The following is a 70,633-nucleotide window of genomic DNA, read 5'->3' on the forward strand; positions in this document are numbered from 1 at the left end:
CTGAAGGCTGTCATTGGCTGAGGGTCTGTCTGTGATGTGAGGTGGGAAGAAAGGCTGGCTGAGGGTGATCACACATATATTTGTGTGTGTGTGTGTGTGTGTGTGTCCTATGCCTGGGTGCAGGTCTATTGGCGAGATGTCTCCCTGCAGTCTATAGGAAAGTAACTTGACCAGAGATGGAGGCAATGTCCCCAGGTATGCTGGGCAAAGAGGGGGCACATGAATGGACTCTTCCAGGCTGACAGCCACCAATCAAAAGCTGGGTCGTCAGATGGGAAAGGGTATGTATGGTTAGATGGAAGGTTCTGTACCCAAGCAAGGTCAAGAGCTACCTGAGGCTGGGAATTGTGGTCACCTATAGGAGAACAGAGTAGCTGGGCATGTGCAGGTGAGACTGGGCACAGTGGAAAAAGGAGCAAACAAGATGGGAGCTTGGCCCGTCTCTCCTGAGCTCTGAGGAGACTCTGTGGAACTAGGAGTGACATGGCAGCTCTGCATGAGGAAGCTGGCCTGTCAGTAGCATGATGAGTGACAGGGGAGCAGGATTTGGGTAATAGCCCTGAGAGACAATAGAGGGAGGGGTAAAAGCCAGGCTAATGGGAGGGATGGGCTCTCATGGGGCAAGCCCAGGAAGGACAGGGTCCCTGTCACCCCAACAGGTGGAGTCCACTGGGTGTGCGCATGCAGCTGTACTACAACAGGGCAGGGGGAGGGCTTGGCAGGCCTAGGAGAGAGACACGGGTTGGGAATACACTGGGGATGCTGGAGCTCTCCTCTGGACAAGTGAGGAGGGAGTAGGATGGATTTGAAAGTTGGGAGAATGAGCCTTGGCAAGAGATGTTTTCAAAGACTATGATGCCCCGGGGTCTTGGGGAAACTCCAAACTTGATTTCCTTCCTCTGAGCTCCTACACCTACACCATGCAGCCCCTTGCTGGAGGGCAGGGGGGGCAGAGACAGCCTCTTCCCATTTATATAGCCTATACTCTCTTTCTGTAGCTCCACCCCCTCTCTAATGGTTGTCAATAGTGAGGGAGAGTCTGCACCTCTTTTGTTGCTCCCAAGTACAAAGCAGAAGAAGCTACTTCAAGTTCCTGGACCTTATCTAACATTGGGCGCTATGCAGACATCACGTCACTTTCCATTAAAGTCACCCTCTGTGTGAGATCTCTGTGTCAGATGGGTGATGGAGAGGTGAACTGGCACTGCTGGGCAAGGGAATGGCAAGGGGCTAGTGGGAGGTAACCACCAGTGGATAGCTGTCACTGCTAAGGATGGGCAAACAGAGGAACAGCACTGAGCATCGGGGTTGAAGATAGAGGGCAAGAGCAGCCATTGGAGGGTTTGCCCAGGAGCTGAAGGCAGAGATGGCTGAGATTCTAGGGAATGCTCTATTGAACAGCACACAGAAAGAGAGGGAGGGAGGGAAGGAGGAAGGGAAGGAGGGAAGGGGAGAGGGAACAGGGAGGGAGAGAGAGAAAAAGAAAGAGGGAGGGAGGGAAGAAAGGGGGAGGGAGGAGGGAAGGAAGGGGGAGGGAGGGAGAGAGGGAAAGAGATAAAGAGAGAGGAAGGGGAATAGGGAGGGAGGGAAGGACAGAAGGAGGAGGGAGGGAGGGAAAGAGAAGGGGAAGAGAGAGGGGGAGGGAAAGAGAGGGGGGAGGGAGGAGAGAAGGAGGGAAGGAGGGGAAGGGAAAGAGAGAAAGGGAGGGGGATAGAGAAAGAAAGAGGTAGGGAGGGGAAGAGGGAGGGAGGGAGGGAGAGAGAGAGAGAGAGAGAGAGAGAGAGAGAGAGAATGAGAAGAGCCAAGAGTGGGTACTGGTACCCAGTTTGCAGCTTGCCTGGCCCCCTGTAGCATGGTCTCTGGGATGGGAGGGACAAAGCTCTCGTGGTCATCTTAAGCTCAGCACAGAACAGACTAATAAGAATCCACAAAGCGAGGTCTGTGAGTATTGGCTTAGAGGCATCTCCCGTTCCAGCCAGGCCTGTGCAAGGCTACAAAGCCAAATCAGAAGTTTGTAAAAGGATTCCCTATGTAGAGTTTGTAAGTTTTATCACATCAGATGCTGCAGGAAGTGTCCAGCGGTCCCACGAGGTCAGGTGTGGCACGGACAAGGAACTATGTAGATATCTTTGTAACTCCGAGCACAGAGGCTCCTATCATTTCCCTTCTCCACATCTGGCAAAATAATTATTTCACTTGTTGGCTAAGTACTTAATCTTTCTTTCTCAATAAGAAGTGAAATATGACTTATGGGGAGGGGGGGACCAGGAAAGGGGAAATCATTTGGAATGTAAACAAAGAATGTACAAAAAATAATGGCATATACAATAAAAAAAGAAACAAGTGAAATGTAAAAGCTGTCCTCATGACAAGAATAAGTGGCAGTTGTTCACACCACAAGTGACCAGAGAGCCAAGCTTGACAGAGAGTAAGGGGCTTGGAGAGGGGTGGTGGAGGGGAGATTATCTAGAGCTCAGAGAAGAGGTTATGAAACGAGGAGAATGTTCTAGAAACGTTTTCAGAGCTCACAACCTGCTGGGACACATGCTGTTCCCTTTCCCCTTTGTCTTGGCCCAGATCCCACACTGCCTTTCAGCCCACTGTCTTCACCCTTCATAGAATCTCAGTCAAGACACAGGGCCAGATCACCTCCATATAAGTGTGCTAAGGCAGAAATCTTACAGTTGGTGCAGGGGCGATTTGGGAACTGGACAGGGTTGGGAGGCCTAGAACGATGGCTGCACAAAATCATCTAAATCAAATTGTCAACGTCACTTAAAGCAGTAGCAACAGTAGAAGCCATGCATTGAGCTCCTACTGAACCATTTTCTATTGGTCAACCGTATGAGGTGGACTCCTGTTTACAAAAACAAAACTGAGGACTGATTCCTTGAGGGACAGGTTCCTTGCTCACGATGTGTGTCAGAGCTGATGTAGAGCCAGCCCTGTTCTACTGGGGTTTCTTACTACCACTCAGTCATGCAGTCTTGTTGAAAAAGAAGATGGCAACAGAACAAGTTGTTTTTTCATATCTACTGTGTGTGTGTGTGTGTGTGTGTGTGTGTGTGTGTGTGTGTGTATGTTCCTGTGCATGGGAAGGTCAGAGGAAAATCTTGTGTGTCACCTCATGAATGCTACCATCGACCTTACTTTTGAAACAGCATCTCTTGCTGGTACTAAGTCCATCAAGAAGGGTAGACTGGCTGGCTAGCAAGTCCCAGGATAGCTCACATCAACATGCCAAGCTTTTAAAGCCTGGGTTCTGGGGATAGAACTCAGATCCTCCTGTTTACAAGACAAGCACTTCATCGACCAAGCCCTAGGTTTGTAGATCTTTATCTGCTTTATTTATAATAAGAGAATTAGGCAGCTATCTGGGATCAGAAGCCATTCAGAGTTCTACAGCTATGAGTCATGGTGGTACCTACCTGTAATCTCAGCACTGGGAAGGCAGAGGCAGGAGGATTGCTATGAACTCCAGGCCAGCCTGAGCTCCATAGCCAGATCTATCTCAAAGTAAGGGAGGGAGAGGAAGGGACTGAAGAGATGGGAAACACAGAACAAACAGCTTTTCTTGGAAGTGTGAACTTCCTGGTGTTTTGAGCAGCTGGCTCCAGCAGGGGCTGCCCACTCCCCGGACTCCAAGCCTCAACAAGGAAGACCTTGGAGCATAAGGAGTGGTGGGGGTAGGGGTTGGGTTCAAAGTATTAAGTAAATTAGATTTGGCCTATGTGTTTTTCCATACAGCAGAATGAACTGTAACCCAACTTCTTATGTAAGCGAACTCTAACCCATCAGTGTAACAATCAGGAGTGGCTGACCACAGATGGCCAACTGTTCAAAACACTGTCAGATAAGATGGAGACAGTTAGGCTGTCTCCAGCTCACTTGTATTTTCTATAGGTCACCTGTTGTCACCGTGAATTAAACCTGTCCGTACCCTTTATTTATTCTATTCTTTGCTTTCTGAGTCTCCCTATGTAGCCAGCCTGGCATGAACTTATGATCCTCAGCACCCCTAGCCCACCCCAGCTCTGTGGTGCAGGCCTACCCTATCTCATATGCCTGCTTGCTTTGGCTGGCCTGGAACTTGCTGTGTAGACCAGGTTGGCCTCAACTTCCCAGAGATCTACTCGCATCTGTTTCTAGCTCTTGGGTTGTGGAACCGGAAGCTGGCCTTCTGTCTTTTGGGGGAAATGGGGTCTCAGGGTTTCATGTAGGCTAGGCTGGATTTGAACCCCTATGCATTTCTTGTATGTAACTTTGAATTTCTGATCTTCCTATTTCTACCTGCCGGCAATGCTTGGATTGCATGTGTTTGCCACCATGCCCAGCTTAAGCGGTGCTGGGATGGAACCCCAAGGCTTAGTGCAGGCTAAGTAAACATCCTACCAACTGAACTGCAGCCCCAAGCCCTGATTTCCATGTTTTCGGAGGCATGAATACAATAGAAATGCACGTGGCTGGGCACAGATGGGTAGATCTGACCCATCCACACAGAAGGCGCAGGAATATTTAGAGGCACCTCTGAAGGGCTGGATGTGATGTCACTTCTGACTTTGAGGGTCAGGATTTTGGGCCTCATGATCTCAAGGCAGCATTCTTTCACTTTCTTCATAGTTTAAAACATAAAGGGAGGAACTGGAAATTGCAAAAAGCCTGGGGGTCAGGACAGAGACCTGACTGGTATTCCAGCTAGCATACAGCCTTACCTGTGACCCATGCCAAGTTACACAACCACACCCTCACGAGACCTTATTGCTCATTGTAGGATCAGAACATACACACTACTGACTTCACAGAGTTTCTGTGAGGCTCAGGGGAGACTCTAGAGAAGAATGGCAGGTCTCCACCTGAACCCTGAGCTTACCTCCCCACAATGGGTCCCTTCTGTATTACAGACTCCTGTCCTTCCAAATGGGCTCTTCCTTTTATCAAGTTCTCCTGTTGGTTGGCTTCTGTGCTCCAATGTTCTGCATGTTGTCATCCAATCCCTACAACCGAGAGTCCCCCCACCCTCTCTCTATGAAGAGCAACCCAGCCTCCCAGGTGGCTCCCAGCAACACCAAGTTTGCCTTCTTGCTGTACCAGAGGCTGGCTCAGGAAAGCCCCGGTCAGAATATCCTCTTTTCTCCTGTGAGTATCTCCACTTCCCTGGCCATGCTGTCCCTGGGGGCCCGCTCAGCCACCAAGACGCAGATTCTCCGGAGCCTTGGCTTTAACTTCACACACATGTTGGAGCCCACCATCCACATGGGCTTCGAGCACCTGGTCAGCTCGCTGAACGAGTGTCACAAAGGCCGGGACTTGCGGATGGGCAGTGTTCTCTTCATCAGGAAGGAGCTGCAGCTGCAGACCAGGTTTCTGGACAAGGTCAAGAAGCTTTATGGGACAAAAGTCTTTTCTGAAGACTTCTCAAATACTGTCACCGCCCAGGCCCAGATCAACAGTTATGTGGAGAAGGAGACCAGAGGGAAGGTGGTGGATGTAATCCAAGACCTTGACTCTCAGACAGCCATGGTCCTGGTGAACCACATCTTCTTTAAAGGTAAAGCTGATTTGTTCTTTTCTTTCTCTTTCCTTCATTTCTCTTTTCTTTTTTCCTTTCCTTCCCCTTTTATGTACTTGGATGTTTGTTTGTTTGTTTGTTTGTTTGTTGAGTCAGGGCTAATGCATTTCAAGATGGCCGCCATCAAGCCATGCAGCTGAGGATGACCTTGAGCTTCTGATTCTCCTACCTCCATCTCCTTAAAGCTGGGATTATAAGTGTGTCCACCACACCCCGTTGATGCAGTGGGAACTGGACCCCAGAGCTTTGTGCAAGTCACACACCTTAACCACCAACAGCGACACGACCCCAGCCCACCCCTGATTAACATTTCTTTTCCTTTCGGTGTTGTGTTGTCAAGGAAACAGGTGTGTACAGCAGGGTGTGCCTGAGTTCTCATCAGCTCTGCAATTAGCGACCTCTACATTCCTGGCTGTCTTCCGTTCCCTCTCTAGCTGCCATTCATTAATTAACTTGTGGCTCCATTTATCTCTGTGTTAGCATGAAGCAAGTATCTGTCCTAAAGAGCTCTGCTCAGCAAGGAGGACCCCAAAATATCCTCTAGAACTCTTGAGGAGAAAAGAGCTTGTATTTTGGCACCAACATACTAGTCCCTGGATACTTCACAGCAGTGACACACTGGGCCCTGTCTGGCCAGTTTAAAAACCCAGGAGTGAGAACCAGTTTCAAAGGTTTGGAAGTGTAGACAAGTCAATTGGTCACTCATATCTGTCCAGAGCTTTGCTGTTTGCAAAGCCACTGTCACAAAGGACACTGATCTGAAGCTGAATGAGCATCAGCTTTGAAGGCACACGACCCTGAGTCTGGCTTCTACCTCTGCCCCTTTCTTGTTCCACGGTCCTACGTGTGTTTCTGAGAAAGCTCTGCAAAGGGCTAGGTGACCACTCTGGACCGGTGTCTGCCTCTTGCCTGGGCAATCACTAAGCACACACAGCCTCACAGGACCACGCCTAAAGTCGAGTGCCTGGTCCTCAGAGCCACGTGTGCCACTCTGCAACGGTTCCTTCCTTCCCTCCATCCTCCCATGTACCCAACCTCCAGTCCATCCACCCAGCTCTTTACCCACACATCCATCTTCCTATTCACCAATGCAGTCCAACCATTTGCCTAGTCATCTACCTACACATCCTCCAAACACAAAAAAGAAGGCAAGAAACCTGGCCTGCTTTTCTTTGCTGGTGAGATACCTTCATTTGCTATATATTATCTTATTTGGTTTATTTCTAATGAAAGGTCATGTGGGCAGCATATAAAGTGCTCAGGTCAGGGTCTTCAGTTTCTGGCATCTTCACCGAGGCTGCAGTGCTTTGGAAGTAGAGACAAGCTGGTGACTATGACTCACACCTGCCTACAGCAGTGGTTCTCAACCCCTGGGTCACAACCTCTATGATGACCCCTCCAACAGGAGTTATATTAGATATCCTGCATATCAGATATATACATTCTAATTTGTAACAGTAGCAAAAATATAGTTATGAGGTAGCAGTGAGATAATTTTATGGTCAGGGATCACCACAGCATGAGGAATGGCATTACAGGGTAGTGGCATTACAGGGTAGTGGCATTAGGAAGGCTGAGAACCGCTGGGCTAATCCTTTGCTGTTTGCCAGGACAGTGTATTAGAGAACACTGTTCTGAAGCCGAATGAGCCTCAGCTGTGAAGACAGATTCCAGTTCCTTTCTGTAATTCCACAGTGTATTTTCCTCCTCAGAAGGAAGACCCCATCTCTCCTCAAGAAAATGAGCTGCCTCCCCCAATTCTTGCTCTTTCCCACTATAGACCAGTAATCTACTCTGTGTTTCTGCAACCTGCCTATTTCAAATCTAACATAGGATTTGAGATAGGATTATAAGCCATGTCTTCCCCGGTGTTTGTGTGCAGCTAAGGTTCATCCACACTGCCTAACATTTAACGGAAGTCACCCTTTCTCTAGCCAGTTTCTCTTTTCTGTACTTTCCCTTTCTTTCCTATTCTTTGTTCTTGTTGCTAATTTGACACTGTGAACAGAAGCCAGACATTGCTCCTGCAAGGCTTGGGTCCAAACACGTGAGCTAGCTCCCAGCTCTCCTTCATAAATGCTGAAAATACTGTTGTCTGGACAGGTAACATTCTGTGTGCGGATAGTGGGTATGCAGGCTGATCCTACTTCAGGCTACTGGGAACAGCTTACTGTGACATCAGTGAACACTCATTTTGTGTGGATGCTGTTTTGAGTCTTTCAAGTGTGCAGCCAGGAGAAAGCCCACTTGGTCATATGGTAATTTCATTCTCTACTTCAAGAAGCTGGGAACTGTGTCTGTAGAGCCGACACCATCAGTGGCTCAGGGATCCAGTCTTTTTCGTAGTCTCACTGCTACTTCCTTTCTTTTCTAAATTTTAGTTTATCTATGTGTGTGTATGCATGAGTACACATACATGCATTTGTGTGTATGTGTGTGTGTGTGTGTGTGTGTGTGTGTGTACTACATACAGGAGTAGTTCTCTTCTTCCATCACCAGGGAATGAACTTGAGTTGTTAGGCTTAGTCAGAGGCTCCTTGATCGACTAACCAGCCCTAGTTTTCTTGGCTGGAAGATCTCCCCACCTTTGTAGAGGATCACAGTGTGCATATTGTGACTTGCCACCCTCACTCGGTTCCGCAGTCTATAATTTTGACTCACCTTTATTTTCTGTCTGTGCACCCCCAGGCCAGCTGTCAGCGAGTGCTCTGATTCGCCCAGATGTTCCCAAGCTGCCTACAGCTTTATTGGCATCTGGGGCCTTTCATGTTTGAGATATGGGGGAGGATTCCAAATCTCCTGTAAACATTTGATCCTTTAGACATTTATTTGTTTATCTCTCTGTTGTCTTATCTCTTATCCATCCTCCAGACAGCCGGGAAGTGAGGACACTTGTCTATAATTGCATATGAAATACACTCCCACACCTCCAGGGAGAAGGCAGTAGGCACCAAGTTTGCCTCAGTCAGTTGTGTGAGTGGAGGCTCCCCGTTATGATTCAGCCATTTGCCTTGAATGACTTCTCCTTGGGTTGCCACGGCCGACTGGGACCATGTTTAGGGAGGGGTGGGCATGCAGAGGGACTTGCTTTGTGGTTCTTGCTGACAGGACCTTCCTTCTCTTTTCTGTTTGTCCTCCTAAGCTCTGCGGTTAGAGAACCATTTGTCTTGACTGTTAAGTACCACTGGAGGTGGTTCAGAGTTCCGCCTGCTTGTCTTGGCAAATGTCCTCGGGGAGATGATATTTGCCTTGGCTGAACTCCAAGTCAGATTAAATACTGACAGCTTTTATAAGTCATTCTTTTGGTATTGCAGGAGGCAGCTCAGATAAAGACAATTCTTTGAGAATGAGTCTAGGACTGTTTTTGTTTTGAGATATGTTTTCTCTGTGTAGCCTAAGCTAGCCTCAGACTCTCAATCTTCCAGCCTTGGCCTCCCATGTTTTAGGATTGCAAGTGTGAGCCACTGTGTAGGACCTGGGAATGAGTCTTTAAAGTATTCCAGCCCCATCTTGTTTTCACCATAAATGTGGGATGTTATTTTTCCAGACCATATAGAATGAAGAATGGGATACGGTACTAAAGCCTGTTAGAATGCCACGAATGTTGCCACTTCTATCAAGACACAGTTTATTTTCTTTAATATTTTGTTTCTCAGCTACAAGCATCTGAGGATTTTTCAGAGTTCTAAAAGAATTGATTTTGACCACTGTTGTCAGGTGTGTGTGTGTGTGTGTGTGTGTGTGTGTGTGTATGTGTATGTGGTATACTATTAAGTGGAGTGTATTTATATGCATGCAAGTGTGTCCATATGTGGTATAATATTTATTATATTTGTGCAAGTGTATATGGTCTGTGGGGTATTTATAGTATATAGTGTGTATGTGAAAGTCCATATAGGAGTGGGTATATGTGGTATGTGTGTAAATTTGGGTGAGTATGCAAGTACATATATGGTATGTGGGATGTATTTATGTGTTTGTGTGTGCAGGTAATTTATGTGTGTGTTGTGTATATGTATGTATGATATGTATGTTATGTATATGTGGGGTGTGAATGTGTGATATATGTGATATATGTGATGCATGTGTTTTTCTCTCTGTTTCTATATGTGTAGCATATTGTATGGTGTTGTGTGAACATATGTATATGTGTATATATATATATATATACATATATATGTACATATACACATATACATATATACATATGCTTGTATGTGTGATATGGGGTGTGTATGGTATGGTGTGTGTGTGTGAATGGTTTGTGTGTGGTGTATGTGTGTTATATGTATGTGTGTATGTGAGAAGTATATTATGTACATATGTGTGTTGTAGGGGTGTATGGTATAGAATGTGTGGTAAGTGTATATGTGTATATGTGTGTGTTTGGGATCAAAGTCTAGGCCTTGCAAAGCTAGTTATGATGGTTTTTATGGAAAACTGAGTTTTGAGAGGCCCTCATCTGCCTTTTTTTTTACCTGGCAAGTTTCAGGGATGTAAAGCCCCCTCTTCTTTTGCATTGACTTACGCGTTCCCTTCTTTTGCACTGATGGAAGCCCTGCCCTCTTTCTCCACACTAGCCAACTGGACCCAGCCCTTCAGTGCTGCAAACACGAACAAGAGCTTCCCGTTCCTTCTGAGCAAGGGCACCACTGTGCACGTTCCCATGATGCACCAGACAGAGTCGTTTGCCTTCGGAGTGGACAGAGAGCTGGGCTGCTCTGTTCTGCAGATGGACTACAGGGGAGACGCCGTGGCCTTCTTTGTCCTCCCTGGCAAGGGCAAGATGCGGCAGCTGGAGAGGAGTCTGTCTGCCAGGAGGCTGAGAAAGTGGAGCCGCTCGCTCCAGAAAAGGTGAGCATCAGTGCCAGCAGGCAGGGAGCCGTTCACCCGAGGGTGGGGACTGTGGTGGTGACTGTTCAGTGATAACTCCTGTGTACCGAGCCCCTCTGCCTGCCGGACAGTGATGTTGAACCTCACTGTCACCTGGTTTCCGCATCCTCTCCTGTCTTCCCAGATGGAAACAGGCTCCTTGAAGGTAAATGGATGTAGTGGTTACTTTTCTGTCACTGGGATAAAGCACCATGACCAAAGGCAAGTTAAGAAGGAAAGGGCTTACTTTTGACTTACACACCAGAAGATGAGAGTCCATCATGGTTTGGAGTGTAGGCTCAAAGTGGTAGCCATGGTGACAGGAGCAGGAAGCTGAGGGACAACACTTTTCACTGCAAGCACAAAGCAGAGTGAACATGTTGAGGGGCAAAGCCTCAAACTCTTGAAGTCCACTCCAGTGAAGTGCTTCCTCCAGCAAGGGCTGTACTTGTCATAACTTCTCCACATGGAGCCACCAACTGGGGACAGAGCATTCAGATGCCAGAGCCTATGGGTAACTTTTCTCATTCAAACCACCACAGTGAATCAATCATACAAGGCCACACACACAAAGCTTTTAAGTCCAAGCAGAGTTCATTCCAGAAACCAAGTCATACTGAATTCCGTGAAACTATTTTTATAAAAGCAAGCAAACGAGGATCAAGTGGCCATAGGTGTGTGGGTTCATTTCTGGATCTTCAATCCTGTTCCATTGATCTGCCTGCCTGTCACTGTACCAATACCATGCAGTTTTTAACACTATTGCTCTGTAGTATTGCTTGAGGTCAGGGATACTGATTCCCCCAGAATTTCTTTTGTTGCTGAGGATAGTTTTAGCTATCCTGGGTTTTTTGTTGTTCCAGATGAATTTGAGAATTGCTCTTTCTAACTCTGTGAAGAATTGAGTTGGGATTTTGATGGATATTGCATTGAATCTGTATATTGCTTTTGGCAAAATGGCCATTTTAACTATATTAGTCCTGCCGATCCATGAGCATGGTAGGTTTTCCCATTTTTTGAGGTCTTCTTCCATTTCCTTCTTCAGAGTCTTGAAGTTCTTATCATACAAATCTTTCACATGTTTGGTAAGAGTCACCCCAAGGTACTTTATACTGTTTGTGGCTATTGTGAAGGGGGTCATTTCTTTAATTTCTTTCTCAGCCTGCTTATCCTTTGAGTATAGGAAGGCCACTGATTTGCTTGAGTTGATTTTATAACCTGCTACTTTGCTGAAGTTGTTTATCAGCTGTAGGAGTTCTCTAGTAGAGGTTTTGGGGTCACTTAGGTAGACTATCATGTCATCTGCAAATAATGATAGTTTGACTTCTTCCTTTCCAATTTGTATCCCTTTGACCTCCTTATGTTGTCTAATTGCCCGAACTAGCACCTCAAGTACAATATTGAAAAGATAAGGAGAAAGGGGGCAGCCCTGTCTAGTCCCTGATTTTAGTGGGATTGCTTCAAGTTTGAAAACATCCAATGGAAAAAAAGATAGCCTTTTCAACAAATGGTGCTGGTTCAACTGGAGGTCAGCATGCAGAAGAATGCGAATTGATCCATCCTTGTCTCCTTGTACTAAGCTCAAATCCAAATGGATCAAGGACCTCCATATAAAGCCAGACACTCTGAAGCTAATAGAAAAGAAGCTGGGGAAGACCCTTGAGGACATCGGTACAGGGAGAAAGTTTCTGAACAGAACACCAATAGCATATGATCTAAGATCAAGAATTGACAAATGGGACCTTATAAAATTACAAAGTTTCTGTAAGGCAAAGGACACCATCAAAAGGACAAATCGGCAACCAACAAATTGGGAAAAGATCTTCACCAATCCTACATCAGATAGAGGGCTAATATCCAATATATATAAAGAACTCAAGAAGTTAGACTCCAGAAAACCAAACAACCCTATTAAAAATGGGGTACAGAGTTAGACAAAGAATTCTCACCTGAAGAACTTCGGATGGCACAGAAACACCTTAAAAAATGCTCAACTTCATTAGTCATTAGGGAAATGCAAATCAAAACAACCCTAAGATTTCACCTTACACCAGTCAGAATAGCTAAGATTAAAAATTCAAGAGACAGCAGGTGTTGGTGAGAATGTGGAGAAAGAGGAACACTCCTCCACTGCTGGTGGGGTTGCAAATTGGTACAACCACTCTGGAAATCAGTCTGGCGGTTCCTCCGAAAACTGGGCACCTCACTTCCAGAAGATCCTGCTATACCACTCCTGGGCATATACCCAGAGGATTCCCCACCATGTAATAAGGATACATGTTCCACTATGTTCATAGCAGCCCTATTTATAATTGCCAGAAGCTGGAAAGAACCCAGGTATCCCTCAACAGAAGAGTGGATGCAAGAAATGTGGTATATATACACAATAGAGTACTATTCAGCCATTAGAAACAATGAATTCATGAAATTCTTAGGCAAATGGATGGAGTTGGAGAACATCATACTAAGTGAGGTAACCCAGACTCAAAAGATCAATCATGGTATGCACTCACTGATAAGTAGATATTAACCTAGAAAACTGGAATACCCAAAACATAATCCACACATCAAATGAGGTACAAGAAGAACGGAGGAGTGGCCCCTTGTTCTGGAAAGACTCAGTGAAGCAGTATAGAGCAAAATCAGAACAGGGAAGTGGGAAGGGTTGGGTGGGAAAACAGGGGGAGGGAAGGGGACTGAAATGTAAATAAATATATCAATAAATTAAAAAAATAAAAAATAAAAAAATTCATCATCATAAAAAAAAAATAAAAATAAAAGCAAGCAAACAAACCAGCTGAAGTCTTGGTGCTCACTTGTAGACAGAGGGGCACGAGGCAGCTGAGTCTCTGAAAGTAGAGGCTGCTGAGTCACTGAAGGTAGAGGCTGCTGAGTCACTGAAGGTGGAGGTTGGTGAGTCACTGAAGGTGGAGGTTGCTGAGTCACTGAAGGTAGAGGCTGCTGAGTCACTGAAAGTAGAGGCTGCTGAGTCACTGAAGGTGGAGGTTGCTGAGTCACCAAAGGTAGAGGCTGCTGAGTCACTGAAGGTGGAGGTTGCTGAGTCACCAAAGGTAGAGGCTGCTGAGTCACTGAAGGTAGAGACTGCTGAGTCACCGAAGGTAGAGGCTGCTGAGTCACTGAAGGTGGAGGTTGCTGAGTCACTGAAGGTGGAGGTTGCTGAGTCACTGAAGGTAGAGGCTGCTAAGTCACTGAAAGTAGAGGCTGCTGAGTCACTGAAGGTGGAGGTTGCTGAGTCACTGAAGGCAGAGGCTGCTGAGTCACTGAAGGTGGAGGTTGCTGAGTCACCAAAGGTAGAGGCTGCTGAGTCGCCGAAAGTGGAAGCTGCTGAGTCACTGAAGGTGAAGGCTGCTGAGTCACTGAAGATGGAGGCTGCTGAGTCACTGAAGGTTGCTGAAGCTGCATTACTCCTTAGAAAATGGTAGAGAATGGGAGGTAGTAAGTACCTAATAATGGTGATGTTGTTAGCTCTGTACATATCATAGAGAGTATAAGGAAATTAAGCATATGATACAGATGATTATTGAATATTTATTTTTTAGTCCCTTCACATGATTCTTTCATGTCATGGGGTGACATTTTCATCATCCTCAGTATCTGTCATCTAAGAGGAAAGGAAAGATGAGGCTTAGAACAGTAGTTATTTAAGGACGATGAGGACCAATGTCCTGGGAGGGGAAGGCAGAGTACCCAGGAGCTTGTGAACAGAGGGAGCCTGCTTCGGTCAGGGGAATGCACCAAGGGTGCAGTCATGACACCAGCCACAAGCATGAACATGGGAGATGGATGGACTCTGGGATGAGTATTTCCAGGCTCCTGGCCTCTTACTCCAATGGGATACAAGATGACACAGATTTCAAAACAGCAAGGAAACTTCCTTCAAAGCAAAACAATAATGCAGATCAAAAAGAACTGGCAAGCTCACTAACGGATCACACAAGTGAGGCTTCTCAAAGGTTCCAATTATTGTTTGGGGTTCTTTATCATGAGGCTCAAGAGGAGGCGGCTGAGTACTAAGGACATAGCAAGGGTGGTTGTCTGTTTTGATTGATAGGTTAGGTCAGATAATCGATCATCTGTTTTCTATTCACATCCTTCTCATCATGCATCTCATTGTGACCGCATGCACACACAGTTATGCACAGAATAAGATGGTAAAGAGGGAGTTCTCCCCTAAAAGTTCACATGACTTGCCTTATTGCATGCACACCCAAAGCCAGCCTCGGCCAGATGGTCCATAGTCCACACACGATTCCTGATTGTGTTCTAGGACATGTTACCAAGGAGTTCTTAAAGGAAGTAATTTATTCCATTGATTAACGCAAGTGTATGTGCAACTTGGTGCAGGTTGGAGTTCCCGGGTAGCCAACAGGTCACTAGGTACATTGTCTGGAGAGGTATGTGTGCACAGTCCAAATCAAATGGATTCCAAGCTGCTCCCTACGCTTACCTGCCTCAAGGGGAACACGAAGAGATAGAGGCTGTGGTGGTGGCCCCAGGGCAATACTAGGACATACAGGCTGTGGTGGTGGGTGCTTCTGATAGAGGCACAGCACTGACAGAGGCGTGAGGTGGAGAGTCAAGAGGCACTGCAGGCTTGTCAAGGTTTCTTCTCTTCTCCCTCTGCACTGGTGCTGGGTGAAGGAAAAAGACAAGGCTTTAAGGAGGCCGCAGGAAGGCAGAACCCAGAGGGAGCCAGAAAACCCAGAGGTGCCCAGGCCATCAGAGGAAGGAGTTGTCTGTGGTACTAAATGCCAGGGAAGCTTGTCAGATGAGGACTGCGGTATCTCTCTATTCTTTCGGTGAGCAGCTAAGCACATACGCATAGGCAAGGCCTAACCATCTTTAAAAATAAGAGAACTGCTATTGAGTGTGCCCAGGAGAGCAGCCATGGGGAATGCTCAATAGATGAGTGGCGTTTGCTCTGGGATAGAGAAACCATTGCAGAAGGAAACGTGCCCAGCTGTAGGTTTGTGTTGTCCAATATGGTAGCTTCTGGCCACAAGTGGTCTTCCATATTTGAATTTAGGAAAAATGGAATAAAATTAAGGACAGTGAGATGGCTGGGTGGGTACAGGTTCTGGCTTTCAAGCCAGACAACCTGAGTTTGAATTTCAGAATTCACAAGTTAGAAGGAAAAGACTGACTCCCAAAGGTTGTCTACAACACACACACACACACAAACACACAAACACACACATTACATACATACAAATACACACAAACACACACATTACACACATAAACACACATACAAATACACACAAACACACACACAAACACACACAAATGCATACATTACACATACACAAATACACACACATTACACGCATACAAACACCCCACACACACACAAATGCTATACACACATTACACACACAAACACACACAAACACACACAAATACACACATTACACACACAAACACACACCATTGCACTCATGTGATGCTGAATACCATCAATCGATCAGTATAACAAGTGAACTAATTAAAAAACTTAGCTCATGGTTTGCTATAGGCATGTGTCAAATTGTTCAGTACCCATAGTGGCAAGCATATTGGAAGGGGCATATGCAGGTATATTCCCAGCATGGTACAATACTCTGTGCGGTTTTGTCACCCTGGGAGATTATCAGGAAGTCCTGCTGGGCAGGGCCAGGTGATGTGGCTGCTACCATTACTTCCTGATGTCGCCACTGGTGTCCGCTGTGGTACCCAGCTGACCCATCACCTCCGGTCCTTACTTGGTTATAGGATCCTTATGTTTTATTCTCGTCCCCAGAGATGAGCTTACTCATCCGGGAGACTCAGAGACAGACCATCCCTGGTGCTCTGGGACTGGAGTGAGTGGACTTCTCTGGCACTCAGTAATAGGGATGGAGAAAGCACTCTCCAGAAGTGTCACATGGAAGTAGAGATGGGGCTATCCTAACTTTGTCTCTTCCCTTTTCATTCTCCATAGATGGATCAAGGTGCTCATTCCGAAGTTTTCCATCTCTGCTTCCTACAACCTGGAAACCATCCTCCCCAAGATGGGAATCCGTGATGCCTTTAACTCAAACGCTGACTTCTCTGGAATTACAAAGACACACTTCCTACAGGTTTCTAAGGTAAGCTGATGGAGATGTGCGTGAGAAAGTCCACGCCAGAAGGCACAGCTAAGAAAGGACTCCCATCCTACTGCGAAGGTCACAGTCTGGAGAGGGTGAGGTGTTTAATGGCCAAAGGAAAGGCCATGTCTTGTGGCCGACAGGCCTGGGCCACCACTGCCACCACAACCTGACTCACAGATACACATAATCCCTCTTCAAGAAAATAATCTGTGCTTTTTTGAAAAACAGGTCTGTTCCTAGCAAGCAACACAGATGCCACATACCCACAGTGGAAGAACAGATAGGAGGCATCTAGCAGCTCTTCCTTCCCACCATCAGTGAATTCCCAAGCAGATGCTATAGCAGCCGCTGTCCAGGTGCCTTTTGTACCTGCGGATGTGGCATTTGTCCTAAAAGGGTAGAGATTGTTACAGACTCTGTGGGGGTCTGCCGCGGGGGAACGAGGGTTCCTTGGTTCAGGAAGACACAGGTCCGGCGGAAACATGACAAACTGACATGACCACAGAGGTGGTTTAAAATCTGAGTGTATTTCTCGGGTATCTCTCAAAGTCCAGTCAAGTTAACATCTTGAATTAAGCATCATATACATTTGTAAAAGGCTAGCTAGGCTTTCTCAGGCAATACAGGGTGTTTACCCAAAGTCCAGGGCCCATATGGCTAAACTGCTTCTTCATCTTGGTCTCGATGCCAGCCTGGAAGCTGAAGAAGGATGGTTCCCGTGCCTAGCCTCCTGGCAAAAATGGTGACATTGTAGAACTTGAGAAACTGTCTTGCTTGCGCTGTCTTTTAAGAGTCCTTTTGCCTAGTCTGCCGGTTGCATTCTTCTCTGTGCCATGTTTGGGGCCATCCTAGGCCCCAGCCCAGGGCAATCAGCTCTAATGATTAGCTCCGGTAGCAGTCTCTAGCCTCTAGCCTGGTAAAGCTAACTGGCTGCAGCTTGATGAATTAACTAACTCATTTCTCTTTCGAGTGTCTCTCTCTCAGACAGAGAGAATCTACTGTCTCTCTATAAATCAAAAGTATCTATTGTCTCCCTGTCTGTCTCTCTGTCTGCCTCTCTGACTCACTCTCTCTCTCTCTCTCTCTCTCTCTGACTCTAGTCTTTCTGAATTAAGTATAAACTGTATCTTGAATCACATATGGATAAGCCAAGAAAGGCTGCTTTCCTTAAGGGCTCCCTGCGTGAGGCCTTAACAACAAAAGGCCAATTCCTCATAAAGCTTCCCTTGCTATTCAGGTGGGCCTGAGATAGCCTGTCTGTAAGCAAAATCAACAGGCAGAACTAGATTAACTTGTGGGGGGAGGTAGCTAGGGACCAACTCAAATGTAAATTCTTTCTACCTTGACCAATACTCATCTATCTGGCAGGGGCCTCTTAAGATTTTTCAGATGTAAATATCCTTAGTCTGGGCTAATGCTTAGAAAGTCACCTGCCCTGAAAGGCAGTGATTTAGAAATAGTGACTGGAATTTTTGGAATGCCTTTTCTACCATAATAACATATATGGTTGAAGCAAAGCCGAATTTTTTGTTATAAGATGGATTCTTATATTTGCTTGGTTAGGCCATGTCTCAGCTATAAGGAAATAGGAGAGTTTAAGAAATTGCCAAGTGAGATTTATCTGCTTCTAAATATATGGGGAGGTCCATTATTCCCAGGAGACATTTTTTCTTTCACTTCTGTCTGTAAAATATCATGTTTACAGACTTTCACTGGGCCACCGTGGCAAGAGATGGCTCTAAAAGGCCAGATATTTTGGTCCTCTTGTGACAAATTATTGAATTCAGTTCCCACATGATATAGCAATTGTTGCATCTGAAATCGCTTAGCCTGGCAGTACAGAGGGGTGTCCCATGTCCTCATGTCCCACAGAAAGTCTCTTCATTTATTGAGTCATCCATTCACATCCAAGTCTGTGTTCATCAGGTTTTTTCATCTGGTTAATCTATGTTTATTTATATGTTAATTTGATAACGGATTATATGAAGGTCAGATATTGTTCCGAGGACATTTTGTCATTGGTCCCCAGGGAAAAACAGTCTGAGAGGTCCCCCATGGGATGTGATGAACCCAATAGAGCTTTACCCAAGGGGAATACTCCTATGCATCTGAAAAGCTGTCTTCACGGGTGGTCCCAGCCCATGATGTATCGTGGCCATTGGTCACAGGCTGAGAGCCTCATACTTAGAAGAGAAAGCAGCATCAGCCTTTGGTAGCGGGACTCTCAGGACACAGCTCCTGTGGGAGTCACTGATACCTGTTCCCCCAATTTACAGGCTGCTCACAAGGCTGTGCTGGATGTCAGCGAGGAAGGGACAGAAGCCGCGGCAGCCACCTCCACCAAACTTATAGTCCGCTCGAGGGACGACCCGTCTTCCATCATCGCCTTCAACGAGCCCTTCCTGATGCTACTTCTAGATAAAAATACAGAATCTATCCTCTTTCTAGGGAAAGTTGAGAATCCCAGGAAGATGTAGGTTGGAGATGAACTGTTAGCCGGTCTCACACTGATAATGCACAAGAAATGGGTGTGTGCTGAAAGACGCTTGCAGAGTGATAACAACGCTCGCTTCCTTGCTTGAGGCCCACTTGACTCCATCAAAAGCTTATTGGCCTCAGGGATAGCACACTGGGGCCCAATCACAGAAGAGACAGCAGGGCCTGGTCACCCTGCAGGTGGCCCCTCCCACCTGTTTCCCCACATAACTTTTTCCTGGAACGTGACAGGGCAGGCAGGGCTCCATTCCTCAGAGCTCTTGGAAATGATGAGGAAATGATGACATTCCTCAGTACCCTTGCTTTTATGGCTGGCTCCCAGCCTGCATTCAATAAACCTGAAATGTCAACTCAGTGGCTACAGAACCCCTCCCCCATCACCAGGGCCCTAATCAGAAGACGAGGCATTGCCCACTTCTGGGTGGCTGGGTGACACTCAGTGGTGACATTGTGGTAGCTACGTGGATCCATTCTCTCATTTGCTCAGGTGAGCTCCTCAATGGCTCCTGACATGCTGGGTCTAGATGGGAGAGGAGAGAGAAAGCATTCAATAGCGATGAAACGAATCGGTGGGCAAAGAAGTTGTGACAAATTAGGGTAAGTGTCCCAAAAGCCACGTGGGATGGTGGGGACCTTCACAGGAGAGTCATGAGTGGGGCGATGAGGAGGCCCTGTGGCTGGAGCATTGTGTATTATAGGTGTGCAGGTAAATGGAGAGAGTAGCACAGCAGCACACCTAGGCCAGGTGAGGGATGGGAAAGGGAAGGTCACTGGGTTTCTTAAACAGGAACATAACAAGTATCAGTGCAGTGTGGGTTGTAAAGACCTCTCCAACACGGCCACCTTTCTGGCCCCAAGACACCCTGACTGTGGCTGTTTATAGTGACAACAGCCTGGCATATCCTGAAAGCCACACTGAGGCAGAGGCAGCTCACTGCCTTCACCTCACTCCCCACTGTCCCTTCTGCCCCGCCCCCACTGCCAGGTGTCCTGTGTGGGCTCCTTGCCACTTCATTTCACAGCACTGGCACGTCCCCTGCAACCTTCAGCAAAGCTCGGCTTCCTTTTCTGAAGGCACTGGTGCCCCATCAGCCCAAATGCTGGATTTCCCAGGCTGTTGCATAGGAAAAAACAAACCAGAGAGACTTAGGCAGGCTCTCAGAAGAAAGTCAGGGAGGTGCCCTCTGCTGGTCAGCAAGCAAAGTGCAGGTCGGAAGGCTCGAACGTCGCATGCGAGGTATGGAATGGAAAATCTTACCCCCATGGGCTGGTCCATGACATCAAAATCGTCAGCAAGAGAACATCAAGAATGACTAAGTTGGGCATGACTGCCCTCCCCAAGATGGGTAACAGTATTCTAAAGGCAGATAGAGTGAATAGGAACCAGGATGACAACAACGTCATGTTTGTTAGATTCCCGGTACTGAACCCAGAGTACCAGGCTTGGGCTGCTCGTACAGTTCTAGAGGCACCTGTCCGATGTCCCTAGCTGTAATGCCCAGGACTGACTGCCAGCTCGACAGAGGAAGCTTCTGGGCCTGTCCGTGAGGGATCATGTAGGTGTGGTTCATTGAGGTAGGAAGGCTTGATTGTTGAGGGGTACCATTCCTGGGGCTGGATCTCAGACTAAAGCAGAAATCCAGATGCGAGCATTTGTTACGCTCATCTTTCTGTCTATGGATGCAGTGCGACCAGCTGCCTCAATCTCCTGCCACCGAGACTTCTCTGCACTGTGCCCTTGATTCACGAGGCGGAACAGACCTTTCCTTTCTTACGCTGATTTTCCCAGGTTGTTTACTGGTCACAACCACAAGACTTAGTAACTATTATTCCAGCCACGCTCTATGCCTTGCACATCAGGTGTCGCCTTGATGGGACGTCTTTCTTTGTTTAAACCATTTATTTGCTGTCCTCTCTCACTTGACCAGGGAGTGCAGAACATGGGCTCTCCTGTGCTAGCCTTCAGGATGCACAGCTGATCTGGATCCACAACAGCCACCAAAGCACCTTAGAATGTAAATAAAAACAGCGGCTGCCCATTCCTGTCTGGGCAGGAATATTTTAAATATTGTAGCCCACGCAGGCAGCCTGACTAGGGCACTGGGCATTTGGAATTTCTAAGTGGATGTCCATTCTTCGTCCTCAACTCAGTGAGTCAAGTCTGCAGGCACTAAACCGAACTGAGCACCTACGATGGGCAGAAGCAGTCCTGAGGCTGGGGTGTGGTCAAGAATCACTCCCACAATGTGAAGTTCACAGTGAGGTAGGAGGAGGCGAGGAAGAATTAACACTTGCTGAGAACGGAGGCTGTTCAGATGGACTGAAAGTACTTGTATGAGGTAACCAGCATTGGGAGGGCCACAGAGTGCAGTTATGGCTTCAACTTGTGTCTCTGTCCTGCAGACACAGACGACGATAAGAGCTGCTTCTGGGGTGACATTAGAGACATCACAAGCAAGATAGGCACCCAGCATGCAGGCAAGAGGCAGAAGGGACCAAGCTCAGGAAGGAGGACTACAGAGGGTCTTCAGTTTACGCTCTCTCAGACAGAATGGAAAGGCAGCCCAGCCCCCATGCTGACTGTCACGCTTTAGGACTCTAATCTCCATGTCCTTTGTCCCCCCTCTTAAAAGCCCACCCCCCCATGCCATAAGGTTGCCCGATGAACAAGCACACTGAGAGTGCTGAGGAAGACTCATCCCAGATCACTGGTGCTCAGGGAGCACCACCCATGGCTGGTGCTCCTACAGATGCTGATGTCCGGAAGATGGGGATCGAGGATGGCTCTGATAAGCGGGGAGCCGTGGAGCAAGGTGTGCATTCATGCAGATGTCTTCCGCCCACTTCCCCACCTCCCCATCCTCAGAGGCATCCATGACACCTGACACCCAGCGTCTGCCATCCTTTCTGGTGCTAAGAGCTGGCTGCAGCAGAGCTGGCTCAATGGTGGGAGCTCGCTTCCGGGCAATAGCACACCTCTTCTCTGCAGCCCAAAGGAGCCCACGTGTGAGGAGTCTGGGGGACAGTGGCGACATCACTTGCTTTGTGATAACTGTGAAGTTTGGTGTGATAACACGGAGCAGGCATGTGACACGGAACCTAACGTTTGATACAGGCTCTGCTCAGCACAGGGACGGCCACTGGTCAAAATCATAAGCCATCTGTTAATAACTGGCCTATACATCACATTTCCTTCCTCGGCTGTCACGGGCAGCCATGCCATAGCAACAGAGAATGGGAGTCTCTTTTATTATTAATAAAGTCTGCTCTTAGACAACTTTATCCATGTATGCAATGCATTCTGGTTACTCTCTCCTACCCTCTCTCAGCCCCTTCTCTTCCTTACAAGTGTTTCTCCATAATTACTAGTTTTCGTTATGTTTCATGTCCCACAGAATGTAAATGGCCATCCGTGTGACCCTGAGTTTGGAACAAACTCACTACCAGAGCTGTGTACTCTCAACAGTGGGTACTCAGCTGGACCACACGCCAATGCCACCCCCTCTTTTAGAATCTGTTAGTTATCCATTGGACATCAATGTGACAAAGTGAGTTTCAGTGTGGTAAATATGTGTGTGTGTGTGTGTGTGTGTGTGTGTGTGTGTGTGTGTGTAGCACACATGTGTGCCTGCCCTGTGCCCACACAACAACAGACACAAGTGCCAATTACATGAAGGTTATTCCCACAAAGATCCCACAAACTAAAGCCTTCTGCAAGCCAGCATGAGAAGAGTCTGGTGACACACTGTTACAAGCATGCCCAGAAGAAGTGACACAGCCCAGGCAGGGACAGACGGAGGGGGTGGCTTTCTGAAGGAGAAAGCTGGCCTGACTCCTAAGAATGGCGGATGAATGAGTAGGCACTGGGATCTGTCTGAGAAGCAGAAGGGGCAGGAACGTCATTCTAGGCAGGTGACGGGGTGTGCAGGAAAGAAGCAGGGCTCCTTTGCTTATCAGCGGTTGTTTGGGGTGGAGCAAGAGCAGAGTTTCAGGGGTGGGAGGCGAAGTATAAGTTTGGCGGGACAGTGATAGCCGTGAGCATCTGGGAGAAACGGGCTCTCTGGAGACTGCCAAGGCGGGAAAGGGACACATTTCAGAATGGAGAACGGGTGGGCACTGCCGGGCCTGCAGTGAGGAGGCAAGGAAACCACAGGCAACGTGAGATGAGATTAGTGCGGCCAGGGCTGGGATCCAGTGCTCTGGGGAAGGCTCTGTCGCAGGCAGGGATGCGTGATCATCAATTGAAAACCCAGGGCTACACTGGTCCAGCCTGTGTGAGGTGCCTGCGTTGGGGGCAGGCCCTGCAAGAGAGCAGTCTAGAGAGCCAGGCAGCAAAGCAGGACCCAAAGCGGCCATTTTGAGAGTTGGGAGTTCATACACAGCCCTTGGTTCTAGGGAGTGGTCGGTGAGTGGAGGGGAGATTCCTGGAAAAGAGAGCAGAGAGGCTCATTAGTGGGTGCAGCCAATTCTTCCACCATACTGGCTGCCAGGAAGCCAAGCTATCAGGAGGTCGCATGCATGGGCACCTCTGGCACACATGTGCCACCTCCACTCACTCTGAGGGCAACCTGCAAAACAAAGGTATTTGCCCCTTACAGGACAGGAAGCTGCCTCTCAAAAAGAGGGAGCAGCCTTCTGAGTCGTCCCACGGCAATGCAGTAGGGAGCAAAGCTTTCCTCTCAGAGCATGTGGTGACTGGAGGGCACACTGGCTGCAGAGACAGTGCCAGAGTCCTCGTAAGATGCTCTGGTGAGGGGACACCAGAGCCTGGTCCCAGGTGACGGAAGAAGGGCACGTGGCCTCTCCTCCCCGCAGCTCAGGCCTGACTCCATCTCTCCCACACTATGCCTTCTGCTCCCCACGGGGCCCTGCGTACAGTCACAGTGGGAAAGAGACAGAGAGCAAATTCCCATTCTCAGTTTCCCTGTTCAAACCCAGGGGGCAGGCTTTGTATAGGCGCCTTCACCCAATCAGCCATTGGCAGGCTCTGCATGGGAGGAACTTGAGATCATCTCCAGCTTCTCAAAATGAGGAAAGGAGCCAAAAGTTACCAGCTGTCTCCAAACGCTCCAGGGAGAAACTGTGTCCTGTGGATCAGGGAGAGTGTGTGAGAGATACTGACTCCCCCTTCCCACCGGAGAATTAAGAGCAATCTCCTGGGATACTTTATACACTGAGAATGCTCCTTGCTGGTGATATTTGCTTGTAGAATTAAAGACTTCTGTTTTTAATGTTAAATGTTATTAGTTTCATTGAGATCAAGACACATGTTCAGTCAGAAAACTTACAAAGGGCCTTGAGGGTGTAGCTGAGTTGGTAAAGTGCAGCCCTGTAAACCCGAGGTTAGAGCCCAGCATGCATGTAAAATGCTAGATTCGGTGATGTGTGCTTGCAATCTCACCGGGGAGGCAGAGACCCCTGGAGGTTCCTGGGCAGCCAGCATAGTCCAATCAGTGAACCCTAGGACCTAGTGTGACACCCTGTCCCATAAAACAAGGCGGATAGCTTCTGAGGAATGACACCCTGTGGGACTGACCTCTGCGGTCCACATGAGCATTCACATACACACACACAGACACACACACACACACACACACACACACTTACAAACAAGAATACAAAGTCACCTCTGTCCCATTGGGGAGAGACCATGTCTTAAACAAAATAAACCTCAGCATCAGGCTTGTGTGTGTGTGTGTGTGTGTGTGTGTGTGTGTTCACATGAGTACAGGTCCTTTGAAAGTCCAGAGAAGGTAGTCAGATCTCCTGGAGCTGGAGTTACAGGTTACAGGCAGTTGTGAGCCACTCGATGTGGGTGCTGGGGCCGAACTCAGGTCCTCTGCAAAAGCTGTAGGTGTCTTCTGCCTCTGAGCCACAACTCCTGTGCCCACCACCTGTCTTTCAACACTTAACAACCTTTTCGCCAGCACCTTCTGCAACCCACACAGATTATACTTAAAGTGCCCAGAAAGTGCTGGGATGCTTGGTGTGGTGGCAACAGCTCAGAGAGTGACTCGAGAGAGCAGGCCACTTGGTGTCACGCTGCTCTCTGAGAAGTAGTGGTGGCCACCCTTCCTCAGGGTCTCACAGCGAGGGAGCGAGGGAGTGCTGTTGGATCCCACAAAGCTCGTAGTATTTACATGTCGGCATCTCCAACACTCCCCGACCCCTGACTCCCATCCCCACCGATGGCACAACACCCTCAGACAGAATGGAGCTCTGAAGCACAAGTCACTTACTTGTTTGTGGGACCAGCAGCCAGGGCACACACTTTGAAAAAAAAAATGCCCCATTTGTGTCCTATTTGCCTTCCTGTCAGTTCCAGGAACTGACCTGGAAAATATCGACCAGGCTGCTATGGTCTTCAAACTCTGTGGGCTAGAGGCCGTACCGGACTGTGGAGCTGGGCCCACCTGGGTGACTTCTCTGTGAGTATGCCCTGCACCCAAAATGAAGGTGGGGCATCTGTTTGTCTGTCTGTCTGTCGTCTGTCTGTCTACCTATCCTACCTACCACCAGCTTTAAAGGCAGAACCAGGGGCACTGAGACCGGCCCCTAAACCTTGAAGCTAGAATTTCAGGTTTTCAGGTATTATCTCTGGAAAATTCGGCCGTAGAGAATCTTGACATAGGAACTGTCAATATTCCTGGCAAACCAACATTTAAAAAACAGCTGGAAGTTAAGTGGCAGTCTAGTGACTTTACTAGAAACTCAGTTACGGCAACGGGCCTGTGCTCACAAGCCCAGGTCTGGAACTGAGCCCCGCCAATCCTAAGCCACAGTTTCCCTGTGTACACAGCTGGGTTAAGGGTCTCTGTGACTGGAGGGTCTCAGGAGCATTATCTTAAACAACAGACAGCAAACTGCCCCAGCATTTCAGGAAGACTGTGACTCTTGGCATTTCAATAGCTTCCAGGTGTTTGAACCGCAGGTGGGAAGCAGTGGTAGTATAGCATTGATTACCGGAGATGCTACGCCTGTCTATGCCCTCCCCACGCATTTGTAAATACCTCTGACTGCAAACCAGTGATGCAATGTGCCCGATGTACCCAGCGCTTAAACAAACACTTAGAGACAAGAAGCGTATAACTCAGGAATACAGCTCTGCTTTTTCTCCGAGAATCTGCCTGGGAACAGAGTTAAGTATGCCTGATTTCCAGGACACCCAGCCTACGTAGGAATGGGACAAAATCTTCTAGTGTATTTCTCATGCAATAAGTCACGAGAGGGGTTGGCATTGCTATTTAACTTTTACAAAGGGAGGCCCTGAACTGCAGAGACAGAATTACACAGCAAGTAACTTCAGAGTCCTAGTTCAAGCCCAGACCCCACCCCACCCCCTACAGTTTAGTCTTCCTTTTGCAAATCACCTTGGGGTGTGGTGTAGCAGGGTCAGGAAGGTGCTGGGATCAATGACCACAAATGGCTCCCTCACATTTTCTGCCCTTACTTTACCAGGGCAGACCAATAACTCAACATCACTGTTCAGCCAATTATTCCACACTTCCCTCTGGTTTTTCCATCTAAGGAAAGTCCCAGGGACGCCAAACTGTCCTTTAGTCCCTGACATGGAGCTGGTGCTGGAGGGAGGATGTGATTTTAGGAGATTCCCACCACCCTTACTTTAGCCAGCACGTGACTCTCACCTCCTGAGAATACGTGGCGCCTATAATCTGGTTGGGCACCAGGGGGCAGTGTTCCATCGCCTCTCCCTTCGTTTTGCTCCAGCAGGGGACACTAAGCCAAAGATGTCACACAAGCAAAATGTACAGAAAGTGTGGATGCTTTCGGGACAAACTAGAAACAAAAATCAGCGTGTAGCCGCTGTGTAATTAAAAGGCAGAAGGGCTGGTTTGAAGGGATGCAGGAAGGTATCAGAGTCCAGAAGACTCCAGGATGCAGGGGGCGGGGGCAGTGTGTCCTCTGCAGGACTGTGGGGGTGGGGGACACCTGTAAGAGAAAAGAAGGAAGTGGAGCAAAGTGGGGTGAGCCTTGCTTTGTCCACACTGTAGGCTCCGCCCTCCCCCGCCCCACCCCCCCCCACCCCCCCACCCCCACCGCACCACGCTGTCCTTGCTTCTACCTCTCCGTGAACCCTCTCGGGTGAACAGCAGCTATTCTGACTCATCTCATAGCTTAAATTAGAGCACTTGGCATTTGTGTAAGGGGGGGGGCTGCCTCTGCACAACAGAGCAGGGGTTCAAGCAGATGTCCTTTGCCTTGCACTTCTGACAACTGGAAGTCCAAGATTACCATCAAGGTGGTGGCTGCGCCCTTCGGAGACTGTGCAGGTGAACATGTTCCGGGCCCCTCCCTGAGCCCTGGTCGCCATAACCTTCAGAACTGTGTGGTTTGCACTAGGGTCTCGTCTCCGCCTGCATTCTCCCCAGGCACTTCTCAGAAACCAAAGCCTCTTCTTTCAGGGACATCAGTCATACAGGGTAAGGCCACTTCAACAGCACCGACTTACTTACATCTGCAATGTCTTCATTGATAAGCAAAGCGGCATTGAGAGGTTTGAGGTGCTGGAAGCAGCGAGGCGTATGAATCTGTAGTAAGCAAAACTCAGTAATAGATGTTTTGAAAGCCCTGCATCCTTACACGAGGGGTGTTTCTGTTATTGCACACAGTGCAGGTGGCAGCCCTGCATCCTTACGCATGGGTGGCTTTGCCATTGCACACAGTAGGTGGTTTTTAGGCAGTGGAGATGTGGAGATGGAGCCCACCCCTTCCTGCTCTCCTTCTGGGAGACATCAGTCCTGTCACTTCCTCCTCCTTCCGAGGCTGCCCTCATCTCTGTGGGCTTGATTGCGATCCGAGCTAATGTAAGCCATGAGGGGCAGGGCCTTTCCCTTGGGAGACCCTTGCTTTCTTCCACTGAGTGCACTGATCCACACCACACTCAAGGGTCCAACACCATTCCTGCTTGTATAAAACATTTGCTCCATGGCATGCCTGTTAGCTCACAGTCACACAAGCATCTGCCTAGACACACACTGGATGCTGCCCCCACCATGCCCTAACCCAGTGGTCCTCAACCTCTGGGCTTGGAGGGGGAATGGGGGTCACATATCAGATATCCTGCAAACCAAACATTTACAATACAATTCATAACAGCTGCAAAATTACAGTTACGGAGCAGCAGTGAAATAGTTATGGCTGGGGGTCATCCCAACATGAAGAACTGTATTAAAGGGTCACAGCCCTGGGGAGGTTGAGAATCGCTGCCCTAGACTCTGAGAATCTTGAGATTGTTTTAATTTCTTTAACCCACAAGATACTCAGTGTCTGGCACATCTTTAGTACCGACAGAACCTCAGATATCATATATCATTGCAAAATCAGAGGGGTCCAGAAGAATGCAGAAAAAAATAAAAATGAGATGGAAGAAAAAAAAAGAGAGAAAAGAAGGAAGGAATGAAGGCTGGAGCAAGAGAAGAGAATGAATACGGGAAAAGAGGGAGAGGACAGGAGAAAGAGGGGGAAAGGAAGAGAAAAGGGATAGGGATGAAGGAGAGATAGGGAGGGGAAGAAAGGAGGGAGAGGGAAGGAAGAGAGAGTGGAGGAGGAGGGAGGGGAGGGAGGACAGAGGGAAGGGAGGAGGGAGGGATAATAGGAGAGAGGAGGGAGGAAAGGAGTGAGAGAAGGAGGGAGGGAAGGAGTGAGAGAAAGAGGGGGGAGGGAAGGAGGGAGAGAGGAAGGGAAAGAAGAAGGAGGAAGGCTGGAACTGGACGGCAGGATGGTGGCTTTAACTTAAGATCGGGGGTAATGGTGTCCTCTACCAAGAAGACCAATGTGTTCCTCATCTTCTTTTCAGACGATGGGTCCAGTGTGGCTGTGGCTACTGGTAGCCGAGGTCCTACTTCCTGTCCATTGTCAGCCATTTTCTGCCCATGGAGATAAGAGTCTGGGGGCACCTCGGCCATCCAGCCACCAGCCCCTGGAGCCAGCACCCGCCTATCACAAGGTCACACCCACCATTACAAATTTTGCTTTGCGTCTATACAAGCAACTGGCAGAGGAAGTGCCAGGGAATATCCTCTTCTCCCCCGTGAGCCTCTCCAGCAGCGTGGCTCTGCTCTCTCTCGGGGCCCATGCGGACACCCAGGCTCAAATTCTGGAGAGCCTGGGCTTCAACCTCACAGAGACCCCAGCAGCTGACATCCACCGGGGCTTCCAGAGCCTCCTGCACACACTTGACCAGCCCAGCCCCAAGCTGGAACTGAAACTGGGTCATTCCCTGTTCCTAGACAGACGGCTGAAGCCTCAGCAACGCTTTCTGGACAGTGCCAGGGAACTGTATGGAGCGCTGGCCTTTTCTGCCAACTTCTCAGAAGCAGCTGCCACGGGGCAGCAGATCAATGACCTGGTACGGAAGCAGACCTACGGGCAGGTGGCGAGCTGTCTCCCGGAGTTCGGCCATGGCACGTTTATGGTTCTCTTAAACTACATCTTCTTCAAAGGTGAGACTGCTCAGACAGAACTGTGGCCCTCTCTGTAAGTAAAGGGCCTGCCACGTGTGGATAAGACAGTTCCCCCACCCTGTGCAGCTCCCCCCTCCACCTATGTAAGCAGCAAAAATGAAAAAAGGAGGTATAGTATAGGTGGGCCACAGAGGGATGGTATAGGTGTGGGCCACAGAAGTCTCAACAGAGACCCTGGCCTGGGTTGACTTCCCAGAAAGAGGGTACCTAGGTCAGCGTGGAGGCACACACAGCCCTCCACTCCTAGTATTTTGGAGGTTGAGGCAGGCATATTGCAAGTTGATATCAGCCTGGATTACATAGAGCGATCCTGACTCAAATGAAAGAAAGAATGAAAGAAAGAACAGGAGAAAGAAAGAAAGAAAGAAAGAGAGAGAGAGAGAGAGAGAGAGAGAGAGAGAGAGAGAGAGAGAGAGAGAGAGAGAGAGAATTTCTGAGCGCTGGCATTGCAGGTGTGGGCTACCAAGCCAACTTGAAGCTCTTTGCAGACACTGAGGCATCTGGTCAGAGAGGGCTGACGCCACATTCCCACACAACCTGAGCTGGGCCATCTGAATCAGCCCGCCAGTCCCAGTTCGCGCCCTGAATGGCTCTGGAAATCAGGGTGCTTCAATCAGTTCGTGCCTAGTACCTTACTAAGAAATGCATGCAGTGGTTAGGAACAATGGTTGCTCTTCCAGAGGACCTGGATTCAATTTGTGTCAACTGTGTATAATTCCATTTCCAAGGGATATGGTGCCTCTTCTGGCCTCTGTGGGTACTGCATATACATGGTACATAGAGGTCTCATACATACAAAATAAAAATAAAAATTTCTTTAAAATAACAAAAAGTATACCTTGTACAGGGAAGGCAGGGCCACCCTGTGCATGCTTAGTAGACAAATTCTCTCAGTTCAGCATAACCATAGGTCGCTTACCCCAGGGATTTGTTCTCATGCCTCCTGGCTTTGGCCCTGCTACTTAGACACTCCAGAGGGCATCACCATTCCGCGTGACCATGTGGATGTCTCCCTGAGTGGCACTCTTGCCTCGCGCGCTCATGGTTCTGTGGATTTTGTGCCCTCAGCCAAGTGGAAGCACCCTTTTGATCGCTACCAGACCCAGAAGCAGGAGACCTTCTTCCTGGACCAGAGGACGCCGCTCCGCATCCCCATGATGCGGCAGAAGGAAATGCACAGGTTCCTGTATGACCAGGAAGCATCGTGCACTGTCCTCCAGATCGAGTACAGCGGCACCGCCTTGCTGCTGCTGGTCCTCCCTGACCCTGGGAAGATGCAGCAGGTAGAGGCTGCCCTCCAGCCAGAGACGCTGAGAAGGTGGGGCGCGCGGTTCCTGCCCAGGTAGGTGCCCTGAGGCATTGCCTGTTTTGTTCAAGAGCTGAGGCAGGTCTGTTCAGCTCTAGCCCCAAGAACCCATGTCCTGGGTTTGCGCACTATCTCACCCTTGACGTCACAGATGTCTTCCTCATGTCTTTGAACCGCAGATTTCCTCAACCTTTAAAACAAAAATATGCTACCTACTGCATGGGAGTGTGCGGGACGAATAGAGAGGCAGTACTTGAGTACTTAAGATTGGTACTAAAATATAAGTGCTTTCTAGACTGTCTTTTCATTCCTTCTCGGGGTCTTTTCCTCTTACTTCCTTCTTTGTCATAATAATTTAACACCACTAGGTAGCTAAGTCTGCCAAAAAGAAATAAGACAAGAACAATTATTAAAGACGACCGGAATTATCAAGTCTCCCGGAATCTGGAGGCAGGAGCTGATGCAGAGGCCGTGGACGGATACTGTTTATTGGCTTGCTTCCCATGGCCTGCTCAGACTCTTTTCTTACAGAACACAGGACGACCAGGCCAGGGATGGCCTCACCCACAGTGGGCTGGGCCATGATAAACGTAATATAAACTGAACGGTCTACAAGTAGGTTGTTCCGAGAGTTTTGGTTACTAAAAGAGCCCTGGCAACTAGCCAATAAATAAGGGGAAATCATAGCAATCTCAGTGACAAGGGGTAGATTTACTCTGAGTTAAAAGAAATGTCTGCATTCATCACAGGGAACACGAGAGCCTGACGGTGAGGATGGGGAGTCAGGCTTTGGGTTCTGACACCTCAGCCCTCTCTCTGGGTCAGTGGTTCTCAGCCTTCCTAATGCTGTGGCCTTTTAATACAGTTCCTCATGTTGTGGTGACCCCACCACCACCATAGAATTATTGTTGTTGCTACTTCATGACTGTAATTTTGCTACTGCTATGAATTATAATGTAAATATTTTTCAGAGGTAGGGGTTTGTCAACAGGATTGCGCCCAGGTTAAGAATCTCTGCTCTAGGACTGGTGAGATGGCTCAGCGGGTAAGAGCACTGACTGCTCTCCCGAAGGTCCTGAGTTCAAATCCCAGCAACCATATGGTGGCTCACAATCATCTGTAATGAAATCTGGCACCCTCTTCTGATGTAGCTAAAGACAGCCACAGTACTTACAAATAATAATAAATAACTCTTTAAAAAAAAAAAAGAATCTCTGCTCTAGATGCTTGAAGCAACAGTGGGGGCGGGGGCGTCTTTCTGGGGCATCTCCCTGCCATTTTCCAACACAGCTCAGGCAGGTGGAGCAGGGTGATGGGGGCTTTCACTGGGACGGTGTCAATGAACGGACTTAAGATACAGTTGGGAAACTGAGCGTGAGGCGCCTGCAGATGACTCAGATGTCGAGGTGGGATACACAAATGGTATTTACTCAAGCTGGCATCCTGTGCTTCTAATCACTGGGGCCTTGCGAAACTCTGGCTAGTGTCTGGCACCTAGAAAGCTCTCCACAAACACAGGGGAGATAAAAAAAAAAAGATAGCTTTGTCTGTCAGGAAACTTCTCAGATCCAGCCACGAGTCACTGTGAGGTCTACATGGAGGGAGACTTGGGTGGGCGTAGGTAGTGGAATATTCTACCATAGTAAATCATGTCCCAGGAGGGCCAGCCATTGCATGGGCTGGGATACCCTGTCCTCCCTCACAGCTCAGGCTGCCAGCAGCCAGCACCCATCAGAGCAGCACTTTTTCTCTGATTCTTGTCTAGTTTGTTGGATTTGCACCTGCCGAGGTTTTCAATTTCCACAACCTACAACCTGGAAGAGATCCTGCCCCTCGTTGGCCTCGGCAACCTGCTCGACATGGAAGCTGACCTATCAGGAATTATGGGGCGACTCAACAAAACTGTCTCCAGGGTAAGGCCGCGGGTGTGTGTGTGGGGGGGGGGTGCTTTTCTTCCAACATGAAGTGCGTTGAGACAGACTTCTCAACACACAATCTTTATAGATTTTATTCATTGTCAACTCCATTTCCATCTCTCCTAAATCTACACTAGTCCGGGCAGGAATGTAGGACTCTGTAGAACACTTGAGGTCAGTCACAGAGACAGAACTATGGCAGGTGAGTGGTAGCAGTCTTTAATCCAAATAACTCCCTTTTGGGCATCAGGAACTCTTTCTGTCTTTATTATAGCTATAGAAAGTAATAGAGCAGAAACAGGTGGTGGTGTTGTCAGCGTTGCTACGGCAACAAGCCTCCCCTACATCCCAGCACAACAGAGGGTCATTGTGAGAATTCCTTCCCAGAGGAGATGCAAGTAATGTCTACCTATTTTCCATTAGATCCCTCAACAAACCAAAGTAAAATTTCACGTGAGGGACCACTGAGTTCTTTAGGCAGGGGTAAATGGTTACTGGCAGGAGATGAGGTGACCCCCAAATCACAAGAGGAAAAAATGTTCACTCAGCATAGATTGAGAGGAGCTGCTGCAGTCTCAGAGGAGGGGCTGGACGGCTCTCTCCTTCCCTCCATCTGTGAGGGAGTGCCAACAGTCAGCCATGCCAATTCTGAGGGATAGGTGTAGGCCCGAACAAATGGTCCGATAAAGGTGGCGGCAGCTTCGCTTGGAGGCCTGTGTTCTACAAGGCCTATCTCTAGCAGACAATGCATCCTAGAGGCAGCTCGCTGTGTAATACTGGCTACAGATCTGTTCCTCATGAATTCTTCCAAGACGTAAAGGAAAGGAAAAAATCCCTCTCCCAGAGGAGAAGACGAAGACAGGGGAAATATACAGTGGCTCGTAACCTTTCCATCCCCCACGGTCTACAGAACGACTGCTCCCAGCCACTGCCTAAAAGCAGGTCTCCCGTTCAGTCAATGGTTAGACGCTGTGTTCTCTCTCCGTGCGAGACAGCACAAGCCTCGTGGTCGGGGCAAGCATTTGTAGCCCAGGAAAATGGTCCAGGCTCTTCCTAGAGCTTAGCTTGGCTCTTCTGCTTAGGTTGGAGATGTCTGTCACCATCGGAGTCTTTGTTAGGGCCTTACACGGAATGGACTCTGTCTTGTATTTGGCTCTGAACTCTCCAGCAGAGAGCTAAGTGCACATCCAGGGAAGTGGGGTCTGAGTGTGTGTGTGTGTGTGTGTGTGTGTGTGTGTGTGTGTGTGTGTATGCGTGTGTGCATATGAGCCTGGGTGGTGAACAACGAAATGACAGACTTTGGAGAACATTCCACAGTGGCCTTGCCTGCCTTGGCTGTATTTCATAGACGTGTTTGGAGGGTGAAAGAACTCAAGACTGTTGTTCTCCCAACTTCTTCTGAAGTCAGAGTCCTTTCTTGCTAAGAAGTTGTGAACGAGGCCTTTAATATTCTGTGCTTAGGGAATCTTGGGGCTCAACTCTACCTTGTGCATTAGGGCCTGCTTTAGGCCACAAGCTATTTTGAAGATGAGAAGGCAGAGGGAATTAAGAAAGGGGTAAGTGACGCTCAAAAAAGCCTGTACCCCCGTGTGCCTATATGCCAGGAAATGCCCCGGGAGGCGGCTGCTGGGTTTGAGTCTACAGGGCACTTCGCTCCTCAGTGGGGCTGAGGCCACCTCGTGGCAGGGTACTTAGCTCAGGGAGGTGACATATATTTGTTTCTCAGGCAGGCTGGACCCGAGGTCCCTCTGCAGGCTCTAAGACATCGTCCAAGGCTTGCTGATGGTGGCCTCTGCCCTCAGAACCACGAACGAGTGCCGACTCTGTCCTCTTCTCTCCCAGGTGTCACACAAGGCCGTGGTGGACATGAACGAGAAGGGAACGGAGGCCGCAGCTGCCTCTGGCCTCCTCTCCCAGCCTCCGTCCCTGAACATGACGTCAGCCCGACACGCCCACTTCAGCAGGCCCTTCCTGCTTCTGCTCTGGGAGGTGACCACCCAGAGTCTGCTCTTCTTGGGGAAAGTGGTCAACCCAGCCGCCGGGTAATTGTGGAGGGAGGCCACAGGAAGGCTAACCCAGCCTGCACGGCAGGACCCCTGTGCTGCAGTTCTAATAAATCTGAATTTGGCTGCACGAAGTCCCAGGAGCCAAGCTCGCAGGAGGACGATGTCCAGGGCCGCTTCTAGTCATCCGCCCCACAAGCTTTGCAACCCTGCCGCCTCCTTTGCCGATATCTGCTGAGTAGCCTTAGGGTAAGGGACGCGGGAAAAGACACCAAGGACACATGGGAGTGAGCAAGCCAGGCGGCATCCTCCTGCAGTGGTACCTTGAGGAGAGGCTGGATCTGGGGCCGGGCGGGGCTTCAAAGCATGTGCTGTGAAGCAAAAGGGTGTGAAGAGGGACAGATTTCATCAACGATCTAAGAGCGGGAGAGGCTGAATTGAAGAGTCAGAAAAGGAGCCTCAGAGGCAACGGGCGCCCCAAGGCTGAATAAAGCCAGGAAGATGGGGGTGAGATGAATGTGGGGGTGTATTCATACATACATACATACATACATACATACATACATACATGCATACATACACACATAGATATATACATACATACATATGTACATACATTACATACATACACACAGAGATATATGCATGCATACATGCGTGCATGAATGCATACCTATGCATATGTGAACCTTTAATCTAGGCTTTGTGAGTAAGGGAAACACATTTGCCTTTTAGTCTAGCTAGTTTTCTCAATACAGCCAATAATTCCAGTTCCATATTTCTTTTTATTCTGCAAATGTCATGATTTCATTTTTCTCTACAGCTGCATAGAACTCTGTTGAGATTTGCACCACACATCTTTCATCCGCCCATCTGTCGATGGGCAGATGCGGAGTATCAAACTCCTCTTCCCAGATATCGCGTATAGAATAGTGATAAATCCGGACGCTTGGCGCAGACATTTTAGTCTGTGGATCTGCACCCTCAGACAAACATCCTAACCCCAAGTTCTCAATCCAGCTCTGGACAGCCAGGGTGGATATCAATAAAAGGCTGGGGTTTGAGTGTTCGATGTTATCTGAACCGCTTGGGCTGGAAGGTAGGTAGGTGCCTTGACTTAGTATCGTCTAAAATTAGATTAGTGGGCAATATTGCTGATTCACTTCATATTTGAGGGAAAGCTGTTTCTCATAGCAGTTGAGATTCAGTCAGGTAAGGGGAATTCCCAACTACCTTTTAGTGTACATCTTTCAAGTAGAGAGAGGCATTGGGAAACTGCAAACCCACACCTACTTGCCCATCGGCAGAGGCTCATGCTGCCCCCTGCAGGTTAGAGGGGGCCATTGACACATACCAGAATTACTATTTAACTGGTACTCCGCCCCCCCCCCCCCTAGGTTAGTGGCCAATATGACACAGATTGCCTTGGTAAATCTGAAATGTAGGCAAGCCAAATACCTATTTTAGGTAATTATTCCCTATGACATAATTGGGCCATATTTATACCCAAAACATTAATTCTTCTTGGGTGCTATTCAAATTAGTCCATTGCCTTGAGTTTGTATAGAAGCACAGAGAAGTCCATGCTGTAAACACTCTTTAGTGCATCAGAATGAAAGTTACATGGGGCTAAAGGGCAGGCTGGCCCCTCATGGGGCAGAAAAGGAAATCAATATGAAAGCAAGTATATAGCTCCAGCGCAGAAGTTGGATCATGTTCTAGAGTGCCAGCCATGAGAGAGAAATACCCAGAATGCAGCCTCAGCAGAGAAAATCGTGAACACTCTTGGGTTTCCTTGTCAGTAAATTATATTTTTCTTCCCGGCTTCCAAAGTTCGAAGAGACTGTTTTCAACATGAAAGGGCAGGCAGCGCCAGCGAAGGTCACCACAGGGCAGGGAGAGGCTCCAAAGCCACCTCACAGACTGGAGAGTCTCCAGGGAGCTCTGCGGGCAGGCGAAGGTGGTTTGATGGAGCTTGATCCTGTCAATCTTTCAGGAATAATGGTGCTTGGGCATTTCCAGTCTTGTCCTGGTGTTTGTACAGAATGATTATCAGTGTGGTAAATCGGAAGATCAGGGCAAACACCCAAGACGTGCAGCACATCTTCAGCTTGCTTTGTCCCAGGCTTGCGAATGGCCACTGCTCCTGCCTTGCCAAAAGCGACTTCCACAGCAGTGGGATTTCTTCCATGGTGAGGTAGTTAGCGCACCCACATGTGTCTGAACCTCAACGTGTCCTTCAGGGTCTTCCTAGGGACAAACTCCCCCAGACCCTGAGGAGGATGAAATCTGGGCTCTGTCCTAAAACTGGAGTCTACAGTGAAGAAGGGGAGGAGGAGGGGGCCCTCATGACAGAGGAGGGTACGGGGGCCCTAGGATAACAAGGCACAGAGAGACATAGGTATCATCCTGATGGTGACAGTGGAGAAGACAGAAAAGAAGACCTGAGCTCATGGAAGACCTCCCCTGAAGCAATGTCATATGTGCCACTCCATGCATAATTCCATTTTATTTCTTGGCATTATAATTATTTTTTTCTAGATGTTTTTCTTTCATTGACATATGGTCATGTACATAGTGTCGAATTTCATATAGAAGCATTATTATGCACATCAATTATGTTGACCATATTCACCCCAACCTTTTCTCCACCTACTCCCTCACTTTTCTTTCTCTAATCTCCTTCTGCTTTGCTACATATTTGATTTAAGCTAAAGGAAGAAGGCCTGGACGAGGCTGTGTTCACGGTTCCTGAGGAGGGGGTGATCTTAAAGACAGACTGCGCAGTCCAAACCTGGACAGACCTCAGGACGATGGGACAGGGTAGTTGGGAAGAGCTGGGGAAGAACAAAATTGCCCATGTCCGGCTAGCTCACAAGTTGCAACAAGTCACAGAGTTTTTAAAGTGCTGGGACCTAGCGTGTGGGATGTGAACATTCTCGGAAAAGCACTTCAGTGCTTGTAGCATCTCTGGAAGAACACTGAGGCTCCGTCAAGTTGCCCCCAGCTCTGGAGAGGAAGGCCTGCCGGGAGCCTCTGGCTTCACAGCACTGACGCTGGAGAGTACCGGGATGCTGATGGAGGCCAGGGGCTTCACAATCAAGGATCTCGTGAAGAAAACTCAAATCTGACACATCAGGAAGATGGTTCCTCGATTCCTGCTGTCGGGTGAATATTTATACCCAGCCAGCAAAGCCAAAAAACAAAAACAAAAACAAAAAACAAGCAAACAAACAAAAAAACGTAGCATGGCGACATTAGGAGGTGGGGCTTTGGGAAGTAGCATGATCAAAAGGATGGAGCTCATTGGATAAACCTGGTGTCCATGCAGTAAGAGACACAAGAATCTGCTCACTGCATCCACCCTCTCTGTGTTGAGGATGCCAGGGTGGGGCCCATCTAGTACCGGATCTGCAGGCACCTTTGTCGTCAGTTAGTTGGCTGAGGTCATTTGGCCTTGCCCCTGAGAGATAGACATCATGGGTTAGCAGCTTTTATTTATTTCCTCCCAGCCTTTGTGGCAACAGCCGCCGGGCGGAGGCAGCTGGCAGTGGCGCCCTCTAGTGTTAGAATCTGTGCTGGGCTTGGGGATCAGCGTCCTCAGCTCCAGGCAGAAGGCTGTTTCAGTGCTCAATCTTGGGTTCTTGGGTGAGATGTTTGCCTGGGATATCTCGGCCGCTCTCTGGATTTCTTCTGGCGCCTGAGACCCGATGAGACTCTACAGCGAAAGCCTTTGTCCCCCTCTTCTCTTCAGTGTCGGTTCGCCCACTCCTGTCGTCTCTCTCTAGTTCGGCAATGCAGGAGAACGCCTGGAATACTCGTACATTAGCACAAGCAGCCTGCGTGTAGAGCAGGATGAGCTGTTTGGAGCAGGCAGAGCCTTGACTCTTACAGGAAGGTGCAATCGCTAGAAGTTGTGTTCTGATCCAATCAGAATCCTCTGAATGCCAGTCACAGTCATCAGGGAACTGATGTCTGGATGAATGGTGAACTTACCACCTATTGCCAGTCACAGAAAACCCAGTGAGAATGTCTGACCAAGTTGGAAATGGTTATAATGAGAGGGGGGGAAGCGAGAGGGAGAGGGGAGAGGGAGGGGAAGGAAGGAGAAGAAGAAGAAGAAGAAGAAGAAGAAGAAGAAGAAGAAGAAGAAGAAGAAGAAGAAGAGGAGGAGGAGGAGGAGGAGGAGGAGGAGGAGGAGGAGGAGGAGGAGGAGGAGGAGGAGGAGGAGGAGGAGGAGGAGGAGGAGGAGGAGGAGGAGGAGGAGGAGGAGGAGGAGGAGGAGGAGGAGGAGGAGGAGGAGGAGGAGGAGAAGAAGAAGAAGAAGAAGAAGAAGAAGAAGAAGAAGAAGAAGAAGAAGAAGAAGAAGAAAGAGGTGAAAGAGAGGAGAAAGAGGGGGAAAGAGGGGGAAAGAGGGAGAGGGGGAGGGGAAAAAGAGAGGAGAAAGAGAGGAGAGAGAGGAAGAAGAGGAGGAGGAGGAGAAAGGAGGGAGGGGAGGGGAGAAAGGAGGGAGGGGAGGGGAGAAAGAGAGGGGAAAGAGAAAGAGGGAGGGGAAGAAAGAGGGAAAGAGAGAGGAGACTAATAAGCGCTGTATTTTCAGCCGGCCCTCGCTGGCTAGAGCTACATCCTTGCAAGTCAGGAAGTGAGCTTCCTTCAGTTTTTGCAGAGCCGTCTCAAGGGCTGTCTAGCTAGCTGTCAGACTGCCAGTCCTTTGCTCAAGGCAGCCAGGGTGACAAGGAACAAACTCGGCGGCTATCAATTAGGAAATCGGTTTCTTCATCCCAAACATGTCTGCTTGTGTCCAGGAAAGCGGACATCAAAAGTTTAGCTGACACTGTGCAACCGGAGAACTTGTCATTAACACTAAGAGTTATTTTCACAGATTTTCACAGTACCCAGTGCCCTGGGGAGAGGTGGTCCACTCACCCACCCACTGCCCAGCCCCAGAACTCTGAGCAATGAACCCGGGCCGTCTCAGCTCAGCCACAGCACCAATAGTCCATTAAGGCAGCCTGCCTCGGTCCTGTCAGGACTTGAAAACCAGTGCCTGTGATTGGGTGTTTCCTAAAGCACAGAGCCCACTCATAATTCTAAGGCCCAAATCAGGCTCCAGCAGGCTTGGTGACCTATACAGGTTTGTTTCACCCAGTGAGCACCTTCTGTGTGTCATCTTGTCATTTGGGAGGCAAAGAAGCCACCTTGGTCCTCTTCTGCACAGGTTATGACTCCAGCCTTGTGGCTGGTCACTTCTCAGTACCATCTCACTGGGAATGAGGGATTAGCACGATACTGAGACCACAGCATAGGCTGATTCCGACATCCCTCCTAGCCTATTCTCTGCACAAAGACAAGGCTTCTCTACAACAGGCAGGCAGACAATACACCTGGCAAAAGATCACTTAACTTATGATCCACAACGCAGGCCTAAGTCTCATTCGACCTTGAGCTAAGAGGGCATCAGTTTATTCTACAGTGACTCATTAAAAGCACAACATTGTGTCAAACACTCGTTGATTATGAGGAAAAATGGCAAAATTTGCCAAATTTTCAAAGAAATCTGCCCTGCTCTAGTCCCTGGGAGAAACAACCTGCCGTTCGGGGGATTTAGTGATGGAATCAGAACTGCATTAGCCCTGAGCACTCTGAATGGGTGGGAGAGGAGGTCTGAGACAGGTGGAAGATTTTTCTTGAATTCTGGGGTCTAGCCTCGACACAGGGTCAGGGTTCTCATCCTGGAAGCAGGACTGTCTGGAAGGCGCATAAAAAACACAAAACAACTTCTCAGGTACAAGCTGACAGGCAATTTTTTAAGGTTGAGGTTCCCTTCTCTTTCTCTCTCTCCCTCTCTCTCTCCCCCCCCTCTCTCTCTCACACACACACACACACACACACTGTTATTCCAAAAGCAGGTAGAAATATATAATCATTATCAGATCAAATTCAAAAGAATGACCACATCTCACAAAAGAATTAAGAATTACAATTGTTCCCTCAAGGTTTCAAGCTTGCCCTATTCCCAGGCCTGTGGTGAAAATAATAATAATTGCAAACTTATCATTATTTAAACTTTAGCTTTTGACTTATTATACTTCAGAGCTCAGAGCTCTGTATGCATTTTCCTGTGAAGCTCTAATGATAAATGGCATGGGCAAAGCTGCCAGGCAGTGGCCAGAAAGAGTCAGGTTAACCTTTAACTCAATAGCTCTGTGAGCTTTCTGCTTCTGCGCATTGCACACAATGACTCTCCTAAGAGTCCCAGTGTTCTGACTTAGTTTTACTAATATATAATTTTATGCATTCTATACTGTCTTATCCATACATATCCAAAGGAGTTCAGGGACTACTCTCAAATGTTGTGCAAGACTCATTTCATAGCTTCATTAGCTTTTTCCTTTCCAAATTAAATCACCCTGTGTTTGTGCTCCCTTATTCCATTTTTCCTTTATCCCATGACTATGTCTCTTGTGCTAATGCTTTTTCATAGTCCCAGTAAATTCTTTCACTTTCTGGTAATGGATTCTGTGCAACTCTAGCAGTACGTGGCTCTGTTTCATTTTCTAGTATTTTTAAACATGATTTCTTCAAACATTCTTTTCAAGTCAAACATTAATTGGAAACTACCATTGTGCAGTTATTTGTACATTGTCTCCAAGATGAGAGCACACAGCTTGCACCTGGGCCATTAGGGTCATGCTGTGCTGTGCCCCATGCCTCAATTTTTAATTGTTTAAGAATCATTACATCAGGGAACATCTAGTTTTACAGAATTCACCAGAGCAGAAGGAGAAGGGGATAAGAAAGTCAGATATAATAGAATCATTAGGCACACCAAGGCCAACTGAAAAGCAGTCACGCACAAATAAAATCTGTACAGTCGTTGTCCAGGGCTAGGGTTAGGGATTAGGAGAAATGGTATCCACTTCTTTTTGTTTGGTTGGTTTTTTTTACAGATGAGCTGCCCGAGGGCTTCTGAGGAGGCCTGCTGTGGGTAGTTCCTTATTTCTGACGCAGGTCCCCTGGAGGAATGGAGTTGTCTCCTGCATCTCAGGGTCCCAGGCACCGTCTATGTCATGGTATGCTGTCCCACCCAGCACTCGAAGCCCCAAGTTATATTTGCACACCATCCACAGATGACAGCGCTCCTGGAGCAGCCCACAGCAACCCCAGTGTCTAAATGTGTGGTGGCCCCTTGCCCATACCCCTTCGTGATGGCTCTCACAAGGCACCAGGTCATACACGTCAATTTGACCGTGTTGGTGGACAAGATCTCTGGCCATTCCATACTCTTCTTGAGAAACTGTGTGCTGCATGTTTGACACATTCATACATGTACACATGATCATGCTTGGTCTTTTACCCCTTCCCACTTCCTAGGTAGCCTTTCCTTCCAGTGCATCCCTTCTTGCCTTCATACTTTTTCTGGTTTTTTTCTGGTTTGCCCCACAGCGAGAGCTTCTCACATGAGTGAGCGTGCTTGGGTGTGGATCTAATCACTGGAATGTGAGCAACTAAACAATAGTTACATCCCCTCCCCCAACAGCCATTAATTACAAAAAAAAAAATCTCCTCAGCTACAGGTGGGGCCTCATGTACCCCATCCCATTCATGCTGGGGTATTGACAGCTCAATCTGATACAGATCGGCACGGCATTTTCAGAGAACTCAAGTTTGATTGATATTACATGGTGACTCGAAACCATCTGGAACTCTAGTTCCAGGGAATCTGACGTCCTCTTATGGCCTCCTATGGTACCACGCCCCCCCCCTCTCTCACACACACACACTCACACACACACACACACACACACACACACACACACACACACACACATGGCACATGTGGCATACATGCAGGCAAAACACATACACACATAATTTTGTTTTTAAACTTTAGGAAGAAACATACCACCACCACCACCACCATCATTATCACCACCACCACCATCATCATCACCACCACCACCATCACCACCACACACTTGCTGGCTGAGTTTTGGTCAAAGACGGGAGAGGAAGTCAGCTTTGGTCCTTGGCCAGGTGCTTTGATGACTAATGTAAAGTTCTAACTCCTGCCTGGGCAGGGCCAGAAGCCCAGAGGCAAGGCCAGCATTCACTAATGAAAGGGCAGCTAGTCAAATACACAGCAGCCACTAATTGCTGGCCAGATTATTTGTTTGAACCAACCAGAAAGCAACCAGAAAGACTGGAGTTTAAAAAAAGAAATCTCAAAATTAATTCTGAGGTCAAAAGCAGAAACCAGCTGTGTGTGTGTGTGTGTGTGTGTGTGTGTGTGTTTCAGGGGTGGGGCAGGGAGGGCAGATCTTTCAGCCTCAGTAGCACAGGATCCACCACATAATCAGATCCGGATCAGAGGGCAGGTGAGAAGACATGGCTTGCAAGAGGTGTGGTTCACAGGAAAGGACTTTAGAGAGATCCTCCAGAGGACCAGAGTTCAGTGACGGTGGCTGGGATGGATGTGTGGCCTCTGCCACGCATTGCCTTTGGCTTGTGGAAACCCAGACAGCTTGGCCCTTACTCGGCCAGGCTCTGCCCCCCATTGCTTCCTGTTCCCACAGCACTCCACTTAGGGACACTTGTTCCTGTTGGTGCAGATGTGGAGACCCACCAGTGACACAAGAGCTCTAAGTGGAGCACGGGCCTGGCCTTCCTACTGAAGGTGACTCCGGTAGTAGTGCTGTCAGTCTCACAGGGCTCCAGCGTCATCTAGCAGAGAAGCCTCAGAGCCTGTGTGTCTGTGAGGGAGGTTCTAGACTAAGTAGGTTCTAGACTAAGCAGGTAGAAAGACTTACCTTAAACATGGGACCTAGTGCCATGTTTCAAATCAGGTTTTTTTGATTGTTTGGGGTTTTTCAGATTTTATTTTTTTAAAGATGTATTTATTTATTTTATGTATGTGAGTACATTGTTGCTGTCTATAGGCACACCAGAAGAGAGCATCAGATCCCATTACAGATGGTTGTGCGCTACCATGTGGTTGCTGGGAATTGAACTCAGGACCTTTGGAAGGCCAGTCAGTTCTCTTGACCGCTGAGCCATCTCTCAGCCCTAGATTTTATGTTATTATGTGGGTATTTACCTCTGAGTATGTCTGTCTGCCTGTGCATGTGCTGGCAGGGGACAGAAAAGGGTGTCAGATCCCCTGGATCTGGAGTAACAGATGGTTACGAACACCCATGTGGGCTTCGGGAATTGAACTGGGGACCTCTGGAAGAACAGGCAATGCTTTTAACCATGAGCCATCTCCCCAGCCCCATCGACCTGTTTCCCTGAGTACAGAGTTTAGCAGGCTGCCCACGGTGAGGAAACTCTATAGAGGCTTATTGAGCTCATAGTTCTGGAGGCTCAAGTATAAAGGGGAGGGATCACATTGTCTAGACGAAAGCCAGAGAGGCTATAGAGTTGACAGAACTAACTCGGGTCTACCAGAAGCACCTTACCCTTGTCCAAGAGCAGGCCCCGTGACCTAAACACCTCTCATCAGGCCCTTCCTCATAAGGGTTTCACTGATTCAACAATGACACTCTGAAGACTCAAAACTCATGAGCCGGAGAGCTGGAAATAACCCTTGCAAGGGGTGAGGGTGGCAGGGACCATATCGATGGGGAAAGATCATGGCGTTCTACATTAATCCTGCAGGTGAGGCCACTAAGATGTCCCAATTGGGACTGAACCAAGAAAGAGGGGGATAAAGAAGGACCTGACACTTTATCTTGAGCAACTGAGGGCCCCCGAGCTTCAGTTCCACAGGTCGCCAACATAATCTCTCAGCTCCAGATTCTGTCATCATTGCTCTCCCTGAGAAAACAGATCTGAGACCCTCCCATAACCTTTCCTTTCATCTGCTTTGATCCCAGGCTCTGCAATCAAAGAGATCCCAAGAGACAAGGCACCCAGGCAGGGACTTTACCTTCTCAAGGTCAGTGGCTTTCTAATGACAGACTCCTGCAGGTCACCCAGACGCTCCGCCTGCAGATACAATCGATGGCTGCGGCAGTGGGCCCGGCCTGATGTGCACAGTGGACATCTGTACCCAATGGCCAGGTGGCTCCCTCAGCCACCCACTTGATCCTAATCTAGGAACACCTAGGATAGAAACGCTTACACATGGTTGCTTTCTAGAACATAAAAATGCCTCTGTCGGGGCTGGAGAGATGGCTCGACAGTTAAGAATGCCTGCTCAGGACTCTCGGTGGTGGGGCTGGGGCACCAACCCAGCCATAGAATCTTTGATCTACAACCTGCCCTGCCTGCTGGGATGTGCTGGGACAATGGTGGCTCAGAGCTTGTGGGTGTGACCAACCAATGACTGGCTAGAACCCATCCCAACACTGACAGGATAGCTAGGAACCAGAATCTGGGTGGCCCAGGGACTAGGATAAAACAAAAGAAACTGGTAATAAATAAATAAATAAAAACCTTCAATAAAATGATTCCTAACGATATTCTGCTGTGCTTATAGATCACTGCCTAGGCCGACTGTCACCCAGGCTCCCTCCAGCATTGATGGAAGCAGATCCAGAGACCCAAACCCAAACAGGAGCACTCAGGAAACCCTGGAGGAGAGGGGGAGGACCATAGGAACCAGAGGGATCAAGGATAAAAGGGTACCGCTCTGCCAGGCCTCTGCACCATGTCCTGGTGGGTCTCACACTGGTTGACTCTCACTGCATCCCAGCTGTGTTTCCTCTCTGCCATAGACTCTGTAAATGGCAGGAATCCCACACTTCTGCCCAATACCCACTCCTTCCAAGTATCTGGTAAAGCATGACTCTTAAACTGGAATAGTTAAGCAAATATATTTATGTATATAAAACTCCCAATTACACAATGCCAATTTACAATAATAGTCTTATCCCAATATTTCTAACCTCTCCAAAACACCAGAAATACATCTAGATATCCTCATCTCCCACTCTGCTCTTGCAGTCCACCATGTCTCCTCTCTCCCCACGCCCACCCCTGACTTCTTTTTTTTTTTTGAAAAGCATGTTCTCCCAGGCGGTGGTGGTGCATGCCTGTAATCCCAGCACTTGGGAGGCAGAGGCAGGCGGATTTCTGAGTTCGAGGCCAACCTGGTCTACAAAGTGAGTTCCAGGACAGCCAGGGCTACACAGAGAAACCCTGTCTCAAAAAAAAAAACATTTTATGATAAAATTGAAGATTTACATGGAAAATATTTATGATAAAATAGAAAAGATATATAGAAAACATGTTGAAATTGACAATTTTTATGGAAAATTGGAGAGTAAAGTGGTAGGCATAAAAACATTGCTAAATTAATTGAAAAAGAAAGTACAAACATTTTATGACAGAATTGAAGATTTACATGGTAAATATTTCTGATAAAATTGTAGAAAAATGTAGAAAAACATGTTAAAATTGAAGATTATCATGGAAAATTTTACAAAGATATAATGGTAGGCATAAAGTACTAGTAAGTTGATTGAAAGTGGAATTATAAACATTTTCTGATAAAGTTGAAGATCTATCTGGAAAATATTTCTGATAAAATATTTTCTGTGTAGCAAAGGGGGAAACGAAGGGGGAGGGAGGAGAGGTCGGGGCACCTGGAAGAGCAGAGGGAGGGAAGACTGCTCTCAGGATGTATTATATGAGAGAAGAATATGTGTGTGTGTGTGTGTGTGTACATATACTTTATTTATTTATTTATTTATTTATTTATTTATTTATTTATTTATTTATTTATTTTTCAAGAGTGCTTACTGCTCTTGCAGAACCCGGGCTTGGTTCCCAGAATCCATGCCTGGTGGCTCAGAACCACTTGCGGGAGTCATCAGATGTCTCTGTGGGCACCTCTGCTCACATGCACACACACCCAGAGACGCATAATTAAAAATAAAATAAAAAGTGTCACTGTTCTGTCATGTCCCCCGAGACATGATCATTACAGATACCAAGTATTTGTCTCCTCCCTTTACATAAAAACCACTGATAAACCTGTTTTATGAGGCCCTGGCCTGACTCCTCGGTGCACAAGGCCTGTATCACCTCTACAGTTTCAACTGAGTTGTAAAGGGTCAGTTTAATAGCAACACCTATGGAGATAGGCTTTCTAGCCGTTTCTACTGCATAGGAACTTTACTCTCAGTCTTCTTGTGTTCCAGAGACTGGATCTTTATCCTTTGAAAACTGCATACCTGATATGGGTGCTATAAAAATACCTTGGAGTGGCGGGGAGGAACACAAGACAAGGCCCCCTAGCTCTTGCTTGAGTCATCATCTGATAGCCCCAGCACCTCCATGATGGCTCAAGAATCACCTAGTACAGCCACATGACAGACATTGCTTAAAGTCAAAGCCAAGTGGAGAATTAAACCTAATGGATCATTGATGCGTAGCACTGAGTTTATCGAAGTCGCCATTTTCTCATGTAAGGGCTACAGTAATAGCAATAACAAAGGGGCTGAATTTTAAAACAGGGACACAGGCTTGACCAAACTTCTTAAAGTTTTTTTCATCGTAATTTGAAGATATGATAATGAATAAGAGAGGATGTGAGAGGAGACAGAGGTGGGTCTTGATGGTGGCCGTGGCTAGCACAGCCAGTCCTATGTGGAGGTCGGGTGACCCTGGAGATTAAGAGGACATTTCCTTAGATACCCATTGTGGGTGTAAGATAAAGTCTCCCTGAATTCAGGGTCTGCCATCACTAAGGACGACAGCCTTGTGGGATGGTAACTGGGGTGCAGTCATGACATCCGCTCAGGGGTAAGCTTGTCGTGCTGCCTGCCACCTCCCAGTGCAGAAGACTGAGTTCTTACTGGGTTTTCTTTTAAGTCTAAAGAGTCCATAGGGCACTTGCGATCCACAGTAAGTAGTGATGTTTTACTTTATTCAACAAAATCTCCTCCTTGTGTGTTTGTTTGTTTGTTTATTTATTGTTTTTTCTCCTAGCTACATGAATCTCCCTGGTTCCTGGGAAGAGCCCTTCCCTGCCTCAGGCCTTTATCTATGACATCACTCCTCTGCCTGGTGAGTTTTCCCCTCCAGTGTGAACCTTGGCTCGCTCACTCAGGAATCATTTCGCTAATCATCCTGCCTGGACTGCTTTCCCACACACTTTCAGACTTCCTCCCTCAGCTTTTTTGTTATCTGCTTACTGTGTCTCAGGACTTCTCTGCTGCTTCCTGTCACACCTTACAGCACACCTCCTTCCTCCTTCCTGGGGCCGCCTGTGATTTCCACAGTCACACAGGTAGATCTTTCTAGTCCCTGCCCCTCCCCCTCCGACATTCCCAGAACTTCCCCACAGGCACGCACTTCTATAGTCAAGCTTCCATTTTACCCAAGGACTCACTCAACCAACAGGCACCTTTCTCCTTTTACCACAAGGGCACAGCTGAGCCCCAATTAAGCCCTCTCTGTGTATTCTGTTCTCTGTGAGCTTACCAGATACCCACAGGAAATGGGCAACACCAGACTCTCATGATTGGTCCCGCTGTAACTTCACAATTACTGAAATCCCTTGAGCATTCCTCCCCCCCCCCCCCCCAGTTCTGGGCCGTGATCCCTCACTTCTCTAATCGGTTCCTTTTTCTAGTCTTCTAAGTAACCATTTCTTATGATCTCCTGCTTCCTCTACCAAAGCTATCTACAACCCTCCATTCTTATTCTCAGCGTATGTTGTTATTTCTTGCTACATTGTAACCAGAAGGGAACTTCTTCTAAAAGCTCCCTCTCTGTCCTTTTCTACATTCTGACAAAGAAGTCCTGGGCTCTTCCCTATCTCTGGGTAGTGGAAGAAGCGTCTCTGCCTCCAGTCACTGCCAATACAACAACGGCTCTTGACCACACAGAGCCAATGGTGGTAAGACCCCTCTCCCACTCCCACTCCAACCACAACTTCCCTCTCTACCTGAACATTTTTTTCCTCCACTGACAAATACATTTTCCCCAAAGGGACTGTTATCAGGTGCCATGGGATACATAGAGGTGTATAAACACATTATCAATTTCCCAGAAAGGTGGGTCCACCTGACCTGCAGGAACAGTACCTTCGAGAATTTGTATCTAAAAACAGCCAGGCTGGCACTGGCTCAACAGTCAAAAGCACTGTTTGCTCTTCCAGAGGACCTGAGTCAGTCCTCAGCACTCACATGGTGACTCACAACTGTCTAGAACTCTGGTACCAGGGCTTTCAAAGCCTCTTTGGGCTTCCATGGGCACCAGGCACAGAGCAATGCACCGATGTATTTGCAGGCAAAACACCCAAATACATAAAGACCAAGAAAGAAGCAGTGAATCTGCCTTCCGGATACAGCCTAAGACTTAGCTTCTAGTCGCACATCAGCCACAGGAAATCAACTCCTAATGTTGATAAGCTAAAAAACCCAGCAAAATTAACACTTTAATTGAGCAAACAAGAGGTGTATTATTTTAGCTAAATGGTAATTTTAGGATCAGGGATAATCTGTAGCTGTAGCATGGCGAGGCTTCAGCAAAATCCCAAAGGCTTCTGCCTTCGCCCTGGTTAACTAAGTTCTATTTAGTCACAGCCTCATGCTTTCACGGAATTCATCATAAAACATCTCGTGCAAACTGGCCGTGGGATAGGAGGACACCTGAGAGACAACTGTCCTTCCGAGACCACGGATGAGGTGCCTGCTCTTCATAGCTTCATATCACAGCACAAGACCCCCAAGCAGAGCACTGTGAGGTAACAAGGCCAGAGACTCTCTCAGGGCCTCCAGCACTTCAGTCCAGACAGGGTACACAGTGTCTCTTCTGAATGGCTCCAGACAAAATATAGGCCCACAAGCAGCCTGGCTGGGAAGCGTTGCTTCCCATGAGCCCCCAAAGAGAGGAAAACCAGACACTGGTAAGTGTATCATGTCTCCTACACCCAACTCAGCCATTATTTCTTCTAGAAGTTTCCACTCAGCCTGACATCTAGCTTCCAGAGTACCATGACACAGAGATGCTGGTGCTCTGCTATGAGTATCAATAGTTTCATTGATGAGGTCAGTTTGTCAGTTGACAAACCAGACAGTCATTTAAGGTGACCTTGTCCTGTGAACACTTCTCAAGTTGTTGTGCTCCTCAGGCTATGAGATGCCACGTTCATTGCTGGTTGGGTCCAGGAGCCAGGCATGTCTTTGTTGGTGGTTGCTAGGTACTGGGCTTGTTGACATTCAGATCGGATATTGGGAGTTTATCAGATTATTACTGTTTTTTTCCTGCACTCCACATCCCTTTTGCCCCAACTGAGGGGCTGGCCATTTTCCCCAGCCTCTGGAGCAGAGTAGGTATGATTTACAAATTATTTAAGTGCCAACTGCTAAGTTCAAAAGCATGGTATATGTGTGTGAGTATGTGTGTTTGTGTGCATATGTGTGTCTGTGTGTGTGTATCTGTGCCTGTGCCTGTGTCTATGTATCTCTGTGTGTGTCTATGTGTCTGTCTGTATCTATATGGGCCTCTGTGTGTCTCTCTGTGTATGTGTATGTATGTGTGTGTGTGTGTGTGTGTGTGTGAGAGAGAGAGAGAGAGAGAGAGGAAGAGAGTGTTGTGTGTGTTTGTAACTGCTTATGTGCATGTGCATCTGTGTGTCTGTGTGCATGTGAATCTATGTACCTGTGTGTATCTGTGTATGCATGTGTCTATGTGTGTGTGTGCATGTGTCTGTGTGTGTATGTGTCTGTGTGTGTGTGTGTGTGTGTGCATGTGTCTCTGTGTGTGTGTCTGTGTGTGTATGTGTTATTGCTCATCTCAGAGATAACACATTCAAAGAACACTTACTGAGGAAATGACTGCTACTGATCCCATCGGCAGGCAAGCATCTCCTTCTTGGGGAGTCTGGAGCCAGGCTGCCATGCCACGGATGCTAAGCATGCAACACTTACTGTACTGTCTGCCGTGTCTCCCAGCAGCCCATTGCAGGACGGTGCTCACCCATGGCCCAAGAGGAAACAGAGATGGCAAACACTCCTGGAAACTGAATTGCCACGGTGGTGCTCTTAACAGCCATGGGGGAAAGTGTCAGGCAAGTCTTGGAGAGAGTCAGTGTGTGGAGATTAAGGCTTCGTAATCCCAGGGCTCTGAGGGACCCAGCCTTATAGAGTCCCGGGGGCTCCTAGGCACGCGTGTGCACCTCATGCCCAAGTAGAGGAAGGTGGGCAAACAGCATCTTTGCTGCTTCATGCGTGGGTGACAGTGCTGGGATTTTCACTACTCCCCAGTGACATTTCTCATCCCTGTCACCAAATAGCTGAAAACAGGAGCTTAAGGCCAGAAGGGCTGTCTCAGCTCACAGTGCGATGGTAAAGTCCAGGCCCGCACACGGCCTGGTGCAGCCTGCCGTCAGGGCGCTCTCTCCACCTACACTAAGCCAACTTAGGAACTCTTCACAGACATACTCAGAGCTTCAACTACTAGGTGATTCTATGGCCCATCAAGCTAACAGTCAATGACAGCCATCATAATCTGGGGTCATGGTTTGGAGAAATGCATCAGGATAGTGTCTCAGAACTGTCCTAAGAGAGGGAGGCTTGCAATCCTCAAAGAGACAAGTCACAATATCCATTGCGTCCTGCCTCAAGCGTCCTGCCACAGCTGTCCTGCTCCAGGTGGCCGATGACCCAAATGCTCAACATGGAAGCCAACTCGCCAAGCACGGCCCTCCAGGCATTGCCTTTGCACAGAAAACATGACTTTAGATGTAAAAAGACTGCATTCTCCAAGGTCTCTCCACAAGAAGACGGCTCACAGGTCAATTCCCCAAAGCCAAGCCAAGCTGAATCCCAGGCTGTGCTGAAAGTCCTGGAGATGTCCCTGGCTGCAGGAAGATAAGCATACTATCCTAAGTTCTCACACCGGGAAGCAACTACACAAGCTGGAATCCCAGTGCCCTCAGAGTCTGCCGGGCATCGGCCCGCTTCCACCCTCGGGCTGTGTGCCCAGGCAGGAGACAGGAGGACCGTGGGACGGCACCATCTGAGGATCAGGAAGGGAACAACCACACATTCCAAGGCAGCGCCCACTTGATTAAGTCAAACTGAACTAAAGGCCTTTCTTACAGCGGCATGTTGTTCTTGTGGGAACATAAGCAATGCAGGAGAAGATAAAGAACAAAGTGTAAGCGTCCCTCACAGGCAAGTCTGCATTCTGGGATAATCACCGCTTTGTCTCCTTCTAGAATCTTCTATACATATACTTTGTGAGTGTGTGTGTGTGTGTGTTTGTGTGTTTGTGTGTGTGTGTATCTATACTCTTACCCTTTACAATGTGCTATGAATTTCTCTGTTTTTTTTTTTCTCAGTTTTTTGATGGTTGATACTTGAGACAGGGTCTCAATATATAGACAAAGCTAGCCTAGAATTTCGTGTGTGTGTGTGTGTGTGTGTGTGTGTGGCTTCAGTTTTGTGGTGATCATGTCTATCTCCTAGGTGTTGGGATGACAGGCATGTATTACCACACCCATCCTGTTCTTTCTTGTCTTCATGTCCAAAGCAAAATCCCAGGAGCGATGAGAGAGAAGTGGAAAGAGGACACACTGTAGGTGTCCCCCACCTTACGGCAGTCACTCCCGAGTACTCCAGTCAGTCCCATTCACTCATTCTCCTTAAGGACCAACCTTAAAACCTTCTAACTATGATCTTATTTGTACATAAATACAACAGAAGCACAAGGGGTTAACTGAGCTATCCACAGTGAGCTGAGTTCTGACATGTCTGGCTCTGACTGGTCCCCAAAGTCTATATTATCCAACTTTCATGAGATGTCTCCAATGACATCATTGTCCCATGGTACCTTGTATATGGAAGGAGACACACACATGGGCACACACACACACACCACACAGGTTGGGGGGGGGCAGAGTTTGCCTTCAGTCCCTGCAGTGGCCTCTCGAGGACACCACAGTAGAAAGAGGACTTCTTCACTGTGCTCTTGGCTGCCTGAATATTGACCGCATAACTTCCATCAGCTGGGTGTAAGCTGACCAACGCACCCTCCCCCCAACTGCTTTCCAGTGCTAAGATCTGTGACCGGTAGAGACGGTGGAAGGGCACAGATACCCAGAGCATATCATCTAAGTGTTTGCTCTGTACAGACCTTAGTGGCAGAGATAAAGTGGCCCACGGTGTTTGCCTCACTTGCCCAGTACTCAGTAATCCCAAGCCCCTAGGACAGGTTTACCTTCCCCATCATGCAGGTAAAAGAGGTTGATTTTCTGGGCCCGGGTTCTCAGCGTTCAGGGCAGATTTGGGCTATGTTGTGTCTGTCTGACCATCTCTACCATCTTCCCAGAAGCCTCACAAGCTTCAGGGGGATAGGGAAGGACAGATAGAGAGTAATGATGCTTAAAATTAGTGTGCACTATGTCACAGACAGCCATGTCTGCACAAAGACTCAGGCTATCCGTGAATACCCTGAGTAGCTACATTCTGAAAACAGCAAACATAGTGGCATGCACCCGTTCTCCTAGCACTTGGGAGGCAGAGGCAGGAGGCTCATTGTAGGATAGTTATGCTACAGGGAGAGTCAGCAAGAGCAGAAAGTAGATGTGTAACATCTTATGAACCTCTTTACTGTGATGCTAAACTTTAGAAGTCAGACATAGAGCTTGTTAGACGGTATCAAAGTCCTATGTTGTTCTAGAAGAGGCAAGCCCAGTTTTCCGGAGAGGCGGGTAAAAGCAGACTTTACCATCTAGGAGACTGACAGAGGGACACAAGGGACTCTCTGGATGGACAGATTTCTTTTCTGCTTTGTTCGGAGGAGTGGTTATGTTGTTGTCTGCAGATGTAAAACTCTGCTGAAGAGTAGATTCAGTATTTATAGCCTTTTTTCTGTTAAGAATGTTTTAGCAAAAATGTACCCCTCAGATGTAAAGACAGGAGAGAGAGAGAGAGAGAGAGAGAGAGAGAGAGAGAGAGAGAGAGAGAGAGAGAGAAAGAATGGCAGCAGTTGCGGTGCAGGGATGAAGGTGGCCCAGAGAGGTCCACTGGTCATCCTAGAGGACCTCTCTGAACCTCCCCAGCAATGCAGGTAAGACAAACTCCTCCTACAGAGTCCTTTGGGAAAGAAGAGCTTCTGCATACAAATTGGCCAAGAGGAGAGGTGTCAGCCAGGAGTCAGGCAGGGAATGGGCAACTTTGCTGGGAATACGCAGGCAGCTCACAGGCCAGGAGGTCAAGGTGAGAGCCAGGCTGGGCAGAGCCCTAGGCAGAGAGGGACAGCCACTCAATGACACAGCTGCCTTCCCTGGCAGAGGCTCCTTCCTCAGGGCTCAGCCCTCCCTCTGCTCCTCTGTTCCCTTTCAAAGAAGAGGCCCCCTAAGGAAGCAGAAGTGGCCATCTTATCTGCCACCCTCCTTCGCTCAAGTCTTCCCTCCCAGCCCAAAGGACACGGCATGTAAGATTTTGTTTAGTTATTCCTTTTAAAAACCTTTAATAAAACAAGTTCTTGCTATGTCTCCCTGGCTGTTGTAGAGTAACTGAGAGTGTGCCCCATGCAAACGTTTAATGTCCCAAATGTTCTCATTCTATCAGAAGAGGTGCCAACCTTAACCACCCAATAAGAGAAACTCTGTCTTTCTTTGAGTCAATTAACTCTGTCCCTCGGTCGTCTCAGACAACCTGTTCTACGCTTAGCACAAAATCAAGACGTCAGAGGACATGATCCCCTAACTCCGGCAGCTTCCAGCTGAGAGAGGCAACCAAGTGACTCACGCCACCATTGCAGGCATATATCAGATTACACTGGTTTTTTTTCCCTGTCGCTTACCAGCTCTGTGGTGACCTATAGCCACATGCTGGACTCCAGGGAGCCTTTCCTGCCTTATCTACAAGGTAGAAATCACTAGAGTAGACCTGAGGGCTCTGTGTGAGGACCAGCATCCATGTGGTGGTCAGAAGGGCACCCGTTGTTCTGTAACACATGCCCTGTAGTTGTCAGCCACTGTCATTTTACTATAGCAGATATGGACAAAGGCTGTGGACGCAGACAAGAGGGGGAAGAAGAAGAAGGGTGTCCATGCACTGTCAGCTGTCTCCAAATATGTCCTAAAAGGTGTACCATAGAAAAATAAAACCAAAATGGCCGCAGAATGGTCAGCCAGCCAGCCCGTCACAGCATGTTCTGGAGGTCAGAACAGGCAGAGCTGTGAGAACAGAGGATACCTGTGGGGTGGATTGCGTCATTCCCTTGACTTACCCTCCCCCATGGGGCTCTGCCCCTCTGCAGAGTGGCAAAGCATCTTGCCCAGAACTGACTCTACCAGAAGGAACAATTTTCTACAACTATACCTTGCAAGGTTTGAGAAATACTAGTTTGGCCAGTAAGCCTTTACACCCGGACACTCAAGCACACTGTGCCTGCCCTGTTTGCTTATGACTGCTTAGCTTGCCAGACTTCTGCCTTCCTTGCAGAACTCTCTTAGCAAAGTGTCCTTGGTTCTTGACCCCAGCTTTCACACCCAGCCTGCGACCTCTGACGTGTTCATCTATCCAGTTCCCACAGGAAACCATCTGTGCCTAATTGTGACTGCATTTCTGAGTTTTGTTTCTCAAGAGGTAGAATTGGTGTCCACTGCCTGGGGCCATGCCAATTAATAACTTTTAGGACAAGGCCTGACAGACAGTGCCCCGTAAGTGACAATCATGATTCTTGAATCCATTTGAGGATCTGTGTGGTAAAATGACAGGAGGAAGGGAACTGGTGAAATAAAACAAACATAAATGAATGTTCAAGGTCAACCCCAGAAAGTCAACAGGGTCAATCGATGGAACCTTTTCAAGCCAAGGTCTGAGTTGGGCAAGTTCTAAGAATTGAGGCCTGTGTTGTTTGAGCCACCCCCGCGAGGATTGTGCTGGTGCATAACAATCTCCAGACACCCACTGGCTGTCCGTTGGCCTCTCTAGAGCAAGTACTGCATGCCCTGTCCTTCAAAGGTCCACCAAAGATCTCGCTCACGTCCCTTATTTCCCACAGTAAATATCATATGATGCCATGTCTGGAGAAAATGTGCATGGGGCTTAAGCTGGTGTCACTGCCGTAGTACACGGTGTCCAGAATGTAAGCTTCAGTCACACACACACACACACACACACACACACCTAAAGAGTTCCTTTTGAGCGACACATGACAAATTAAGCACCAAGAAAGAAGGTGGGATAGGTTCTGTCTCTTCAAAGCTGTAATCACTACCGTGGTCCACAACTAAATATTTTTAGGCATGTGGGTATTTGTTTGCATGTTTGTTTTGAACTGTTTGTATGTTTCCTGCCTGCAGAGGCCACAAGAGGGAATGGGAGTCTACGGAACTCAAGTTACAGACAGTTATGAGCTGTCACTTGGGTGCTGGGAATTGAACCCGGGCCCTCTGGAAGAGCATCCAGTAATCTTAAAAGCTGAGCCGTGTCTCCAGTCCTTGATCCAGGACGTCAGATGAAAAAGCTGAGGTATGGAAAGGGCTTGCTATAAAAACTACACAACACACAAAGCCACAGGTTTCGCCAATTTAAAAAGGAATTGAAGCTTCCGCCATCTCCTCTTCCACTCCTGGGATCAATGGCGTCATTATTTATGGTGCACAGACTAACCTTTCTTTTAATACTTGAGGACAAATGAGACATAAAAACAGGAATCTGGGGATTAAGGTCTTGGGAGACACCAAGTGGAGGAAGAGTGAGCTGATTCAGTTTCTCCTGAGAAGATAAACCTGGACCACCCAGGTTGCTAAGTCAGATAGATACAGGGCACATACCACCGACAGAGTGGCCTCTGTGTGAAATGCCGGCTAACACTGCCCCATTCAAGTGTCCCGACAGCTAGAAGGAAACCCTCCTCTCCACTGAAGCTCAGAGAGACGAGAAGCTCTCCACACAACTCTGTCTACCTGGTGTTAGCCATCCAAATGCTCTGCCCATCTCACATGACTGGAAAACTGATAAGCACACCGAGCACTGAGCCTTCAGGGAGGGAGGTGGGCATCCTCTGCTCCCTTGGGCCTGGACCCAAGGCCTTCTGGGTAACTCAAAGCTTAAATATGAGTTACCTAGGAAAGGGGGCTGTCCTAGCTAAGGGCCACACTCAGCAGGTGTTCTGCTCAGACCCTGCAAACCCTGCAACCTGCTCAAAGGTCAAAGTGACAGTCTTAGGCCTGCTTCATGGATGAGGGAACTGAGGCATAAGGAACTTAAGTGGATTTGTCTAAAGTCTGGCACAAAGGGTGGTGGAGGCAAGGTCAGAGCCCATTGCTCTGTAGAAGGCACCTAGGGGTGTGTGTGTGTGTGTGTGTGTGTGTGTGTGTGTGTGTGTGTGCACTTGTGCCTGGCAAGTCTTGTGTATGTGTCTGCGTGCATGTGTTTGTCTACGTGTGGGGGTCAGTGTGTCTCTTTGTGTGTGTGTATGTATCTGCCTGCCTGCCCCTCTCTCTCTCTCTCTCTCTCTTTCTCTCTCTCTCTCTCTCTCTCTCTCTCTCTGTGCGTGTGTGTGTGTGTGTGTCTATGTGTTTGTCTGTGTGTGTGGGTCACTGTGTGTCTTTGTTTCTGGGTGCCTCTATGTGCATCTCTCTCTCTCTCTCTCTCTCTCTCTCTCTCTCTCTCTCCCTCTGTGTATGTGTGTGTGCATGAATGTGTTTGTTTGTGTGTGGGGTCAGTGTGTGCTTTTGTCTCTGTGTGTCTCTGTGCCTCTGTGTGTATATGTGTGTGTTTCTGTGTCTGTCTCTCCTCTCTCTCTCTCTCTCTCTCTCTGTGTGTGTGTGTGTGTGTGTGTGTGTGTGTGTGTGTCTGGGGCAGGCCATGCTCCTCCCAGAATGCTATTTTCCAAGTCTGCAGCACTTCCTCTCACATCTTTGATGCACGTGGCCAGCCTTCCCCCAGCCCAGCCCACCTTTCCCTTTTGCTGCAGACCCCAGGCTCAGTGCTCAGCCCTATACTCCTGCCCACGCATCTAGGCAGAACTGTGTGCGGGGTTTCCCTAGCAGTCTTAAGAGCCTTTAGCCTCCAAATCAGCCTAGGTGCAGCCATAGACAGTTCTACAAATAACCAGTGGACAAGGCCGTCTCCACCCTAGCCTGGGCTCCCCTCAGGCATTCTGCCCTCCTTTCCATATTGGTCCTGAAGAGAAGGGGGGCCTGGGCATGGGGTTTATGACCAAAATTGGTAGGTTCTCCATCCGAAGCCCCCGCTTGCCTCAAAGGCTTCCATTTTTAGTCTTCTTCACTTCTTTTTCAGATGGCCTGGGCCACCTACTGTCCCTCCTGACGCACTTAGGATATGAACATATACCCACATCATGCAGCACACACACATGCTCACACACAGCATGAACACACACACACATACACACACATCATGAACACATGCACACATGTATACACACACATACACTAAGCACACATACACACATGCATGCCTGCAAACATATACATACACACAGCATGCATACACACACATGCATACATGCTTACACATAGCATGAACACACATACACACACATCATGAACACATGCACACATGCATACACACACATACACTAAGCACACATACCCACATACATAAATGCACATACACACAGCATGCATACACATACACACACACATACACACACACACACACATGCATACATATAGCATGAACACACACACACACAAACATACATGCACACCCCTGGCCCAACTTTGCGGGGCTCAGCTGGGCACAGAAGAGTGACACAGCCTTCTTGATGCTGCAGTTCCAGGAAACCTGGAAAGATGTTGTGCCTGGGCTCTATGCCAGGAGAGTGAAATCCTTAAGCCAGGGCCATTGTTCCTCTTAGAGAGGGGACCAGTCCTTTTACAAGCCAGTGTAAATGAGCCCATGCTGGGTCATACTGCGTGGACACAGCCAATACAGTAGGTGGCACCGAGTGTTGCTTGGGCCAGCAAGGGCTAGTCTAATGTGCTCCTGGCACAGGGCGAGGCCCCTTCCTGCCCCAGCTCCTGCCCCTCCCAGTTCTACTGCTGCCAGCCAAAGCTGCTCTCCTCCTCCCCGGCAAACAGACGCTGAAGACACTTAGCAGACTAGCTCCCTGACACCCTTGGGAGCCAAGAATCAGATCCGGAGGAAGACTGGGAAACAGCAACGACCAGAGGTGCAGGAGGCGTGGTTACCCGGAGTCCGGCCAGGATTCTCAGGTACAGTGCTGGGACGTCCCACTTGCCTGCAGGCTGCTGCCTGCCTGAGGGGCCAGTGTTTGGGGGTGCAGGAGAGACTACCTCCACCTGGTGTGGTCCACCTAGTGCGACAGCTGGCAGGAGCAGCTGGGTCACAAGAATGGCCATCGTACGAAGGGAAACAGAGGCTCGGAGATGGGAAGACATGCTCTGGGTGGGCAGATAGCACTGCACCACAACCACAGTCTGGGTCTCCAATCTCTGGGTAGATGTAAAATAGATATCTCCATGCACAAGGGACCAGAAAAAACGCAGATGCTGTGGGGAGGGAACAAGGGGTGTGGAAGGGAGAGCTGAGCTGTTTCCTGTGAGGGAAGTACACCTCCACTGGCTCCCCAGATCTACAGAGGGTCCTGACTGACATAATGCCTTGGGGGGGGGAGCCCACAGAATGCTACCCACCCTATATCTCCAACACTGACAAGGGCATCATCCCAAATAGCTGTCCGGACACCTTGAGCTAGTACTCAAGTTTCCCTTGAACTACTATATGTAGTTCTTGCAACAGCTTTGTGCCATCCTGAGATATGGGGAAACAGAGGCACAGGAGGTGAAATGATTTGTCCCCGTGTGTTGAGGCCTAAACTCGGGCACTGTGGGATCCTGTGGAGCATCCATTAGGCTGAGTCCTAAGGTGAATCCCAGAAGAGCCAGCGAGTAGCAGAAGGTGGAAACATGACCACCATTTATCCACCTAATACCTGCTGTGTCCGGCCAAGAGCCAGGAGAGCTGGAAGCATGGGGTGGGGGAGGGGTGAACTTACCACCCGTGCCCATCACAGGGCTGATGGGACATGATGGAGATTTTGAAAAAGATCCAAGTACAGAGCCCATTAACCTCAATCCTTACCTCCTCCAACCAAACCAGACAGACCTTCAAGAGTTGTGACCATCCTCTCCTTGCCCGAGAGCAGAGAGACAGCTCCTTCACAATCTCCCCATCCCTAAGGAAAGATCTCATCTAGAAGGACAGTTCCCCTACTAGCTTCCTGGAATCAATGTGGAAACAGGCCCAGCTCAGAGGAGGAGAGGGTGGGGGGTGGAAGGCTGGGAAGGACTTCTTAGACTGAGACAAACGACTCACTATGTGCATGCTTTACCCAAGCTCTGTGTTCCCTTGGCAACCATGCTGGCATCCAATCTGCCGTTCTGGAAGTGTCTCTAGTTCAGAGAGGTCAACTAACCTGTCTGAGGGCAGCACAGCTCTGCCTTACAGAGCTATCTTCTGCCCCCTAACCTGTCCCCTGGGCACTGTGCCCAAGTTTGTCAGGAATATCCTATCAGTCACAGTCCATTTTCCTGCAAAGGAGACCAAGAATTCATCTCTACTTTTGGGAGGAGCTATCTCTTTGCTTTGGGCCTGTGTCTCCATTGGTCAGGCAGGCACTGGCAGAGGCAGTGAATCTTCAGCCCCAGGCATCTGGAAGCAGATGGCTCAGTAAATATTGATTTTGCTCGCATGGGAGCAAGCCAAGTATTCCCCCCAGGAGAGTGCAGGAGCAACCAGTCATGTGTCTTCCTGGAGGCTGTGTGACTGAGGACACCCGGACGTACCTTGGACACCGGATGCTGTGTTTATGAGGGATGGGTATTCTAACTGCTTTGCTTAGGACTCTTTGGATTTAGGAGCAGAGAGATCTGAGCTCTGTCCCAAACAGTGTGGGTGGTACCTCAGTGCCCAATCGATGGACTTAGCTCCTCTCTGTTTGCTCCACCGAGAACTGTGGTAACATTGGTTAATATTCACTAGCAACCCCCCCCCATATCCCCCTTGGCACCCACTGTTTAAATACAGACTAGGACAGAGCTCTGTCTCCTCAGTCTCGGTCACCACCCAGCTCTGGGACAGCAAGTCGTGAGTATATTTTTTTCCCTGGGGAAATACTGGAGGGAGAGCTCCCTGAGTCCCTACACCTCCCAAGCAGGCAGCAGTTCTGGGACCAGGGCAATACAGGAAAGATAAAGTTAATCGCACTTGTGGCACCTGGGCCTCCTGTTGCCATGGGAACATCAGTCCCTAGGGTCCCTTCTTGAACCTCACTGCCCTGTAGATAGCTAGTATCTTCAGGCAAGAGGAGACAAAGACGACGTGGAAGGGCCAAGGTATAGCCATGGCCATTTCCATGCAGACAGTGCCTGCCTGACACTGGCTTTTCCTGTGTGACCTTTCCCAGCCCCTCCCCACTGCACTGTGGATAAGCAAGGTAAGGCTAGAAGGGCAGCGGGAGCTGTGGCTCTCAAGCTGGCCTCACCAGCTACATCCAAGATGCACATACTAGGGTCTCAGCCTGTAGGTCAGGGTGGCTGTCCCAAGCATAGTGGCCTGTGAGTCTGTGTGTGTCTGTATGTGTGTTTTGTATGTATGGTGTGTGTGTGTGTGTGACACTGCCTTTGGTGGCTTGAGCCAACCTCCTGAGTGAGCATGCTAAGGTATTCCATCTCTAAGCAAAGCACTCATGTAATATTTCAGCTCCACAGTCCCTCGTGGAGGAAGCTACTGTACTCATCCCCGTTTTACAGACAAGGAGATGGGGAACAGAGACGGTAATAGTTTGTCCCAATCATATATAGCCTCCCACTCAAACTGAGGCAACTGTTCCAGACTCCGGGCTCCTGACCTCACTGACTGAGACATCCTCCCTGCTGGGGTGGGGGTAGCCTTGGATAGCTGCTAACCATCACTTCTTGGCCTTTTGGCTAAGATCAAGTGGATAGCTGCTAACCTCTCTGCTCTATTAGGTAGAATAGCTTCACCGGTTCCCCCAACCCCACACCATCCAGGTAGCCTTGCTCTATGGAGAGTGGTTTGGTTTATCATCTGTTTTGTAATGTAAACAAGAGTGAGGTAGCCAGATTCCCAGGATACAAATATCCTGAAAAAGCCAGGTAGGCTAACAAGGGGTGCGTCTGGGTGCTCTGCACACGCCTATGCACTCGTTCTCTGAAGCGCTCCCTTCCTCCGGTAACTGATGTTCCAAAAGTACGTAGTGTAAGGTCACACATGGAGAGCAGCAATCGGGCCTTGGACCTGTCGTTTTAGCACTAACAACTTTGTCATTTAGCCAAGCAGCCCTCTGACATCTATTTCAAGTCTTCTGACTTCAATTTTGTACTTAGAAAAGGGCTCGAACCTAGAACTAAACTGTGTGGAATTGGACACCAGCTCTTTTCCCAGCTGGTTCTGTGCAGTTGGGAATGTGGCTTAGCCTGTCTGGACTTCAGTTTTTCTCTCCATATAATGGAACTAATGTAAAGAGAAAGTTAGATGAACTGGGTATAAAACACATTTTGTGAGCATGTCCAAAAGGACTGCAGTCAATATTTCTGTTTACACAGTGCATGATTGCAGACCGGCAGTGCACAAGAGGCTGATGGGACATGCACCAGGGCTGGCATTGCATTGCAGGAGCCCTTCTGTCTGTGCTATTTAACCGTGACTTTGTTCCTGCCACGCCCTATTCTTCAGAAGCTGCCTCTGTGCTTAAAGCGATGAGGTCATTTGCCCCAGGCCACTTGGCAGTAAGTGGCAGAGCCGGGCTCCCACAGATTGTTTCCTGCTATGGTTGAATCTCTGGGTCTGCTTGGGTCACTCTTAGTGGCTTGTTCATTTTCTGCTCCTCGCTGGAATGGTACAGCATGAAGCAAGGGGAGGGAGGCATCGACCCACTCTTGCCTACCAGAGGCCATGCGCACCAGCTTCTGAAATCAGAATATCGTCATGTGTGATCTCCAGCTTTTTGGCTTCTGTCCCTACACCACAAGATCCTACTTAGGCTTCTTCCTCCTCTCCAGTGTCTTCCCTGTCTCAGGGACCTGGAGGTCATGGATCAGCAGGGAGAAAGCAGGGTTCAGGACCCTGAGGTTAGAAGGAACAGGATGGGGTGCAAAATATACCTGACTGGACGCTTGAGACCAGAGTCAGGGCCTGGGACAGTTCATGTCCATTGCCATCATGATCAGATTAAGAAAGGCCTAGGGCAATAGCCAGGCACTAAAGGCCTTTCCCAAAGAAGATTAACTGAGATTGTAAGCCTGCCCCAAATGGGGGTGCTCCATCCCATGGGTGGGAGTCCCGGACAGAAGGAAAAGGAGACTGAGCTCTGAGCTCTGGCCCCCTCTCCCCTGTTTCCTCACCCTCTGAGGTGAGAGCCAACAGCCAGCTGGGCTGGGCCCGCCTGCCCAGACTGTGACACCCTAGAAGGGCCCCTCTCCTTCCCTGTGCAGACCTTGGCCTTCCCTCCTTGAAGCTCGGCAGCCCCTAAACAGAGCACGCCATCTCATCCGCCCCCCCCCCCACTAAACAGAGCACGCCATCTCATCCCCTGCTAAACAGAGCACGCCATCTCATCCCCCTGCTAAACAGAGATCCTTGGAGCTAAGTCCAACGTCTGGGATGAGGAAATAGTTCAGTCAGGGCAATGCTTGTCACACAAGTACAAGGACCACAGTGTGCTCCTTAGAATCCAAGTAACAAGCCAAGTAAGGAAGCATGCTTTGTAATCAATCCCAGCCCTGGGTAAATGGACACGGGCAGATCCCTGCCTCGCTGACCATCTAGCCTAGCTGAACTGTCAACCTCCACGCCAAAGAGACACTGCTTCATGAGAAAAGTTGGATAGCACCTAAGGAACCACACCTGAGGAGGACCTCTGGCCTCTACACATATGTGCACACATGTGTACCAGCACCTGCACAAACATGTGCAGGGCACATCTTCCTCTTAGTTCTCCCAGATCTACTCCATATAGTTGAGGCTCCACCCCATATAACTGAGGCTGCACAGTCTTGGCCGTGCTTCCCAAATGCTGTTGGATGCTTAGTGATGGTCTCGTCAGGATCTGAATTGTCAGCCTCTGGCCTGAGGTCACTTGGTATGTTTTCTTACGCCCCTGTGAAGGCCCAGCCTCTTGACGAAGGTGGGGAATTTCCACGGGGTTCGCCAAAATCCAAAATCCAAACAAGAAGTAACAAAAACATCAGGAATGGAAATATACAGAAGTAAATTCAGTGTCATCTCCAGCCCTAACGTACCAGCCTGTTGAAGAGAACATCAACATGCACTATGCAGCCCGTGTTCAACTCTCCAGGTTATTTACAGTGAAGGGCAGAAAGCACGGTGGCAGCTAGAGAGATGTCTGCGCTTCGTGGTGTTACATAATTGGAAAGATACTTTTTACAGGGCAGGGCAGGCAAAATTCACTATTTCTTGTCTTCAACTTTCCCTCTTCGGGTCTGCAGATCCTAAACTTGAGGGTTTCATTACATTAAGACGATAATTCTAGCCATGGGTCTAGGGAGTGTGGCTGGCTCTCTTGGTAGTGTTCACCTAGGACACATGAAGCCCAAAGCTGCATAAAGAGGTCGTGGTGGTACACAACTGTCACCCCAGCACTTTAGAGGTAGAAGTAGGAGGATCAGGTGTTCAGGGCTATCCTTGGCTAGATAGTGAATTTAAGGCTAGCCTGGGACACATGAGATTATCTCCAAAGAATAAAATAAAAAGGATGGTGTTTTCATTTTTGACCTAATAGCTAACTATGTGGTATGGCTGCCTGAACATTCTTCATAGATGCATCCTCAGTTTCTCCAACTATGACAAGAGCACGGGGCTGTAGACTAGTAGCCTGTGGCATGTCAGAGTAGAGAGAATCCCATAGAACTGGGGAGGCTAGGCCTGGGGGTGTGATCTTGACTTTGGCTGTTTCCAGGCAGAGTTTGCGCTCTCTGGTGCAACCCAAGCCTTGCTTCATTTCAGCCACGCAACACAATGCCCTCCCCTGCCCCTCTTTCCAGCCTTTGGGCTTGCAGCATCTGCCACCCATCCATCCCCAAGACTGCCCTTCAAGAGCTTGTCCATGAAAGATCTAATGCAGAGATTTAGCACCCTGAGTTCTCCCAGGCCCACCTTGTATGAGAGGGGAAAACAAGGATCAAATGATTTGTCCTGGCTCACATGACTGGAGAGCGGCAGAGCCTGTGTCAGAACTGGGGGCTGTCACTGATAGATCACCCTACCACACACATAACCCATATTAAAGTAGAGACACTAACTTCTGCTCTTCCAGAACTGAGATAGGAGTAGTGGCAAGAGGGCAGGTGGGCTGCAAAGATGAGGCCAGCCCAGCCTGGGGCTGGGGTTACAGAGCAGAGCAGAGCAGAGACAGTCCCTCTTCCAGGGAAAGCCACCAGGGACTGAGGTTCCTTGTGAGGACTGAGTGTGAACAGCCCCGCATTTCTCCTCCTTCTCTATGCATTTATTTTATCTTATGTGTATGAGTGTTCTGCCTGCGTGTATGTAAGTATCCTGTGTGTGTATGTGTGCGTGCGCGCACGCGCTCGCACGTGATTGTGCGTGTGTGCCTGTGTGTAGTACCTGTGTGTAGTGCCTGTGTGTAGTGCCTGAGAAGGCCAGAGGATGCCCTGAAACTAGTTTCAGATGGTTGTAACCTGTCATTGGGGATCCTAGGAATCAACTGCAAGCCCTCTTCTAGAGCACCAAGGGTTCCTACCTGCTGAGCCCTCTCTCCAGCCCACCTGGTTATTTCTTTGCAACCTTAGACTTCTCTGTGTGCTCAGGTCACCAGCATTCATCTCCTCTCCTGTGAAGGTCACCTGCTCTCCCTGGGGACTAGAGGTAGCACCCTCACATGGATTCTTGAGAGTTCCTGTGAATTTTTCCAGCTTCAAGTGATTGTTAGTCTAGACCACAGTGTTCCCCCTGAAATTCCTGACAAGACCACTCCTCACCCCATGCCTTGGTTTCTTCCTTACAACATGGGGTGGGGACCTGTGCCTCAAGACCACTTTAGGTGGAAACTGAAATGTTAAGAGTATCGGCTAGGAACGGGACCACTCATTGGTGCAATGTCGATCTGCTGTGCATAGTTTAACATCTCCCTTCCCAGCAGACTGAAGGCCAGTAATGGTTTCCCTGAAAGACCCTGGGAGTTCACACATGGGAGGACTCAGGACAGCACTGGGCAGATGGAGAGCATCCTATCCGATCTTGCTCACTTTGTTTTCACACATGCACGTGTGTGATGTGTGAACATGTATGTGCTTTATACACACGTGTGCATGTGTATATAAAGGCCTCAAGCTGATGTTGGATGTTTTCCCCGGCCACTTTCCATCTCATTCATCAAAGTAGTGTCTTTCATTGAACTTCTTACAGAGCTTCTCCAAGATTCTAGCCAACCAGCTTGCCTCACAGATGCCCTGTCCCTTACTGCCCCCTCCCCTGTACTGGAATTGCACGTGGCTACTATGTCTGTATCTTAAGTGGGTTTAATGGCTAAACTCCTCTCCTCACACTTGCCTAACAAGTGCTTCATCTACAGAATGGTCTTCATTTTTTTTAAAGCATTTTTTTCTTCAAAGATAGCAGTTCAGAACAATGATTAATCTAGGCTGGGCCCAGCGCCTGTTACTAGCCCATGGTCAATTTTATACTGTGTCAAGCGGTAGCTGATGGGGGTAGTGACTGTTAGTCTAGACCACAGTGTTCCCCCTGAAATTCCTGACAAGACCACTCCTCACCCCATGCCTTGGTTTCTTCCTTACAACATGGGGTGGGGACCTGTGCCCACCACAGTCCTGACCTTGCATCTCTTTCTGTGTCTTGCAGGAAAATGACTCCCTCCATCTCATGGGGGCTCCTGCTTCTGGCAGGCCTGTGCTGCCTGGTCCCCAGCTTCCTGGCCGAGGATGTCCCGGAAACAGACACCTCCCAGAAGGATCAGTACGCAGCCTGCCATAAGATTGCTCCAAACCTGGCAGACTTTGCCTTCCACCTATACCGGGAGCTGGTCCATCAGTCCAACACCTCCAACATCTTCTTCTCCCCCGTGAGCATTGCCACGGCCTTTGCTATGCTCTCCCTGGGGAGCAAGGGGGACACACACTCGCAGATTCTAGAGGGCCTGGAGTTCAACCTCACACAAGTCCCCGAGGATGACATCCACAAGGCCTTCCATCACCTCCTCCAAACCCTCAACAGGCCAGACAATGAGCTGCAGCTGAACACAGGCAATGGCCTCTTTGTCAGCAACAAACTGAAGTTGGTGGAGAAGTTTGCGGAGGAGGTCAAGAACCATTACCATTCAGAAGCCTTCTCTGTCAACTTTGAAGACCCAGAAGAGGCCAAGAAAGTAATTAATAATTTTGTGGAGAAAGGAACCCATGGAAAGATAGTTGATATGGTGAAAGACCTGGACAAAGACACAGTTTTCGCCCTGGCCAATTACATTTTCTTTAGAGGTAAGATGGCATAACCAGCTTGAGCTGGCGTCCATGGAGACACCCATACATATTCTCAAGGACCAGTGTCCGAGCCCTTACTCCTTGCTGGGGCACTGTCCCACCACATTTCCTACTCTTTGACGGCTAAACTCTGCCATCTTTCAAATCATCAATTAAGTTTAGGAATTGGCTTCAAACAATCAAATCCACTGACTCGTTCGAAGGACCAATCATAGCCTTTGTTGGCCTAATGTTCACCTCCCGTACAAAGGAGAGTTGTAGAATGTGCAATCCCTCCCCCAGCTTCAGAACCAACTGTCCTGGTTGTGATGGTCTGAAGAGAGTACATTTCCATGGAGTGTACTTGATCAGCTTCTGTGGCATACCAGTATGAGCTCTGGAAAATGGGCTTAAATACACTACAATCTACTAGCCTTGATATTGGACAAGCCATTTTACCTGTTTGGGGTGTGACTATCCATATGACCAGGGAAAGAGCTAGCTGACACTGTGTGGGGATGAAAGAATTAGTGAAGTTACCCAGTGCACGGGACCTAAGTACCTGACCAACTAACATCCCAAGCATGGCCTCCAGCCTGGAAGTAGTTAGGTCAAAACGCTCTGGAGAAATCACCCGAGTAGGGTCTTGGAGTCAAAACCAGGAGCTGCTCTGGCCTTTATGAGTCCCTTGTCCCCAGCAGAGTCCTATGAGCAGAGAATCAAGCCAGCACAGCTCAAGTCCTAGTACTTCCTTGAGAAGGCAGGTGTCCATTCCTCCCCAACCTCTTATGGGAAAGTGAGGTTAGGGTTTCTCCTGCCCTTCTCATGCTGACGGCCTTGATCTTGGGTCCCCGAGACCCTCAGCCCACCCTCACAGCTTCAGTGATGGGTCCCCGAGGGCTTTGTCCACTCTAATGACCTTGGTGACAGGTTCCTGAGAGCCTTGCCCACCCTAGTGGCCTTGTTGAGGTGTCTCTAAGGCCCTTACCCAGTCTATGGGTTCTTGTTGGTAGTTCCCCAAAGTCCCCACCCACTCCAGTAATCTTGACAGTGGTGGCCTTATATAGCACATAGGCGTCAGCACTGAACCCTTGGCTGCAGAAAAGGATATTAGGTGCCAAAAACATTTGATAGCTGAACACCCAGTTGCCAATGAGTGTGCCACTCCTGACAAGAAGCTAGCAAATAGAATTGTCAGGAGTTCCATTTATAACCCCCAAGTCACCTTTCTATGCGTATAGAACAATTACTATGTAAGATATTTTCTAGGCACAAGGGGGATGGTAGCACTGAGTTTCTCTAATCTGGAAAATCTGAGCCCTCTTGGAGTCCTGAGTCACCCTCACCAAAGTCCCTGGGCAGCCTGGAAGGCTAGTAGTGACCTCCCCTGTGCCACCACCTCACTGGCTCAGGTCTCCTCTCACTCTCCCCTCTGCAGGGAAGTGGCAGAAGCCATTTGATCCTGAGCACACTACGGAAGCTGACTTCCATGTGGACAAGTCCACCACGGTGAAGGTGTCCATGATGAACCGCGTAGGCATGTTTGACGTGCACCATTCCAGCACACTGTCGAGCTGGGTGCTGCTGATGGATTACATGGGCAACGCCACTGCCATCTTCCTCCTGCCCGATGAGGGCAAGATGCAGCATCTGGAGCAAACTCTCAGCAAGGAGATCATTTGTCAGTTCCTGCTAAATAGGCGCATAAGGTGACTCCCCAGACAGAGACCTTCCCCAAGTGTCCCAAAGGACAGAAAGTGCTTGCAGAGGACGAACTCTAACCCAAGGCCACAGTTAAGTGTATAGGCCAGAAATCGAGATCTCTAGGCAAGTTTACTAGGCAAGGCTCTGTTCCTGTCTCCAGGACCCAGCGGTCCTAGAGTGCGCTCCACAGGTCAGAGGACCTGTGTGAGCACTCTGAGTCCAGGCCCTGCTGCCTGTGAGAAACCTACATGGAACTAACTTCTGGCAGTCCTGAGGTTAAGGGTGGGCAGAGGTTGTGCCCTTGCTTCCTGGTCAGGCCTCTGCTTCCAACATCCATAAAAATGCAGAGGAGCAGATAAGGCTGAGACCAGAATGGGTAACAGGTCCTGAGGGCCGGTAAGACCCGATTGGGCCCTTCTCTTGTCCTGTAGCTTAGCCTTTAGCTCTGTGAGGGGGAAGGGAATGTCACTCAGCTGCCTTGACCCTAGTTCCCCTGAGAATCAGATCCGATGGGGGATCCCTTGCTCGCTGGAGAGGAGGGATTGACAAACACAGCAGGGCACAGTGAGGCATGGCCCCTCAATCTGCCTGAAGGACTTCTCAGAGGAGGTGGCATTTCACAGGCTTCCAGGAGCTTGAGCTTAGAAATCCCACTGATTTCAACTTCTCTTCTGCTAGAAGGGGACCATGTAAAAAGGAAACGCGTGAAGGCACTTTCATGTTCCACTGGGGGGTACTGGCAGGTTCAGTGTGAGAACCAGTCAGAAACAATTACAGAAAAGGGCGGGTCTCGACAGAGCCCAGAAATCCCATGAAACTCCTATAATTTTAACTCTTGCCTGCCTACTAGGTCAGCCAGTCTCCACTTCCCCAAACTGTCCATCTCAGGAACCTATGACTTGAAGACAGTCCTGAGTCCACTGGGCATCACCCAGGTCTTCAACAATGGAGCTGACCTCTCCGGAATCACAGAGGATGCTCCCCTGAAACTCAACAAGGTAAGGTTACCTGACCATAGTGATGTCCTGATGTCCTGTAGGGCAGCACAGGATGTGTGGGCAGCTCAGTGCAAGGCTGGAGAAGAGTAAAGGGATGCAGACAGAGTCCAGGCTGAGCTCTTCCTAAGAACTGTCAGAATTCACTTGGACAAGGTGTGATCAGATATCGTCTGGGAGGGTCTTCTTATGCAGATGGAATTATGGGCCCTTCCCTGAGGTGCTGCCCTGATCATTGGTTTCATCATTGTCTGGAAAATTTGACTATTGGACTCAGTTTATATATTCAGAGAGTGCTCTGGAATCATATATCCCTGATACTTAGCGCTATTAGTGAGCCATCCATTTGAAAGTATGATTTCAACCAAACTGGTTCAGAGAAGTTAAAGGCAGTTCAGCCTGGGCAAAATATTCTGGACATCAAAGGTCATCTTCAACACCCTTGTTACGATGTGCTCACAGCTACATACTGACCAGGGACACTCCCGTAGAGGACATTCAGTTCCTTTCCCTGAAGCTATGAGTTGCATCCAAAGCCATGAGAGATGGAATCAGGAAGGGAGAACAGAGGAGAGTGGACCAAGGCAGGCGAAGAGTGAGAGAGGAGCAGTGGTCTTAGGTGGTCCCCATGAAAGGGGGCTTGGAGAGGAGCAGGAAGAGATGGAAGGAGACACACTCCCGAGTGAAGTCCTCCTGGGTGAGTCCCATGTGAGATCT

At 48.7% G+C, this 70,633-nt stretch overlaps 3 protein-coding genes across 4 annotated transcripts in view; all 3 read left to right on the plus strand.

Annotated features, from left to right (window-relative positions):
• Window positions 1–4,917: 4,917 nt before the first annotated feature.
• Window positions 4,918–19,049, plus strand: Serpina9 (serpin family A member 9). Its single transcript, XM_052186695.1, has 4 exons — window positions 4,918–5,548; window positions 10,150–10,423; window positions 16,422–16,569; window positions 18,849–19,049. The coding sequence occupies exons 1-4, from the start codon at window positions 4,918–4,920 to the stop codon at window positions 19,047–19,049; spliced, it is 1,254 nt and encodes a 417-aa protein (XP_052042655.1).
• A 9,839-nt stretch (window positions 19,050–28,888) lies between these two features.
• Serpina11 (serpin family A member 11) lies at window positions 28,889–34,820 on the plus strand. The gene is made up of 4 exons (XM_052186696.1): window positions 28,889–29,531; window positions 30,621–30,894; window positions 32,624–32,771; window positions 34,617–34,820. The coding sequence occupies exons 1-4, from the start codon at window positions 28,889–28,891 to the stop codon at window positions 34,818–34,820; spliced, it is 1,269 nt and encodes a 422-aa protein (XP_052042656.1).
• A 23,993-nt stretch (window positions 34,821–58,813) lies between these two features.
• Window positions 58,814–70,633, plus strand: part of Serpina1 (serpin family A member 1) — a 12,166-nt gene continuing 346 nt past the window's right edge. Inside the window, exons 1-4 of one of the 2 annotated variants that reach the window (XM_052186698.1) lie at window positions 58,814–58,937; window positions 66,604–67,235; window positions 68,656–68,926; window positions 69,772–69,919. In XM_052186698.1, the coding sequence (XP_052042658.1) occupies window positions 66,608–67,235; window positions 68,656–68,926; window positions 69,772–69,919 (1,047 nt within the window). In that variant the 5' untranslated portion in view covers window positions 58,814–58,937; window positions 66,604–66,607. Of the gene's footprint in view, window positions 58,938–60,793; window positions 60,832–66,603; window positions 67,236–68,655; window positions 68,927–69,771; window positions 69,920–70,633 lie in introns of those variants that run through there. The other variant, XM_052186699.1, reaches the window with a different exon arrangement.

The sequence above is a fragment of the Apodemus sylvaticus genome, chromosome 6, assembly GCF_947179515.1.
Source record: "Apodemus sylvaticus chromosome 6, mApoSyl1.1, whole genome shotgun sequence".
NCBI classification, from domain to species: Eukaryota; Metazoa; Chordata; class Mammalia; order Rodentia; family Muridae; genus Apodemus; species Apodemus sylvaticus.

Coding starts and splice junctions, on each gene's coding strand:
- Serpina9 (XM_052186695.1), top strand. CDS start 4,918: ATGGGCTCTTCCTTTTATCAAGTTCTCCTGTTGGTTGGCTTCTGTGCT. Junction 5,549..10,149: donor GAACCACATCTTCTTTAAAG/GTAAAGCTGATT, acceptor TCTCCACACTAG/CCAACTGGACCCAGCCCTTC. Junction 16,570..18,848: donor ACTTCCTACAGGTTTCTAAG/GTAAGCTGATGG, acceptor CCCAATTTACAG/GCTGCTCACAAGGCTGTGCT.
- Serpina11 (XM_052186696.1), top strand. CDS start 28,889: ATGGGTCCAGTGTGGCTGTGGCTACTGGTAGCCGAGGTCCTACTTCCT. Junction 30,895..32,623: donor GGCGCGCGGTTCCTGCCCAG/GTAGGTGCCCTG, acceptor ATTCTTGTCTAG/TTTGTTGGATTTGCACCTGC. Junction 32,772..34,616: donor TCAACAAAACTGTCTCCAGG/GTAAGGCCGCGG, acceptor CTTCTCTCCCAG/GTGTCACACAAGGCCGTGGT.